The following is a 70,266-nucleotide window of genomic DNA, read 5'->3' as shown; positions in this document are numbered from 1 at the left end:
AGCATGGCATATGCAACTTGCGTGGTGAGGGTAGAGATTCAAGGTTTAGACACCGATTTAATAACCGAAAATAGAGAAAATACTTGCAAATTAGGTATTCATATGTTGAGAATGCATCTTTGTTGCTAACTGTGGAAGTGTGATGACAATGCAGAATGATGCAAGCGTTGGTAGATCGGCTGGTGCCATTGCTTCTGCAGCAACTACTACAAGATTATGGAAAATGGATTGATGAACAGTTACAGGATGTCTCAAAAAGTGGTCCATTCATGCATAGAGAGAGGTAGATTTTCTATCCCTCCGACCATTTTTCGTGTCCGAAATTATGTTAAAAATCACAACTGATAATGCAGCCTTATCTGTGCTTGACAGTTCGTATTCCCCTTTTTTCAGTAGGTGACCTTGCCATCTAATTTAAAGCCGATTGCAACGAGCGAGGGCACGTGTTTGCAGATTGCGTAACCTGGGCACATTGTTCAGCAAACCCTCCAAGGGATTACAAGATAAATCAAGATATCTCAAGTGTACATGACCATATTTCAACTGCGTTTTGAAAAGAAGATGAAACGACAATTTTGCTCGTGTAGTTATACTTTGAACTCAATTTCATTCATCTAGTTTGAATTGCTCGAATCAAGTCCCTATCAATTTGAAGCCAAACTACTTGTTCAAGTGCATCATAAGGAAAAGGGAAGGGAAGGGAAGAATAATGCCCTGCCTTTCTTCCTTAGAAATGGACGACCGCCGGAGCCTAACAACGGTCCCCAGCTTACTGGGAAGAAGGAAGGAGGGTGGAAGGAAGTGTACATTTTGTGCATACAAAAGTCAAACTTCTATTCTTCGGACCATTTTCATGTCTGAAATTATGTTTAGATGCCCGGTGCTGGACTTGAGAGTAACCTACACAAGCTCTTCAAGAAATTTTCACGGAGGTCTAACAATCAGATGGTGATCGTATTAAATACGTGTAAGCATTGTAGCCAATTCCGAATATAGTTGGCTTATATTTCGTGACACCTTCATATTTGCATCAAATCCCTAATAATTATGGACTTAATGGTGACCATCCCTACAAGTGAAGATTGAACGGTTGACATGCTCAAGGTTTTACCAATTATGCATATGATGCTTGTTACAACGGTTCCATTTTTCCATGGCACAACGGTTCCATTTTTCCATGTCCCTAATAATTAAGAAACAGAAAAGGATTAAGCGAGGCTAGCTTTTCGTCAACAACGGTCACAACGGTTCCATTTTTCCATGGCATCCAGATGCTAATAAGGCCAACACCACCAGATTTCATTTTCTTACAGATAACAAACTCCAAGTATTCCGTGCATGCCTGTAATGAGGCGAGTATAAGACTCGCGAAAATATCAAAATAAAATCACACCATTCGATCTGATGGCCAACAAAAATGCTAAAACGTTGCCACATAACATAAACTGCGATACTAAACCATACTACAAATAAGTTGCACGATCTTCATACAGATCCAACCAAAACATTACAACTCAAAGTGCGATGCAGTGAACTTATCAAGCTAATATTCCATCTCCATTCAGCTCCCAGTAGTCAATGACTCCATTGTCTTAGCAAGCATTGACAGGCCTTAGGCACGATAAAAACCTGCAACATAACTAATGTCAGGATTAGAACCACCAATATTAGAAACGTATATTGCTAACGTTAAACACTTGATTCGGAAAACCATGGGTAGAAGATGAGTTGCAAAGAGCCAAAACTGACTTAATAGAAATACCATGTGGACACTACGAGCGTGCCGCTGCCATAATATATAAAGGCATACTTTCTTGCAGATAAAGTTATAAACCAGTACGTTTGATCAGAGGTTTACTACTCTCATTACAGGATTCTCTGCTTTGCAAAAAGGAAGCTAGCGTACAACACAGCTATTAAAACAGTATAAACGTGGAGATAAAAGCATGGCAATCTATGCACAGTAGGTTTTTCAGTAACAAAACAAATGGTTTTCCAGATTTCGCAGAGAATGACAACCAAATGTACTCCCGATGCCACAATATCAGTGAATGTAAAGTTCAATAGAGGATAGTATATACCTTACCACCATATCAGTCTCGATGCCTGGAACGACCATCATTATGTTTGTCACTTCCATATCTCCTTCTCTCGCTTGATCTAGAATCATCATATCTTGCTCTCTTGTAATCAAGGTGTCTATCCCTTTCAGTCTCTTTACTTCCTCTTTCTTCTACTTTTCCCGGCCTTCTATTCCCACGCTCCTCTTCAACATCCTCTCCATTCCTCCTCTCAATTGATTTAGAATCATCATACTTCGCTCTCCTGTAATCCATGTCTCTATCCACATCCTTATTTCCCTGTTCTTCCTCCATTTTTCCAGGTTTTCTATTTCCAAGCTCCTCCTTGTTATCCTCCACCTTTCTGTACTCGTTTTCCTCTTCATCTCTTCCATGCTTCCTTCCCTTATACTCTTCATCCTTATCATGCCTTCCACGCCCTCCACGCCCCCCACGATCCTCTCCATCTCTTCCATTACGTTTTTCACTTTCGCGCCTCCTCTCAATTGATCGAGAATCATCATATTTTGCTCTCATGTAATCCATGTCTCTATCCATATCCTTATTTCCCCGTTCTTCCTCCATTTTTCTAGGTTTTCTATTTCCAAGCTCCTCTTTGTTATCCTCCACCTTTCTGTACTCAGTTTCCTCTTCATTTATCCCATGCTTCCTTCGCTTGTATTCTTCATCCTTGTTGTGCCTTCCACGCCCTCCACGATCCTCTTCGTCTCTTCCATGCTTCCTTCCCCTGTGCTCTTCATCCTTGCTGTGCCTTCCATGCCCTACATCATCCTCTTCATACCTTCCATGCTTTCTCGCTTTGTGTTCCTGATCATCCTTGGTGTAGGTTTTAACTCCTCTCTCTTCATAATCCTGATTGACTCTTGTACTACCCCCTTCTGGTTCAACATCTTTGCTGTAAATTTTGTCCTCGCGCCCTCCTCTAGGTCTTTCCAATCCTGAATATTTCTGATCATCCCTGTTTGGACAATACCTGTCATCATCAATTTGACGACTTATTTCATAACCTTCAACTGCATTAGATCTTAACCCCTTCTCTTCAGAATCAGAATCTTCATCTAAATCATGCCTCCTACGAGATAGTTTGGATTTCTCTACTTCCCTTCTGGATCTGTCCTTGGCACCATCATCACTGCTAGCAGAATCAGAATCATCAGTCTCATACCTTCTACTTTTAATATGCTTCTTATCAACCTTCTGCTTTTTGCCAACATCAGCTTCAGAATCATCTTCATCTGCGTCATGCCTCCTTTGAGGTTTTTTAAATATCTCTACTTGCTTTCTCGAACTGTCCCTCCTAGCATCCTCATCGCTGGTAGCAGAATCAGAATCATCAGTGTCATCCTTTCTGGTCCTACTATGTTTCTTAACGACCTTCTGCTTCCTGCCAACATCAGCTTCAGAATCATCTTCACCTGAATCGTGCCTCCTTTGAGGTTTTTTGAATTTCTCAACTTTCTTTCTTGCACCGCCGCTCCTGGCATCATCGTCACTCGAAGCAGAATCAGAATCATCAGTGCCATCCCTTCTGCTCCTACTATGTTTCTTAACAACCTTCTGCCTCTTTCCAACATCAGCTTCAGAATCATCTTCATCTAAATCTTGCCTCCTTTGAGGCTTTTTGAAATTTTCAACTTTCTTTCTTGCACCGTTCCTCCTAGCATCATCATCACTTGAAGCAGAATCAGAATCATCAGAGCTCTTACTTCTTCTCTTCTCATGCTTCTTCGCAACCTTGTGCTTCTTGTCAAGTTCAACTTCAGAATCATCTTCGCCACTGCTGCTACTTCCACGACTCTTCTTTTTATCAGCCTTGGGAGGAGGACTACCGCTGCTTTCGGTATCGGAAGAATCATACTTATGCCTTCTCTTCCTGCTTTCCTCCTTCTTGTTCCGCCTAGATTCTTTAACACTCTTTTTCTTATCATCCTTTTCAGATTTCTGCTTTTCCTCCCCATGTTTGTTCCGCACGTAGTCCCTGTCCAAAAATGCATGCTCACTTCTCTCTTGAAACTTGCCATCATCTTCTGGACCTTTCTTTCGACTACTTATCTGTCCCTCTTCGATCTCATCAGTATTCTTGTCAGCTGATTCGGGCGCAGCTAGCCCAAGAGCAGCTCTTAATGTTTCCATTTGCTTCTCCTTCCTAGCAGCAATTTGGTGGGTCTGTGTATCTGAAACCCTATTTAAGTAACAAAATACAAAGTTGTTCAATATTCTTCGGGTTAATCAACTTTTAATCACACTGTTACATAGCAAAGTCGCATTCGCATCCAAATGACACTAATCCTAAATATAAGAGACTAAATATTATTCAAAATTGAAATCTTTGTCTCAAGTTTTCATACTTTTAACCAAAAAAAGGAGATAGCAAACTTACTTCTTATCGGAAACCACAACGGCGCCGGGTCCGCCACCCTCTTCCGAAGCCGCGGCGGCGGCTTCGAGAGTCTTCCGAGCCTCATCGAGCTTCTCGGCGATCTCAGCATCGGTGAAACCCTGATCGATGAGCTTATCTTCTAGGACGACGAGCTTGAGTTCAATCTGGCGCTTTCGATCGTGCTCGAGGATGTCTCTGTTGGGCTTCTTGGTGACGCCGCCGGTACCCTGGTCGTCGTCGAAGCCACGGGAGGAGTCGGCGACCTTCCCGGTCCTCGATTTGATGAAGAACTTGTTGGTCTGGATGTAGCCATTGGTCCCCGACCCCCTCGGAGTCTGTAACCCTATTCCGTTGTACATCTCGCCCCCCTTCGAAACCCTAGATCCGAAAATTAACGGATCTAAATCGAGGAGAAACAAAAACAGACGAGGAAGAAGGTGTTTCCTGAAGAAGAATTGCGAGCGATTGTTTTTTGGGGGGAAACAAACGGAAATCTGGATTGGTCACCGCCGTCGCTCTCTCTTATTGTCTTCGTGTAACGGAGCGGAGGAGAAGATAATTATGTAGGGGAAAGACACATAACGGACCGGTTCAATCTTTTGCATTACAATGTTAAACCCGGTCTAATAAACTTCTAAGTTAGAAGTTCTAACGTTAGTGGATAAATTTCTTTTGATCCCTACGCTTATCATTAACTTGCACGCTGACGCTTGTGGTAATTTGCTTTTTTTTTTTTTTTTTTTTTTTTTTTTTTTTTTTTTGAGGAAATTAGAATCCTTTACAATTTTTTTTATATCTTTTAGGCTAAACATTTGTCCTTTTTTAAATTGGCAAATTTGATTAAACTGCTTTGACATGGGTGCCATATGTTGTCTTGAGGAGACATGTTTGCATCTTCCACAACATTCAAATCAAAACGACGGTCAGATGGGCAAGTCATTTTCAGAAATAATAAAGAAAAAAATAGGTCAGATAAATCTCAGAAGTGCAAAAAAAAAAAAAAAAAAAAATTTCTACACACAGCAATTGTCTCAGTGTGTTTTCTGAACACAATTGATGCCTCTATAAAAGAAGATGCAACATGACCACTTATTTAGAAATCAAAGAGGCACCGCTCTTTGAATTTCAAAAGCCTTTCCTGAATAAAGTTTGTTGGCACTTTTCAGATGCAATCTCAGCTTTTGGGATATCAAGGGTAACTTTGTCAAAGATCTCTGACAAAGTTGAAACGTGTGAATTTTGTAGTTCCAACTACACCATTATTACCGACAAGAGTAAAGGAACATCACCACTTCTGCTATGCAAAACACTGAAGCAGAAGGATCAATGATGAGCCCACAAAAAATTCAAGTATTGCGTTGACACGTATCAGCCTAAAGGATAATCAAGGGGAGGAGCAAAAGAAAGCAAGTCGAAACTCCGGACATCCAAAACTTTCTCAAACATCCAAACAATCGTATTCTTCATCAAGCTCGTGGAGAATCAACAAGAATAACAAATACACATGCCGATTCGTCCCCAACAAAGCCGAAGATCACCCACCAAGTGAAACCGCTCATGGTCCCATTTCATTCAAGATCAAGCATCGACGACCTTTGAAGAAATGATAAGTTTGATTCAAGATTAAGTGTCAACCACCCTTGGATCAAATTAAAATCCAAAGAAATGAAGTAAATCCAAACCTTTGGAGGAAACAAGAAAGCTCTATGGCCAAAGAAAACACTCATGTTCTTCACCAAGCTCACGGAGAATTAACAAGCATAACAAATACACGTGCCAATTCGTCCCCAACAAAATCGAAGACCACTCACCACGTGAAGCTCCTTGTGGTCCCATTTCATTCCAAATTAAGCCTTAAAGGCCCTTGAAAAAAATGCTAGCCCAATTCAAGACCAAGTCTCTATGGCCCTTGAAGAAACTTCCAGCCCAATTCAAGACCAAGCCTCTATGGCCCTTGAAGAAACTTTCAGCCCAATTCAAGAATCAAGCCTCGACGGCCCTTGAATCAGCATTTACGTTAAGGGACTTCAAAGCATTGTGGTCAAATGCATTCAATAAGCAAGGGACTTCAAAACACATCTTCTACACGTGACAAACACATGTATACGACGCGCCTTGAAGTGGGGGCATTTGTAAGCATCGAAATTTCGGTGAAATAAATGTGGACCAATGCATTAAAGTTTCGATGTGTTAGGGCACATGGCATGCGCCACGTGTAGCATAAATTGTACATATGGTGTGTGACTCAATAAAATCGGACGAGTCATCAAGAAGGACACGTGTCAACACTTGGCAGAAAGGATTTATTTGATTTGATTTTAATTAAATCCAAGATCAAGACTTGGAAAGTTTATAAATAGAAGGGGGAGGCATTCATTTTAGGGGACCAATTCACTCGTTCATTGTCTCCACACCCAAATTGGAAAAGAATTCACTCCACACACCCAAAAACCTTAAAGCTTGGAAACTCTAAAGCTCTCAAGCATCCAACCTCCCAAATTCCCAAGATTTCCGAAGAATCGAGAATGCACTCTTTGTTCTTCGCCAACACCTTTGAAGAATCAACAAGCACCACCACACGTGTCAATTCTTCCTTCGTTGCAAGCCAAATCCTTGAGGCAACCATTCGTCCAAGATCAAGTCATCGCAATTCTTGGATCAACAACCTTTGAAGAATCAACAAGCACCGCTACACGGGTTGGTTCTTCCTTCGCCGCAAGCTAAACCCTTGAGGCAACTATTCATCCAAGATCAAGTCATCGTGACCCTTAGATCAACAACATCACACATCTACACCTTATGGAGATCAAATCAGAGGATCAAGTTGTAAAGAGATTGTAACCTACAAATTCATTAACAACAAATTTATTTTGTACACGTGTTCTTTTCTCGTTTGTCGTAGAATTTTCGTGTTTACAGCTACTTCTTAATTGTCTATTTTTATGCTTTTGAAAATTTCTCTTGGCATAGAGAACAATTTTGTACCATTAGAATTAAACTATTAAATCTACATTCATTAGTCATAGAGTTAATGAAGTTCTTAGAATTCTTGCATCGTACCTAGTAGCAATGCCTAAAATATCGATATTGGTGGAAATATTGGTATGCAAATTTGTGAAAATATCGACGGGTATATCGAATGTGAATGTCGATATCGATATGGTTGTTTTCGATGGAAATGATGAAAATTTAAAATGAAACTTTGAGTGTTGTCAAACATTGGTTTCATCATATGATTTTGAAGAGAGCCCTAGTGATGAATGTGTTTACATGAAAATATAACAGATGTGTCAGAAATATCGATTATATATGTCGATTTTAGACAAAACTTTTTAAGAGTTTCTCCGATATGAGGTGAAGTCACCTCCATTTTCATATTTTCCTCTAATTTTTTTGGTTATTTCTATGAAAATATTGACCGTATCAAAAAAAATTTAAACACTAATCATTAGTAATGCACCTATATATGTTGTGATTTGAGTAACATTATCAGTTAGATTATAGTTGAATGTGTCCTAACATGACCTCATTTCTAAAGTTCATTAATTAAATTCGAATTCCTATGCGACTTGCAGGTGAAAAATAAGACTCGTACTTTAGGTACCGTTTGGTACGTGGGACGGGACGGAACAGAGTGAGACGAGGCGTTTCGTCCCACGTTTGGTGTGCCTAAAACGGGTGGAACGCGCTGTTCCACGGGACGAATTTTGGGTGAATTTTCGTTTCACCTCACCCCCTGGAACAACTCGTTCCACATCCGTGGAATACAAAATTATAACATCTCTGTCTCCTTCTTCTTCCTCCTTGTTTCCATCTGAGGGCATCTTTGCTCTCTCTCTGTTCCGTCCCGTCCTGTCCTGTCCCATTCCGTTCCATCCTGTCTCATCTGCATACCAAACGATACCATGGACTTGGCACCGAAATCAGGACACTGCAGAACAATCCAAAGTCACATGGATTGCCTCTGGTTAAATCTTTAGTATATAAATATCTACCCAACGTTTTCAATGTAAATAACATTAATTCTTGGGTAAAGTACAAAAAATTACCTCAACTATTGGTGTCACGACACTTTCATATTTCATCTTTTAAAATTGACAATGTCATACCTCATCTTACGAATTTGTGACAATGTCATACCTCTGTCAATTTTTCTGTTAATTTTTCAGTTAATTGCTGACTTGGCTTGATTCGGGACCCATTTTCTATTAAAAAATTATTAAAAACTAAAAAAAATCATTTAATATTTTTTAAATATTAAAATAATAAAGAAGGTTATTAAAAAAAAAAAAAACCAAACAAAATTTCCCCCTGCGTCCTCTCTCTTCTCCCCCATCTTCATCTCCCTTCATCTTCTTCCTACCTACTGCAACCCATAAAAAAGAAAAAAAAAAACAAAACAAAATTTGTCCCTTACCCCCCAGGTGCCCTCTCTCTTCTCCCCCATCTTCATCTTCTTTCCTTTTCTTCCCCCTATTTGCTGCAACCCAGACAGAAAAAAAAAAAAAAACAAACAAAACTCCCTTCCCCCCGGCACCCTCTCTCTTCTCTCCCATCTTCATCTTCTTTCCTCTTCTTCCCCCTATTTGCTGCAACCCAGAAAAAAGAAAGAAAAAAACAAACAAACAAACTCCCCCCCCCCCCGCCCAACTTGCAGAAGAAGATGAGAGAGAAGGAAAAAAAAAAAAAGGTCCCTTGCTGCAACCCAGAAAAAAGAAAAAAAAAACAAAACAAAACTCCCCCCCCCCCAACCTGCAAAAGAAGAAGAGAGAGAAGGAAAAGAAAAAAAAAGGTCCCTGCCCCCCCCCCCCCACCCAACCTGCAGAAGAAGAAGAAAAAGAGAGAGAAGGAAAAAAAAAAAAAAGGAAGGATACCCAGTTCGTCCATCCCCCCGCGTGCCCACCCTTTTCCTTCCACATCCATTCCCCCCATTTTCTCTGCGCCCAAGTTCTCAACGAGATATGGGTTTTTTTATTTTTTATTTTTTGGGTTGCAGGTATTGGGTGCAAGGTTGGGTGCAGAGGGTGGGTGGGAAGGTGGGTAGGTTGGGTGCGGATAGTGGGTGCGGGGAGAAGAGGGGGTGGGGAGTGGGGAAGACAAATTGAATTATTTTTTTTTTCTGGGTTGAAGTTGCAGGAAGGTTGAAGAAGAAGAAGATAGGGAGAAGAGAGAGAAGGGGGAAGGGGACGAATTGATGTTGGGTTTTTTTTTTTTGTTTTTTTGTTTTTAACTTTTCTTTATTATTTTAATATTTAAAAAATATTAAATGATTTTTTTATTTTTTAATAATTTTTTAATAGAAAATAGGTCCCCGATCAAGCCACGTCAGCAATTAACTGAGAAATTAATAGAAAAACTGACGGATGTATGACATTGGCACAAATTCGTAAGATGAGGTATGACATTGTCAATTTTAAAAGATGAGCTATGAAAGTGTCGTGACACCAATAGTTGATGTAGTTTTTTGTACTTTACCCTTAATTCTTTTATAACACAATCTTTTGTATATTTCACATAATCTTTCATAGAAATTTCAGTCTCGCTGCAAGGCGTGAGCATAAATTTAGAGTTTAAAACACTTAAAATCCGAATAAAGTTAAAGAAAAATCTTTGGCAGACTCCGCAAGTTTTGACGAAGAGGTGTGATATTCACACATCTTTTTTTACTTCCTACATATTCTCTTAATTTTCGACCATCTAATTGAATAAATTGATGACCATTAAAGAACATAAATTAATAAAAGGTGTGAGAAATGAATATGGATGTGAATAACACACCCCTGGATGAAATGATGCTCAGCACACCGCTTAAAGAAAAAGCTCGGGATCTTTTCTTTATACTAATGGAGCACGGCACACGGGTTGTCGTTTTCGCAGAAGTTGTTGAACATTTTCTTTGAAGAAACCCATCATTTGCGCAATTCCACCCTCTTTTCGCTATTTTGTCAATACATACACCCACCTACCGGTTCCTTCTTGTTCTCCCGCCGCAGTAGGAGCTCCTCTTTGCCGGAAAACTTTTCTTCGCATGGAAAACAGAAGAATAATCCGCCATCAAGAACTAGACAAGGCGGAGAACGAATGGAAGAAACTGGAAGGCGTCGGCGAAAAACAAGAGCAAACAGTAAGGCGTCTGGAAACAACGGCGATGCTGCTGGTTTGCGGTTATATCTACCTTCAAAGCTTCATATTCCATTCTGTTAGCCACAATCCAAACTTGTCGTGCGAATTCTGGTGGGCGCCCTTCACCCTCTCGTGTCTGATTTGCGTCGTCTTCGCCATCCCCTTCAAGAGTTTCGTCACGAAATGGGAGCGTACGCAACGTTATTTCGAGATCAATTTTCTTAAGCAAGACTTAGTTCACCTACAAATTGTGATTTTCTCCTCCTCGGATGATCGGCAGCTGGAGCAGCAGCAGCCGCCGCAGCAGGAGAAATTGAGGAGCGATAGTGCGAAAACGTATCAGAGGCGTGCGTTCATCTGCCTGGTTTCTTTAGCTCTTGTTGCGTACACAGTTGTTGTGTTAACGGCATGTCGATCGATTCCCTGTCACAGAGTTGCTATACTCTAGACATACGGTATGTTCTCCGATCAATCCTTTCAATTTACAAGCTAATTTCCGAATTCAATTTGCAATAAAACTCAAGAACTAAAATAAAAAGTATTAAAGAAAGTATTAGCTAATAGTTTACATGATCCCAGATTGGCACTCATGTTTCCATTCCTCCTCTCTCTTTACAAAAGGAGAAAAAGGGGAAGGTGTTAGAGGAGGAGTCTTGTCTAAGGAAATAATATCTCGGAATTAATATTGTAATGTTATTCTGATTGTATTCCTGATTTGTAGTATGTCAAGGACCCACGATTGTATATGTATGAGCCTTTGTGTTTGTTGAATAAATATCAACAATCAATGATAAATTTATATATGCTAATAAATAATTTAACAGAATATGAACAAAATGAAATACTATTAAGCAGACAAATTGAAAATCTAAGCTTGCGTACAACAATGTTCTTGAAACAGAAATTTTGTCCCTATCCAGTACTTGTAGTTCTACAGACATCTGCTTCACCAGGATTCAACGATCTTAGTTAGAATTCCAGCACTGGAAAACTTGACTTCTGGTATGAGAATGAGATACGTCTGTTGGGAGACATCTTCTTAGAGGGGTGCTTTGCTCTTTGGCGTTCTTTCATCACTTCAGACTTCATCTGAAAAGATGAGTATGTTGATATAAAAAATAATTAATTAATTAAATCCGAATTAATTAAAATAATTAATTAAAGAATTTTATTAATTATTAATTAATTAGTACATTCCAAAACTCAACTCCAAGGTTGAGCCTAATTTTATTCTCCATGATCCACCACTCCAATCATTTTTTGTAAGGAACAAAGCCTTATAAAGTGTGGGAACCTTTTGATAGTGACCAATGTGGGACAATAAAATTTTTACTTAAAATTTCTCAAAATTTCCAACAGTGCTATGATTATAATTTCTACATGGTATCAATGAGTTAAGGTTGTAAATCCTAGTGTGCTGCAGCCTCACTTCTTCAAGCTTACGGAAACCAATTTTCTCAATTAGACGTGTCAAATGCGTTCCTTTTTTTATTAATCATGATCTTTTCTCTCATGTTGATAGCTCATTCATTGCGTCCGACACTAACCTTCTTATTGTTGATGATACTCCTACCAAGCCTAATCCTTAATATGTTGCGTGGTATAAGACTATCAACTGGTGTCTAGCTACTTGTTTCTACTCTCTCTGAGTCTTTTCTCTCGTTGGTGATTGACCTTGACTCTACTAAGGTTATTTGCAATTGTTAGCAATGAGTCAAAGCTTTATGTGCAACATACCCATGTCTGGCCCTCTATGCCAATCACAAATGCCATGGGTTCTCGATTCACGGTGCGTCGAGACATCTATTTAGGACTGTCACCGATTCTGATCACAACATGATCGTCACTGTTTTTATAGTCAATATTTGGCCCAAAATCTGTGTATTTGTAGACATCGAAATTTCGATGAAATAAATGTTCACCAACGCATTAAAGTTCTGACAAGCCAGAGCATACGTGGCACATGCCACGTGTTGCACATGCCACGTGTTGCACAAATTGTACACATGGCGTGTGACTCAAGAAAATCGGACGAGTCATCAAGAATGACACATGTCAACACTCGACGGAAAGGAATTTTTTTATTTTAATTTAATTAAATCAAATGTTAATTGATAGAGTCATATCACGAACCGGCCCACAAATCAAGCCTTGGTTCTTTTGTCAATTAATCAAGCCCACAATCAAGGCCAAATCCATCCGTAGCCAAGGCTTGGAAAGTCTATAAATAGGAGGCTCCAAGACAAAGAAAATGGTCCATAAATCATTTCACGCCCAGACGCTGAATCTTTGAAATTCTGAAGCTCTCAAGCACTCAAACCCCCTCCCCCTCCCCAAACACTCAAACACTCGAGAAGACTCGGAAAATCCTTCGTGTTCTTCGTCAAATCCCGTGAAGAATCACCAAACACCCCTACATGTGTCGGTTCCTCCATTGCCAAGAGCTAAAACCTTGCGGCATTCGTTCATCCAAGATCAAGTCATCGTGACCCTTGGATCAACAACACTACACATCTACACATTTCGAAGATCGAATCAGATGATCAAGTTGTAAAGAGATTGTAACCCTACAAATTCATTAATACAAACATTTACTTTGTACATGTGTTCTTGTCTCATTTGTCATAGGATTTTCAAGTTTACAAATTTGGCATGCCCAGTGGGATAATCTCTGCATCTCATATCTTTCTTTATTTAAGAAATCCAAACACACTTCGAAATCAATGGCTTCCAAGAAGAGTCAAGCCATCATCGTCACCAAGGCAAAGAATTTGAGCGCCTCAACTGCAAGTGGAGAATTTGTCAACGTCACAACTCGAAGCAAGGCAAAGGCAGTAACCACATTGCAACGCACCCCTTCTAAGCTAATGTCATTGAGGGAGCAAGGAGAGCAGCAGAGGCACGCGTCCGTCATCAACCTAGCCTCGCTGAGGGCACTAAAGCATGCTGATGTGGCATGCAAGATGACATCCCAAAGCGACAAGCGGGATTCTTTGTCTTCGAAGGACTCGATGGAGCGCTTCTTATCACTGGGCTCAGACGCAGACTTAAGCGTAGGATCTTACTGCAGATCACCAACCAGTAACCATGGCACGGAGACTTCGTCAGCACCCTCGATGTCTGCAAGAGAGTCACATTCTTTGGTTGCGCAAGTTATGACTACCAGCACCACCTCCATTGAGGAGCAACTTGCACAGATGAATGAGTCGATCGCAAAGCTGACAAAGACCGTCAAGGAGAAAGACATGCAGATCGTTATGCTCATGAGTAGGTTGGAATCGCAGCATGATAGAGAAGCCAACCCTATCCCAAAGAAGAATCAGCATGACGAGGAGTCTGGCGAGGAAGAAGCGTATCATATTGACAAAGTTGGAGGGAAACAAAAGCTAGAGTCCGAAGCTACATCAATGGGCTCTCTTTCCATTCAACAACTTCAAGACATGATCACAAACACCATCAAGGCACAATATGGAGGCACTTCGAGGGATGCAGTGATGTACTCTAAGCCATACACCAAGATGATTGATAGCTTACGGATGCCGATGGGGTACCAACCACCAAAATTCATGCAGTTTGACAGAAAGGGACCCAAAGCAACACATCGCTCATTTCGTCGAAACTTGCAACAACACTAGGACGGAGGGAGATTACTTCGTAAAGTAATTTGTCCATTCTTTGAAGGGAAACGCGTTCGATTAGTACACAGACCTAGAACCTAAGTCCATAAACAATTGGGAGCAGATTGAGCAAGAATTCTTGAACTGTTTTTACTGCATATATCACACCGTTAACATGATAGAGCTTACAAATACAAAGCAATGGAAGGACGAGCCAGTTGTCAACTATATCAACCAATGACACTTATTGAGTCTCGACTACAAAGACACTATCGGAGATCTCCTCGATTGAGATGTGCATACAAGGCATGCATTGGGGATTACACTACATCTTCCAAGGCATTAAGCCCTGGACCTTTGAAAAGTTAGTTACCCACGCCCATGACATGGAGTTAAGCATCGCCAATCATGGAAAGAAAAAGCCGATCACCGATTATAAGAAAGACAAATTCTTTGGGCATAAAATGGACAAGTCTGTGAAGGAGCCTGCCAAGGAAGCAATGATGGTTAACAAGCTCTAGTCATAATCTCCACAAGAGACAAAAAGAAAGAGGTGAAGCGGAACGAACCTTTTCATTATCAGTAAAGGTACAAATGCACTTTGAAGGAGTTTGAAGAGAAGACTTACCCATTCTTCGACACCAATGTGGCTGCCATGTTGGAGGATTTGCTCGACAAGAAGGTGATCAAGTTACCCGAGTACAAGCAGCCAGAAGAAATGAATCGCATAAACGATCCAAAGTATTGCAAGTACCACTACGTCGTTAGTCATCCGATGAGAAAATGCTTTGTTCTTAAGGAATTAATCATGAAGCTCGCCCAAGAAGGAAAGTGCTTTGAAGAAGCGGCAACGGCAAATACGACAAGTGTCGTACTTGAACCCCTTGATCATATGGTTTTCCATGCATCGCCAATCATGTTATGACCGCAGTCGCCAAAGGTAAAGCCTAAAGTGGTTAATGCAGACAAAACAAACACCATTGACAGAGCAAGTTATCTCAACGACGTTAACCTCATCGACGGTCCTTCAGTTAATGACAATGAAGGAGGGTCGTTGATGACCCTAAGGAAGGTGCGTAAACCGCAACCACAAGTTGCTCGAGCAAGGAATGAGAGACAAAAGGCAAGTTCTCACTGCAACACTGAGAAAACCCGCCCCATAACAGCCATAAATGTGACACAATCAATGCACAAGAAAGAGTATAAGGTTCAAAAGTCGCGAACTTCTGTGTTTGATCATATCGATGGTCAAGCCCGGACTCCCGTCTTCAATCGACTCGGTGCACCTGCCTCTCGAGGTTCTGTGTTTAACAGGTTGACCAACTTTGCTGGACATGAAAACGCAACCAGTTCTCCCCCATGAAGGTCAGCTTTGGAGAGACTCAAAGTTGTAAATGAGCCTTATGGGGAAAAATAAGTGATATCGGAAGGAAAGGGACTTATTGACCTAGCCAAAGATGATGGAATTTGCAATATAATCATTTCACGCTTGAAACGTCGTTCAACATTAGACGTGAGTTTGGATGGTCAGCTCAAGGTGAAATGATGCACAATCATACACATTGGTCAATGTTTGAGCCAACGAGCCTTTTACCATGTTGCAGTCGAATAGGTCGAGGGAGAAGATGTTAAAGAAGTTCCACCACCCGAGAACGGGGGGCAAGCAACCGTTAACGACTTCAAGAATGCTTCGCCACGTTTGAAGCAATGTTACGCTTGAGAACAAGACATGTTTCTAGCCCGCAATAGCATAAACTGCGTACGACACCCAAGAAAAAAGTTTGTTGAGTTAAAACGCCGAAAGGGTGGCTCATGCAAAAGTTAGGACAAAAAAAAAACAAACAAACATATTTGAACTTCGTGATGACTTGATCTCTTTTTCGGAAATGGTACGTAGGTAGCTCGAAAATGAAAGTTGAGTTCAGTCACATTAAAATGAAAAATAAAGTCTCCAACCTTGGAGACAAAGAGGTAAAATCGAGGCATCACTCTTAAACTAAGTCTTTGAAATTGTTCTGCTGAATCTTAAGCAAGTCTTCCAGTATGTTCAATACATCGGTGTCTTCCAAGGATGAGCAAGCAGCAAAAGTAATGTGGAACAGAGAGTTTGGAATGCGGTGCAAGCGCAATGTGCATCAGAGGCAACGTAGTCCCATAAACGGCACATGCAGCAGTGGCAACTAACAATGACATGTCCTTGTCCTCTCAGGTAGCAGTGTGTCCTCTTCCTCACAGTGGCATCAAAGTTTGTCATCATAGTAGCATCACAGCTTGTCGTCATAGCGGCTAGTCCTCACAAACAGCAGTGTGTGACACACCCCGACCTGGAATATTCACCTGGACTCCGAATCGAGCTGTGCTGGCTAACACCAGGAGGGTGATGAAGCCATAAAGTGTAATGATATGGACAAAGTGAAAAAATTTAAACCTAAAAATGCCTAAATATAAGAGTGCGATTGTGAACGGGAACAAACCCATTTCACACATGATGTTAGAGCATAAGTAAAGTACAATAAAGTAGGATGAGAATTATACCATCGAAAGTAACCACCCATACCAAGATTTGCCAAGAATCCTCGTCAACACAAAAGCTCACCACTAAAACCTGGAAGGGCGAAAAACAAGGGTGAGTGGACCTAAAAGTAAAGCTTTGTAAAAATCTTTTCGAAAACATAATAACCTCTCGCCGTAAAACAAGTATAGTTTCCAAGATATACATACTATGTATAGTAAAACAAAACTTATCGTAGCATGCAATATCTTAAGAATTGAATACGGCACAATATTTCGTAAATGAACACATGAAGTCTATAATCACATAATCTCGCATAAGCAAACATATCATATCGAGTACTTATCAACACATGCTGACACACGAGTTCGTGCAGAGATATATATTCTGACATGAACATGATTGGGTGTAACAATGATATACGCTCTAGTACTACAATGATGTGAAGATTGGCGCTATGCGCAGAACATACTAATCCTAATTGCTTATAGCAATCTAAGATAGGACTGGCACCTAAAATTGATCCAAGGTGAGCATACGATGTGATGTACACATACACGTGAAAGACTGGCCTAGGCCCAGGCGAATACTAACACCAATGCAGCAAAAATGATGAGCAAATAACATAAATATAGTGATGCCATAGTGATCCGATAATTCTAGTCAACATGATATTATTCATAGCCGTAAATTTGATTAAGTCAGTCATATAGAAAATTCATTATTAGATGTATATATGGAAACTAAGAAAATATATGTATATATCAAAGAAAAGACCCACTCACAAATCATGTCGTCGAGTCGAACCCGCCTCGTGGGCATCAAAGATCTTTGCGATGCGTTTCACCGAAAAACGAAACCATTTACATAAATATAATGTACTAACATAATTACGTGTTGTCGTACAAAGTACGGCTAATAAAGGAACTAATTTAAAACTGTCAAATTTCAGAAAACGGACGGCGAATTCGGATTTGGCACGTTGAGAAACCTAAAGATGGACATCGGGGTCATCCACGCGTCGCTGCACGTGCCGCCACAAGCTGCCATAAGGTGGCTCGGCCACCACACGCATCCACACGCCGTCACCATGATTTCTAGATTTTTGTAGATATTTCCCTCGACTTTCAGAGCTCATTTCGAGCTCGATTCTTAACCAAATTCGATGATACAAAAACCAACTTGAAGCCAGAAATGTAGTGAATCGATCTATACCTATTGGAAGCCCAATTATGGTCGGTGTTGGCTGGGAATTTGGTCTGAAAATGGTCGGATGGCCATGGTTTCAAAAAAAAAATTCCAAAAATCTGGGGAAGTCTTTCCCCAATGTGTTTTCCTGCAACAACTCTACAAAATCACACGTATGAACTTAAATCTCATTCAAAACATTATAAGGGAATCATTTAGGGTCATTGAAGCCTTACTTTCACCGTAAAGGTGAGATTCTTGCTGGAAAATATGGTACCGAAGTGGTTTGGCCAGATTTGCAGATGAAAGAGACGAAAGAGAGGTGAACGAGCTCAAGGCTTTACCCCTCATCTCTAGTCACACAAACTGAGTGGTGATGATCAGGTTATGGAAGTTATAATCTCGTCGAGATGGTGAGGTCAGGTGGCTGCAGTGGTGATGGTTTGTCGGTGACATCAGTGAAACCGAGGGAGAAGTATTGAAGGAAGAAAAAGTATTAAAGGAGGATGAGCATTTGTGATGGTGTGGTTTCATCCTAGCTTCCTTGTGGTTCATAGATAAAAGAGAGTTTTGGAGGGAGAGTTAAAAGAGAGTGTTCGAGAAAAGAAGAGAAAGTGAGGGAAAAGAAAAGAAGACAGAGAAGAAGACACATGGAGGGAAGCACGAAAGAGATGGAAGGAATGGGGCGTGGGCCTATGTGGTACACAACCCAAGGCCAAAAAAAAAAAAACAAAATCAAATAATCTCCCGTAAACGTGAATTTACCAAAACGACCATCACATTCCGTAATTTGTAAAATCTTCTTTGTAACTCCAAATTCAGTTTTGCTTGCGCCTATGCGTTCGTACCGTAGAGTACTTCGAGAATACGGTAAAATAATAGCTCGTACTTGTCACGAAGAGACGGTCAAAGAAAGTCAACAATCTATCTTCTAAGGGCATTTTGGTCAACTCACACTTTTAAAATTAATAAAATCGTAAAATTAGGGACAGTTTGTTACAGTGTGTCATCGTCTTCATAGGTAACAACAGTGCATGTAGTCGGGCGACTCGCTTGCAGCAGTAGCAGTACATGCACTCCATCGACTCTCTTGCGACGAGAAGCCTCCCTTACGGCTAGCACACTCCCTTCAGCGATCACACTTCCTTGTGACGAGCACACTCCCTTGTTACGAAAAGCCTCCCTTGCGGCGAACACACTTCTTTACGACAAGCTTCTTTGTAGCAAGCAGATTCCCTTGCAACGAGCAGCCTCCCTTGCAACGATCACACTTCCTTGCAACGAGCACACTCCCTTATGTGTGTGTAGGATGGCGCAAAGTAGCATGACGACCCTAATACTCAGATTGGGTTTTTCAAATCGAGCCCAATTATTTGCCTATAAATATTAGGCACTTATTGGGATAGCAAAAATGAAGCAAGTCGAAGCCTGGACATCCAGAAATCTCTCAAACACCCAAACAATCATGTTCTTCATCAAGGTCGTGGAGAATCAATAAGCACAACAAATACGTGTCGATTCATCAACTACCAAAGCCAAAGACCACCCACCACATGAAACCGCTCGTGGTCTCATCTCATTCAAGATCAAGCCTCAAAGACCCTTGAAGAAATCACAAGTTCGATTCCAAATCAGGTGTCTACCAAACTTGGATCAAATTCGACTCCAAAGAAATGAAGTAAAGCCAAACCTTTGGAGGAAACCAGAAAGCTCTCTAGCCAAAGAAAACATTCATGTTCTTCACCAAGCTCGCGGAGAATCAACAAGCACAACTACATGTGCCAACTCAACCCCAACAAAGCTGAAGACCACTCACCACGTGAAGCTCCTTGTGGTCTAATTTTATTCAAGATCAAGCATCGGCAGCCCTTGAAGAAACTTTCAGCCCAATTCAAGACCAATCATCTACGACCCTTGAAGAAACTTTCAGCCAAATTCAAGATCAAGCCTTGATGGCCCTTGAATCAACATCTACATTCAGGGATTTTAAAGCATAGTGGTCAAATACATTCATTAAGCGAGGGACTTCAAAACACATCTTCTACACGTGACAAGCACATGCATTAACGACCCTTGAAGAAATTTCCAGCCCAATTCAAGATCAAGTCTTAACGGCCATTGACTTGACATCTACGTTGAAAAACTTCAAAACATAGTGGCCAAATACATTCACTATGCGAGTGACTTCAAAACACATCTTTTACACGTGACAAGCACATGCATACGATGCACCTTGAAGTGGGGCATTTGTAGACATCAAAATTTCGGTGAAATAAATGTTCACCAACGCATTAAAGTTTCGACATACCAGAGCATATATGACATACGCCACGTGTCGCACAAATTGTACACATGGCATGTGACTCAACAAAATTGGACGAGTCATCAAGAATGACACGTGTCAACACTTGGCGGAAATGAATTAATTGATTTTAATTTAATAAAATCAAATGTTAATTGATGGAGTCAAATCACGAACCGGCCTACAAATGAAGTCTTGGTTCTTTCGTCAATTAATCAAGCCCACAATCAAGGTAAAATCCATTTGTAGTCAAGGCTTGGAAAGTTTATAAATAAGAGGCTCCAAGACGGAAAAAGAAAGTCCAAAAATCATTTCACGCCCAGACGTTGAAGCTTTGAAATTCTGAAGTTCTTAAGCATTGAACCCCCCCCCCCCAAAACACTCAAACACTTAAGAAGACTCGGAAAATCCTTCATGTTCTTCATCAAATCCCATGAAGAACTACCAAACACCCCTACATGTGCCGGTTCCTCCATTGCCAATAGCCAAAACCTTAAGGGATTCATTCATCCAAGATCAAGTCATTGTGACCCTTGGATCAACAACACTACACATGTACACATTTCGGAGATCGAATCAGATGATCAAGTCGTAAAGAGATTGTAACCCTACAAATTCATTAATACAAACATTTACTTTGTACACATGTTCTTGTCTCATTTGTCTCAGGATTTTCGTGTTTACGGTATCATTTTCTTCAAGCTTTTGGAGAGGTACCAATAGTATTTTCGAGACTTAAAATCGAGTTGCCTGAGATCCTAGCTAGATCTCAAGAGGCAACTCCAATAAATAAGCAGAGAGATTTTTTTTACTAGAAAGATTATATTCACACCTCTAATTACTTTTCTCACTATTTTAAAATTTTAATATTTTTTTATCAAGTGTTAGTGATGAGTAGAATACTAAAAAAAAATAAAAAAGTGTGGTAAAAATAATTTGAAGTGTGTGACTATCACCTCCTTTTAGTATTCTCAAAACACATAAAAAAAAGTGTGGTAAAAATAATTTGAAGTGTGTGAATATCACCTCTTTTTAGCATTCTCAAAACACGAGCTGACACAGCAAGTATTATAATAAAAGTGAAGACAATGAAAAAAATACCGTTTTCTCTACTTGTATATGACAAATAGTGTACATATTGATGTACAAAGAAAAATCTCTTCAAAAAGTGCACTTGTTTAATAACACTTCACCACGTGATAATTTGTGGGATTAGAATTATCTCCCCTCCTCTTTTGATCTCCTTCTCTCCCCTCCTCTCACATTCTCTATTTTATCTTTCTTTTACATTCGGACTTTCCAAGGGCTAAGGCAATCAATGAGGAAAAAGTCTATGATTTTTAAATTCGTAAAGACGGAATATGATCTTCTCAGGATCTTCTTTGTGGGGATCCGGATAATCAATCAATAGTGTCTGTTTATCGTACATCATGCAGTTACAAATCATTTTAAATTTTAAATTTAAAATTTAAAATTGAATATAAATAATACTTAATAAAAAATGGTTACACAATGTACAATAAATGGACACAATTGATTGATTCCTATATTCCGACAAATATAATTCGAAGAGGATCCTTGTCCTGTAAAGACTATATTTCTCTCTTAAAAAAGGTTTACTCTACTCACTTTACTTAATATATTAATATTATTATATTATTAAAATAATAAAAAGTAGGTAAATAAAAAAATGCCTTGGAACTCTTTGACTCATCTCTTGAAAAGACAATTTTCAATCATTTCAATCATTTCAAATAAACTATAAAGACTGCTAGATCCTCTTTCTATCTCATAATCAAGTGATTTCAATATCGTATTTTTACTTTTCACACACTTTGATCAATTTGTGTTCATTAACTCTCAATTCATTTGATCAAAAGGTCAAAAATTGTGACTGGTATGATAAGTGAAAGAATAGCACAACCATTTCAGTATTTCCCGTTAGATACTACCTTCTGAAAAACAAGAAAAATTCAATCTTAATGGTTGGTATACATTGGTATTGGCTTTTACATATTCCTGAATACAAAGGAACTCAGGCGAAATTTTTTCCCCCATCTGTGGCAGGGGCACCAAAACTAGTTCACACCACTATGTAGTTCAAGGGGCAAAGATGTCAAAAGAAGTTATAGGAAATATCAACGGCTTAACTCCTATTACGCATAGAACAATATTAGCTTTCGCCTATTATGGAATGAACAAAATCGCAGGACTATTAACAGTTTCTTTCTGCTATCGGTATTGTATCAATATGTTGTTAAAAGAAATTAATTTCACGCATATGTGAAATTAATTAACGCTTTACATACTTTTTTTTTTATCTTTAGCTTTCAGATTAAATAAAGGGGTGTGATATCCACACATCCTATTTTACTTCTCACACATCTTTTTAATTTTTGGCTATCAGATCAGATGAATTAAAGAAGATCAACGGACATAAATTATCAAAGGGCGTGTGAGAAGTAAAATAAGGTGTGTGGATAGCACACCCCTAAATAAATTAATGGAAACATTGATTAAAGGGAGTTTTAACGAAAAGTCCGCGGTACTGTTCACTTTAACGAAAAACCACATTTTTACACTAAAAAGTCAAACCTAGTACTATTCATTTTACCTTTTATTTTGTCCTTATCGTTAAAACTCAAAGTTTTCAAGCCCTTTTCATTAGTTTTTCTTTGATTAAAAGGGTTCTATCTATCATGACCAGATTAAGGATTGGTTTGGTATTGTTGTGCTTTAAAAAAAAAGCTAATTCTGTTGTGCTGTGAGAATAAGCAACTGTAAAATAAAGTAGCAGAGTGTTTGGTAAACTTTTTGTAATAGTGCTTTTGAAAAAAAAACAGTATTATAGTGTTTGGTTAACTTTTATGTAAAACAGATGTGAAAAAAACCGGTTTTTCAAAGCTGGGTTTTGCAGCTTTGTGTTTTTGGCTTTTTTCACCCAAAATTGTGAAAAAAAAGTTGAAGTTGAATGTTTACCAAACACAAAAAAACTCCCAGCTTTTTTTTATACCTATTTTTTTTTAGAATCACCTCAATACTAAACCAGACCTAATTCTCATATATAAGAAAGAACCGTTTTTTCCATTTGTAATTATCAATAAAGTGAGGGGTATTTTGGACAAACAATACTAGTTTTAGATTCTCTGGGAAAGGGAATAAGTTTGTTCTTCGTGGGATCTGCGACTTTTAGTTAGATTCTTGAATCCACGACACTCGAACAGCAGGCAGCATCTAGAAGCCAAAACATTGCAGCCACCAACGTCCCCCACCAAAAAAAAAAAAAAGGAAACGCATGGGGAGGAAACCCTATAAAAGTGAGCGCGCGACATGGAGATCCTTTTAGCGGTGGCTTCCGGTGGTTTGGGTGGGGAAAATCGACTTTTCAATGGGTGGCGTTCTCTGTCGATCGGTGGAGCTCGTGAACGCGATGAGTCCGGGTGTGGTTCTTGAGATAATGGAGGTGGAGGGCGATGAAAGGCGGGGCAGATTGATTGTTAGGCTCGAAACTGGGGAGAGTAGAGAGATCAAGGGCAGCAAGTTCATAAACCGAAGCTTACGTTCTCGTCTTCATTGGAGCATTCATGTCACCGACGTGCTTCCCGGCGGTGAAACGGCGAGAATGATCTTTCGGGCCAACTATTTTGCTGAGAACGGGAAGGTCATATTCCGGCTAGTGGGCGAGGAACTGAGGGATGACCCAGTAGTGATCCCCGATCTCCGTCGCTTGAGGTAAAAATTAATTTAACTTTCTGAGAGCTTCTACTTAACTATCTATATGCGATAATATCGATTCATGAACTAAATTGTATGTGTTTGGTTGTTAGGTTCTTCACCTGTGTTGGAGGAAATTAAGCAACATTTGTGTATCGGTGCATCTATCTTTCGTTTTCTAATAATCTATGCTTAACAAGTTTTGATTTTGTGCTTTGGTTCTGTGTTTCTGTTTCGTGTTTTGGTTTTCTGCTTTGATTCTGTGTTTTGATTGCACTTTGCTTAGCAAATTTAGGACTTTTTGCGTAGTGATTACAAGTTTTATCGCATAACTAAGCATATTTGTATTTTGTTGTTGTTTTCTGGTTTTGTTCTTTAATTTTGTTTTTCTGGTCTGTGCTTAGAAAGTTTAAGGTTTTCTGGTTTTGTTCTTTGGTCCTGTCTTTGTGTGTGTGTGTTGACCCTAAAAACTACCAAGCCTACGTGGCGCGCAGGCCGAGTAATCTATGAGCTAACTACGTCATTCGGTTGAATGCGGGGCGTGCCAACTCGTCGACCGAGGAGTAAAATTTGTTGATGTTGCGTTAGGTGCGAGGCTGACTTCTGCATCTTGCGATTACGACTGAGGAAGGAACACGTCTCGGCCTCTTGGGTTCTCGAACCTGAAGACAAGGTTACTATTCTTACGAAGTTCATAAATCGTCGTTGTCGGATTCGATTACAGTGATGGTATTCGTCAGAGTAAACTCATGCCGAATCGACACCAAAGTGTAAGGGCACAAATACTCAAAGCAGATATGTGTCTTAACAATAAACGTGGTTCGGCCATCGGAATGCCGAACTCTAAATCCCACTTGAGAGTATCCAATCATAAACTAACTCAGCGTGCAATGTGCCGAGCCTAATAAACTGTAACACCTCACTTCGCCGAGAATGCTAATGAGATGACCTCAACCAATAAGGATTCGGATATCCTTTTTTACCAAAACTTGGATAGATAACTAGTCACCCTCGACGCAGTGCTATCTATGCCGACTGAAGATGTTGCGAGACCGGCTGGTTCTACGGTGACAGTGTTATCTATGCCGACTGAAGATATCACTGGTTGCCTTCACAGTGCTGTTTATCCAAACTGAAGGTGTGTCAGCAAAAGAAAAGGAAAAAAATCTCAAGGTTGTTGAGAGAATTTGCTCAGGGCAGTTGTGTGTTGAATTAGAGAGGCTTGAACGATGCACATCCTCTTCTATTTATAGCACCAAGCACTTTCTAGACCGAGTTACAACCCTACTTGGATTAGGATTTCTTCTTCTCATCAAACACCATCTCGACCAGTCCTATTTTCACTATGACTTTAAACCCAGTCCTTTATCAAACCGGATTCACTTCTATCCATATCTTGTCGAGACTTCTTATTGCGCCAGGATTCAATTACTCGTCTCGCAGCATGACTTGACCAACCTAGTTTAGAAGCCCATGAACTAAATGATCCATAGTAACCTTTTTTGTACGGCCTTCCGGGCCGAGAATACATCTCGGCCCAAACTGATATTTTGGGCCCAAACATTGCCCCATCACTTCTAAGGACTTTTTCGGTCTGAAGTCTCTGGCCGAGCCCTGACCTTGAAAAAGCGACACCAGGCCCCGTCTCCTGAGGAGCATTTATGAAGCATGATTGCATGATCTTGATCTCGTCAGATATCTCGCCAAGTGTCCTCTTCTCAGCATAACCTGAAGTGTCCTTTCATCATTACCCCTTTGATCCGCGAGATTTTTAAATTCCTCAAGACGTGCGGATGTCCAAACATCTTCAAATCAACATACATATCGCCGCATGCCATCATGCAATCTCGATTTGCGAATCTTTCGGTACCCTCGAGATCATGCGGACACCAAAACATCATTTCTTCATAAAAGGACACCATCACGATATCATCATGACCCCTTAATCTGCGAGTTTTTTTGTTCTTTCTCCTGAGTCTGTTAATATTCTCCATCACTCCATCATTATTAGCGATCTTCCCGATCACTATCCTCGTTTGGTCTTGCATTCCACGAGTCTATAAATACCTGGCCTTCTATCATTCATTCTTTACGCTTTCAAATTTTCCAAACTCTCTCTTGCTCAAAGATTAAAAGAAACCCCCTGACTTTCTCCCATAAACCCTTCGAAACCATTTCCAATGGCCTCCTTCATTTCCAAGCTCTCTAAGGAATGCGACAAATGTGGGACAATCATCGATCAGTGCTCAATTAAGACTCTGCGCTTTGAGAGCGATATGAGCACCCCCCACCAAATCCTTGGTCTACTTTTCAAGGATGCAGTGCCACCAGCCATTACCGAGCTCTTCAAGGATCAATGCCTAACACCTCTACTGTCAAGGTTTGAATGGTCGAGGTGGGATTTGGCGAAACCCCAAGGCTCCTGGCCCTAAACCACTACGACCTAGGCAGCTTGGGTTGCTTGGATGGAAAAGATCTTCGGCAAGCAATGGAAAGCTCTTAGCATTTACGATACCATTCGTCTTTCATCTATGGAACTCGTCATGGATAAGGAGCTTCTTATGATAGCCTCAAGCCTATGGTGCTCAGCTACCAACACCATGATCCTTCCCCTCGGCCCCATGGGCCCCACTATCATTGATATCACCGTAATCTTAGGGACTTCCCCTTTCGGCATCCCAGTTGACGCTACCCTCTCCGGGTACCCATCGACCATTGACCTGAAGGCTCTTTTCAATGATCGGCCCATCGAAACACTAAGCGGAGAGGGCCAAGAATCCTCAAATGAGGAAGTTCAAAAACTTTATAAGAACTTCCTCAACTACAACACTCTCTATCGCCACTTTGCCGGCTGAGGGGATGAGAACCTACGACAGGAGGAACACGAAGCCTTCTTCTTCTACTGGTATAACAAATTTATTTGTTGTACCAAGTCCAACAAATGCTTGGTCGAGAACATGCCGGTGGTCGAAGCCCTGGCTAGCGGTCACACCCTAGTGCTCAGTCCAGCCATTCTTACCCATCTCCTGCGTTGTTTGGCCGAGATGACCCTTCACAAGATCGACCCACACCAGAGTGGTCCCCTTTGGGTATTCCAGCATTGGCTGCAGGTTTATTTTGTCACCCTTCGGCCAGAGCTTGCCAGCTTCTCACCTATTGAGGCGCCCGGCCTTCAGGTGGCTTCTCGACCAGTACCTCCTCACCAAGCTGAAGACGTGTTTAGATACTTCTTCAGCCTTGATGCCCTTTCCGACGACGAATTCTTGATCTACCGTTGTCGAGAATATCCTTTGTCGATCAAACTCCCCACATCAGCATGCAGTGCAGATGATGATGCTGATCTTCGTCAATCCTGGGGGTCGTTTGTGCTTACCCGTGACCTTCCTCTTGGGTGTAACGTGCACCGAGCAAGTTGGGAAGTATATCACACCCAATTCACTGCTCGGCAACTCGGCTATCTTCAGGGTTGCCCGGTGCCTCTTCTTACCTCTCGCTCCCTGCTGAGTCCAGGACGCCTATCTGGCTTTTCAGACAAGGAGTGCAAGGATGCCAAGAAGGAGTTTCAAGAACGGTGCTAAAAATTCTGCTTTCGACCAACCGTTCCAGAATCTCTTAGCACTGACACTTTTGGTGATTGGTGGGAAGAGTATACCCAAAACTTTTTTGGTGCTTCGGTCGAAAACGTCCTGAACAAGATCTTCAGTGGTCGACCCCATAAGGCTTCTGCCCCATAATCTCAAGGTAACGGTCTATTTCTACCTTCTTCCTTCGACTTTGAACTTTACTAATTTGCTTTTGCTTTCTCAGGTGGTCGGTCACTGAAAAAGGCAGAAGTGGTCGTTGCGGCTGCGGCTGGGAAAAAATCGACCATCTCCAAAAGGGCTGAAACTACCGCACAGGCCTTGCTGAGCAAATGGCCTCGTCAAGAGGCCGAGACGGCCTTCGACCCCCCTCACCCCGTAAAACAGGTTAAGAAGCTGGCGAGGAAAGGAGAACGGGAGATTCATGTTATCTCCAGTCAAACTACGGGAGCGACGACTCCTAGTGTTTCCCCTTCTACCCCTGTCGTCTAAGCTTCGACAGAGAAACTGCCAATTCCGGCCAAAGAAACAGCTCATGTACGGCCTGTTCCTCAAGTCACTGGACCAGTCGTTGCTCCACTGGTCGAGGTGCCTGCAACCTTGGGGCCTGCTGCTACGCCTGTCTTGGAAGGGGCGGTCCCCTTGGCAGAGAAGAAACTTACCGAAAATCCAAAACCCACGGCAGTCGTTCTAGAAGAGAGCAACAGGAGAGATGAGATTTCATTGACGAGTCACCTTCAACCACGCGATCCGCCTTCCCCTGCATTAGAGGCGGTTGTCCAAGTCGGCCCTTCTGCGACCGATCGTGGCAAAAGACCTGCCGTCGAGCCAGAAGCGACGGCGAAAACACCTGTTCATCCGTATGACCAGAACCTCAACATTCCTCCTCAAGAAGCTACTTCGACCTTCGTAAGTACCCTTACCGTTTTTGTTTGGTTACTTTTCTGCCTTAGATCTCTAAACCAGGAAGATACTGAATGTCAGGTGCCTACCCATTCTTTTCATCGAACATTCTACGCGTCGAAGGGTGTTATCTATATTTCTTGGCCGCCTCAGTGGCCATCGAACGTATACAACCTCTATCGGCTGCGTGAACTAAGAAGCAGTCTAAGGCACTGGGAACACTTCTGGAGCGGCTGGTCCTTCGGCCGCTACAATTGCACCTGCCGATTCAGCTGCTCTGGTTCGGCTACAAGAAGTTTTATCTCTCTCGGCATCACAAGTCCTTGAGCGCAAATGGCTCGATTCGTTGGGTGCATGCCTAAACGATCTCCGAGCAGATGGTCAAATGAGCACCGAGGTTGTCGTTCAGGCGTCGTCCGCCTTGGAGCGAGTTCGGGAATCCTTCAGTATTCTCGAGAACATTATTTGGGCTGATGATGACTTGAAAACTGCACTGGCCGTTCAGGAAACTCTTCGTCCGAAGATCGATGCCTTAAAGATGAAAGAGGAAGCCTTGGTCGACCTCGACCATCAAATGGCCGAACTGGCAAAACGAAGGTCGGCCCTTACTTCTGAGCTTGCCAGGGACTTTGAGTCGGGCGGGAAATCTTGTCTAACCGAATTTACGGCGAATGTGAAGCGAGTTGAGCAGCTGAAGTTAGACAAGAATAACAGGCAGGCTTAGGTCATAATGGGCGAGGTGAGGTGGCTGGAGCTGAAGGCACTTCTTGGAACTCTTCTTCCTTCATCGCCTTAGAATAATTTGATTGTAAACCATCTTATTAATGAAATGAAACAAGCTTTTACTCTTGCATCTCCCATGTGACTGGGTAGTAGTTTTTTAAGAACTTTCCATTAATTGGTAATTTGTGAATAATACCGGTTCGATCTCTAAGATGGTATGCCCCCTTACCGAGAACTTTATGGATGACAAACGGTCATTCCCAATTCGGCGACCATTTACCGAACCTGGGGTCTTTAATTCCCACGGGTAACACATTTTGCCAAACTAACTCTCCTTCGCCGAACATTTTTTGTTTGACTCTTTGATTATAAGCTCGCTCGGTAATTTTCTTTTGTGCCACTAGAAGATTGTAAGCGTCAAGCCGATCTTCTTCCAAATCTTCTAACTTTTATAACATGGCCTGATTATATTCGGCATTGGACAAACTACTCTGCTCGATCACACGTAAAAAATTTACACTTAGCTCGACTAGTAACATCGCGTCATGTTCATAGGTTAACGCATATGGGGTGGTCCTCGTTGCCGACCGGGGTGAAGTTCGGTATGCCCATAAGGCTTCATTCAATTTTAAATGCCACATGCCAGGTCTTTATTTTATCATTTTCTCGAGAATACCGATCAAAACCTTATTACTTGCTTCGGCTTGTCCATTCGTTTGTAGATAGTATGGTGTGGACTGCTCAAGCCGAATTTTTAAGCTCGCCGTATAATCTTTGAACCTTTCGGCTGTGAAGACTGTGCCATTATCAGTTATGATTGTTTCTGGCACACCGAACCTGGTCACAATATGTTCCCCCACAAAATCACAAACCTCCTTGGATGTTAATTCGGCATATGATTTTGCTTCGACCCACTTAGTGAAATAATATGTTGCCACGAGTATCTATGCATGTTTCGCTGCTCCAGAAGATGGTGTGATTTTGCCGATCACGTCCATTGCCCATCCTTTGAACAGCCAAGGTTTGGTGACCGAATGAAGTAATTCGGCCAGGCCCTTTGGATGGGTCCATGAATTTGACACTGGACGCATCTTCGTGCATACTCGATACAATCTTTCAATATGCTTGGCCAAAAGTAACCGTGTCGGCGAAGTAGCCAACGCAATTTGCCTCATGATTGATGGGCTCCGCAAATTCCTTCATGTACCTCTGTGATTGCTTGGGCGGCTTCTTGCGGGCCGAGGCATAACAGTAATAAACCGTCCTCGCCTTTTCGATACAACTCGTTCTAGTACGAGACGTAATTTATGGCGTGGACCCTTGTCTTTCGGTCGTGCTTGCCTCTGGGATCATCAAGGTATTGCATAATTGGCATTCTCCAGTCGTTTGGTAGCGTCTCGACCGCGCAAACATCTACAGGATCCTCCCATTCCAATAAGGAAAGTAAGGACATTACCCGTGTACGGATGACTTGGTCGCGCTGAAGGACTTGTTAATTAACCAAAGCCGGACACGATTGCCGTAAAACGGGTATCATCGGTCCACTCTTGCCCCCTAGAAGTTGTTCTCCAGAGGTTATCTGAGCGAGTTCATCTGCGACGGTGTTCCGTCCATGGGAAATATGATTGAATGTGATACAGTTGAATGACTCGGCCAAGTAACTGGCCATCATGTGATAGGGTGCCAGAGTACAACTCATGCACCGAAAAGTTCCATTAAGTTGGTTAATCACAAGCTCCGAATCACCAAAGACGAGAACCCGAGCAGCGTGTAAATCATGAAGTACGCTAAGGCCGATAACAAGGGCTTCGTACTCGGCCTGATTGTTGGTACAATCGAAATCCAACTTGAGGGAAAAGAACCAACGGTGTTGGTGTGGAGACTGGAGTACGATCCCCACACCGGCTGATGTTGACGTGCTGGAACCATCAAAATACATCGTCCAATAATTGTCACGTGCTTCCACCATTCCGATTGCAACATCGGTGCCCCCGAACCCATATGGAGAATGGTGGTGGGCTAAGAAATCAGCAAGCGCTTATCCTTTGACGACTTTTTGTGGGACGTACTGCAAACTAAACTCCGATAGTGCCAGTGTCCATTTCCCGATTCGGCCTTTGACTATTGGCCGAGTAAGCATATATCGAATAACATATGTCTGGGCGATGACCTGCGTAACGGATGAGAGCATATAATGTCGGAGTTTTGATGCGGCGAAGAACAAAGCCAAGCAAAGCTTCTTAACTGGTGAATAATTGATCTCTGGAGGATTGAGGTGTCGGCTAAGATAGAAAATAGCTTGTTCTCGCCCAGCGTCAGTATCTTGCGCGAGGAGGCAACTAATGGATTCGTCGGCTGCGAAAACGTAAAGCTTAAGGGGTTTATCACGTCGAGGCGGTACGAGGACGGGGGGAGTTGCAAGGGCAACCTTGAGTTGTGTGAAAGCCGCTCGATGTTCTTCACGCCACTCAAACTTATCTGAGTCCTTAAGTTTCAACAGTGTAGAGAATGCCGTCATTTTGCCAGCAGAATTAGCTATGAATCGGCGAAGAAAATTTATTTTCCCGAGCAAGGACTGGAGTTGTTTTTTTGTCGTCGATGGTGGGACGTCAATAATTGCACGAGCTTTGTTCACATCGACCTCGATGCCGCGATGGTGGACAAAAAAACCTAAGAAATTACCGGTTTACACGCTAAAGGCGCATTTAGCCGGGTTCATCTTAAGGTTATGTCGTCGCATGCGAAGGAAAGTTTACCGAAGATCATCAATATGCGTTCGAAGACTTTTTGATTTGACCACGACGTCATCAATATATACTTCTATGGTAGTGCCGATCAGGTCATAAAAATGGTATTCATCGCGCGTTGATATGTAGCACCAACGTTTTTTAAATCGAATGGCATGACTACCCACTCGTAGGTTCCAAGTGCCCCCGGGCAGCGGAAAACAGTTTTATGAACATCGGCCTCGGTAATAAATATCTGGTTATAACCGGCATGTCTATCCATGAATGACAGCATGTCATGATTAGCCGCGACGTCGATTAGCAAATCTGAAATTGGCATGGGATATGCATCTTTAGGTGTTGCCAGATTCAAATTTTGAAAATCAATGCAAATGCGTAGGGCCCCATTTTTCTTGAGCACTGGTACGATATTCGCCAACCACTCGACATATCGAGCGGTTCAGATTTTATGTCGAGCTGTACTTCAGTCGAGAATCGGTGAGGAAGTTGTCGAACAGGCTTGCAACCAGGTTTGATACGTAATTCATGTTCGACAAGGGTCCGGTCGAGACCCGGCATCTCATGATAACTCCAAGCAAAACAATCTTTAAACTCGTGAATCAATTGATAGAGTTCCACTTTCATGGCATGGGGTAATAACGCACTAATAAATAGAGGCCGAGGATCATCGGCCATTCCAACATTTATTTCCTCTAGAGGATCCTTGACTTGGGGTCAGCTGTCGTCGAGCTCGACCAGTGCGGCCTGAACTTTATCCAACGATAGTACCGGGCTGTTATCCTCTTCGACCAAAAATTCGATTAAGTTGATACCCGAATGCGGGTGCTTGGAAATAGCATACCAATGGGCCAGCAGGCGTTCCATCGTAGATGAAACCGCGGCCCGACGTCTCTCGCTTTTGATGTCAATCATCAGTTGTGGGGAGAAAATTGGCCAAACCGAGTCTCGCCGAATCCTGGTGGACAGTTTCGGTGCCTACCTCAATGGCTTTCTGGAATAAGATCCGAGTCGGCCATCCATCTTCATTGAAACCTTGTAGGGTAATATAGCCGACGTGATCATCATAATAGTGGGCCTGAATCATGTTGGTTTCAAATGACTAAGTATCGGCTGGGTGGACCACGACCGATTTACCATCCCAAAAAATAAGGACTAGGTATAACGAAGAAGGAATGCAATTCGTTTGATGAATCCAATCCCTACCGAGCAAAGCATTATATTCGGTCTTGGAGTCGACGATAAAAAATGCGGTCATGTGATTGCGACCTGCGATGCTTACCTCTAGAGGGAGTACTCCTTTGGTCTGAGACTTGTCACCAACAAAGCTACTCATGATTATTCTTGAAGGAATGAGCTCGTCGGTGGATCGTCGTAATGTTTTCATGACGGATACAGGCATGATATTGACTATTGCTCTGCAATCGATGAAAATCTCAGAGATTGGGTAGCCTTCAATATGGGTCGTGACATACAACGGTTTTAAATGTTGAAGATTAGTCGAGGAAGAATGGGGAAACAAAATGTCCAAGGCTATTTTAAGTTTATCGTCGCCGTTAGTTGACTCGTCTTCAGTAGTAGTGACGAAATCAACTTGTGTTGCCTCCTCGGTAACTACATCACAGTCCAAGGAACTTGGTTGGTGTGTAGTTAGTTGAAATTCGGCAGGGAGAACATGGACCATGCTGATTTCCATGTTTTCAAGGACTGAAAGGCCCATTGAATCATGGTCATCATCATCCGGAGTAGTGAGAACTATATCATCGTGTGTCAGAGCATTCGCGGCCAGCTCGCTATGTGTCTTAACATATTTAGGCGCTTGTGTCATGCAATCCGACGCTGTATCCTGTTGACTGTCATCTTCAGGCTTGCATGCATCTGGTGTCAGACTCTGCTCCTGCCGTATTTTGTGAGCTCGTTCCTCATAGGCGATCCGGGCATTCCTGGTGTCCAGGTAAGCGTCCAGACGTGCCACCCACTCTATCTCATCGGCTGTTAAGCCGAACAAGGATACGGTCGAAAAAACTTCGAAGTGATACCGAAGGTGTTGAAGGTCTTCAAGAGAAAAAGGGAGTTCGGTTGTGTCAATATCCGTGTATGGGTCGACCTCGAAGCCGAGAACCCTAGCCTCTCGAATGTGCTGGAATCTGGCTTTCATTGCTGGATCAGTGGTTTTTTGGATGATCTGCTCAGCATCGGGGCAAGTTAATGCCAGGTCAAGAGCTTCTTGGCAAGCCTTCGGTAACCCATACAAGTCGTTGGCGGAATATTTCTTGTGAAATTCTTTCATATATTCCAATGATTCGCCGAGGAATGGAGGGTGCAGATTCCACCGAACTCTGATTAGTGGTTCTTTCAAAGGTAACGGGGGCAGTTTGCTTTTAGCCTCTTTCCTAAATTGCTCAAAACGAGCTTTCATTTCCCCGGGCCAAAGAAGAAGTTTGATGCGCTTCTCGGTTGCTTCAATGGTAGTTTCAAAATCCCGATTGGTTTCCTTCTCGACCTGTAATTCAGCCATGATTGTTGGGGTTGGCTGATCATCTCTGCTTCCTACTGTCTCTTTTGGCTGCCATTTAGTGGCCAAAACAGGCTGAGTAGCTTGTCGTCAAGCCAAACAATCTATATGCTGACGTCGACGTTTCTGAGATTTGGATAGCGCGGTATACATGCCGGTGGGAGAATTGTAGTTGTACCAACATTGGTCACGTGGTTCAGGTGGCCTGAAGGTTTTTTGATTTGCTGATGAGCTCGAACTACTGGAATTGCAGGAATAATAGTTCTCGTTGTAACACGGTGCGTCGAAATCAAGGCATCGTCTGACCGATGTAGGACCATCTGTCTATTTCCTTGGGCCGAGCCTGTCGAATACTTTCTGGTGCTGGCCTTCACTAGGTTCATTTAAAGGCTTTGATGTAATCGCCGATTAGTGTTGTGATGTCGGCATTTGCATCGGAGGCAGTTTCCTCTTGGGCTCGGTTAATACAACGCGTGCCTTACAATTGCTACACAAAACTATCGGCCCACCATTTCCATCTTCGCTGGAGTCTGACATGGACCCGACTATAGCAGGTCTTGAGAGTTCGGTGGGTGGTGCATTAGAAAACAAGTCGATCTTGAGTCGAGGTTGGAAACCTTTCTTTAGGATATGTGGTACTATTGGCCCGCTATTTTCTTCGTCGTTGTAGTTTGACATTGGTTCAACTATGGCCGGTCCTGATAGCTCGGTAGGTGGCGCGTTGGAAAATAGATCGATCTTGAGTCGAGGTTGGGAGCTTTGCTTCCGAATGTGTTGTACTGGGGTAAATTTGACCTTCTCTTTTCCTTTGCTCTTGGGCAAACGGGCGTCTACCATGCCGACTGTCGCTGAAGGGAATGGATCCGTATCAACCGTCATGCGTTTTTCAGGAAACTTTAGCTTGCCTTTGTCAATCCAACTCTAGATATCATCACGAAATATGACACAATTATTTGTTGCATGCTTTGTCAAGTTATGGTATTTGCAATATGTCCTTCCTTTAAGTTCTTCGGCCTTGGGAATATTATGCCCTAGCCGAAGTTTAATGATCTTCACTAATAGCAATTGATCAAAAATTGCTTCAGCCTGTGTGATATCAAAGGTATAAACTTTTGATGTTTTTGCTGTTTCTTCAGTGGTCGAGCAGGTTTTGACCTCTTTGGAATTAATTTGAGTCAATGCCTTGCACACGTATGGTTTATCTATTACTATCTCGGCCGCGTCCACGCTGACGTACTGAGATTCTTCACCTTCGGTCGACGCGTAATTGATCGTAGGGTTTTTGTAAATCGTCCCTCGAGATGGGGGTTTCGACATCTTCTCTTCTTGGAGCAAATAGTCATATTGCTCGACATGCTGGGCTAATTCATACATATCCCGAAAGTTTGCCCCTAAAAATTTCTTTTTGTATTCTACATCGAGTCCGTTCAAAGCAAGTCTAACAAACTCGACATCAGGGAGAGGTACTCGGCACCAATTCCTTGCTGATTTAAATCTGGTAAGATAATCCATTGGTGACTCATCAGACGCTTGAGCCATCTTTGCCAACGAAGAAACTGACATTTCTATCCCTAGCCGATAAAATTGCTCGTGAAATCTCTCGACCAATTCCTCCCAGCTTTGGATGGAATTAGGTGGAAGGTTGATATACCAGGCAAATGCTGATAAGCTCATATTTATATATATTTTACATAAAATTCACTTGTCTTTTCTTAGTTAGTTCCTTATATTTTTGAGCTATTTACTATGTTTTTGTGTTTTGTGTGATTTATCAAGCAAAGAAAAGAAAAGTAGCACAAGTGAATTATTAAGTAACAAATTCGTCAAAACTGCCTGTGCAGATTAACTGACTTTGAAAGCATGTTACGAACAGCTCAGAATGAATGAGAAAATGTGCCTTATATGCGTGGAAAGCTACAGATGTCTACTTTCTGGAGCAATTTACGGATTGTTAATATCATTTTTCAAGAAGAAGTTATGGGCATTGTAACACTGAAAGGTTCAGAAACATGGACAGCACATACACAAAGAGAAAGGCAAGGCAATGGGTGGATTGTTGGCTGAAATAATGAAGAACATGTGTGTGCAAATGCAAAGGAAAAACACACACACATGGGCAAAGGAAACACACACACATGGGCATAAAATGGGTTGTTTTGTGGTTGAAATGATGAAGCATGTGTGTGTGTAAATGTAAAGGAGAAACATGGCAGAAAATGTGTGTGTTTTGTGGTTGAAATGATGCAAAGAACATGTGTGTGTGCAAGTGTAATGGCAAAGCAAAGAAACATGGCAGCAAACCCACATGCAAAGTGGAAGAAAAGCACAAGGCAAGGGCAGAAAATTGGTGTGCTTTGTGGTTGAAATGATGAAGCATGTGTGTATAAATGTAAAGGGGAAACATGACAACTCATACCCACACAAGCTGCACATGCAAAGGAAATGGAGTGGTCCTCTCTCAAGCCTATAAATACCACCTCCCATATTCATAAAAAAAAACAGTTTTTGATCCATCTTTGCTGTGAGTTCTCCACCATCATTCTCTCCAAATTCAGCCAAAAATCACCCCTAGCCACACCACCCATCAACCCTAAACATTTCCATACCATTCTCCATCCATTCTACACCATAAAAACCACCCAAAACCTGTCCAAAACCTCTAGTGCCGTAGCTTGCAAGGAAGGAGAAAGAAGAAGAAACCTGGTGCCGTGCCTAAGCCCAAGCCTTGGGAGTGTTGGAGCGTTTCTAGGTGTTTTCTATCTTTGTTTTTAATGTCTAAATTTATGCATCTTTGCTTTGTCAGTATGAGGAACTAAACCCCTCTTAGTTAGGGGGTGATTCGAAACTATGTTCATGCTTGCAATATGATTTTATTACATCCAGTTGTGATTCATAAGTTGTGAATTCAACTTACTTATCCGTTTGTATAAAAACTTATTTGTGTATGTTGGTTGAGAGTGCACGCTTAATTTTCATGCATGAATTTGACGCTAGAATATAAGGGAGTTTCACCTAATCGTTATGAACTTATATTCACAAGTAGTGAAGGTTGCTAGTCACAATCACGTTAAGTAAATTCTTGGCATAAGTTTCATGCAAATCATAGTAACGAGTGCCTCGTCAATGCTTATGTTTTTCATAGAACTTAATGATTCTTGCTTGTATCTCTATTATGCAATTCATGTAGGGAACTTGTAGGGAATGTTTTGGGTTGTCGTATGCAATCATCCAACCCAATAACTTGTGGAAAAACTGAGGGTTAATTAGTGCAATTCACGGTTAATTTGGGGCGTTGAGTATTCATAGTTTATCGAAAAGCAACTGGAAATCGTTTTGTATGCAAGTGTGACATGTGTGGAGAAGAACCTCCTAGCTAGCCTTCCATCCATAAGTTTCATTCAAATTCATTTACAATCTATTTTGTTTTACAAAGTTTGTTTTGTTTTCAATTTCATCAAGAACCAATCTCCCATTTATTTCAAAGTGTTAGATTAGTTAGTAATCACTTTAGTTTGTGTTTTTAAGTGTCTTGAGTCAAGTCATAACCCAATTTCGTCCAAGTTAGTGTTAGGTGTTCAAAACTGCCCAGAAAGTGTTTTTAAGGCAGTTTTAAGTGTTTATTTGCTGTTTTGAATCTTTTTGTTTATCTTAGTATTTTAAAGTATAGTTTTGCATTCTTTGAGTCTAGTTTAGTGTTTTAAACTTTGTTTTTACGTTTTCAAGTCAGTTTCCAAGTGATTTAGCAATCCCTCTTAATCCCCGGCCTAGAATGATCCCTACTTACATACTTTACTACATTTGATAAAAAGATGGTTTAATTTGTGTGCTTATATATTTCGCATCAAGTGCTGAACCTGTCAATGAAAAGTTGAACAGCCGCAGCTTGTGAAAATCAATGTTGACATCTCCGCATTGCGCGGTGAAACGAGCCACATGTTCTAACGAGGATAAAGACGATTCTCCAGCGAAAAGACTAAAATCTGGAATTTTGAAACCTTTAGGATATTCGAACCATTCCACATAAGCTGGGTATGGATGGATGAATTTAGGGAACTTCGGCCCCTTTTTCATGGCCGAATCAATCATTCGCTGGACCTCGGTTATATCGACGGACGTTACTTCCACTCTCTGGTCAGGTTCATCTGTCCTACTTCTCGATCCTCATTTTTTTTCTAAGTCAATTGCCTTGAGCCGAGTAGGAATTGGCTCGGCCTGTACTACTGGCAACAGATTATTCCTTGGTGGCAAGTGCCGAGAAAGATCGAATGACTTGTCGTCACAGACCTTGCTAACCAGTATTTCAAGCAATCTGTTTTGTACCTCATTGTTACTACGTATCACATCGTGCAGTTTATCGATTCCTCGACTAAACGTTTGTTCAACCGCCCTAGACTGTTCGTCAAGTCGTCTTTGAAGAAACGATCTTGTTGGTGGATCAAAGCCTTCACCACCATCCTCATCACAGTCCTTCACTGTCCCTTCATTGAGAACGCATGTGTTTTTGTTAGGGATTTCTAGACTGCAACGCTGACCGCCGAGACCAACTTCCTTTTCTCGGCGAGTCGAGCTTGTGAACTCAGGTGTCACGGCACTAAGGGGATTTTGTGTCTGTGATACACTTTGTCTTATGTTCTGAATTGGCAAATCGGTTGTTGATTTTCCCATAGCTGTTTTCTTTTTAATCGATCGTGTTTCAATTGGCATGAACTTCGTAGTTTAGCACTGGGTCCCACCTGGCGTGCCAAAATGTTGACCCTAAAAACTACCAAGCCTACGTGGCGCACAAGCCGAGTAATCTATGAGCTAACTACGTTCTTCGGTTGAATGCAGGGCATGCTAACTTGTCGGCCGAGCTCGGTCGAGGAGTAAAATTTGTTGATGTTGCATTGGGTTCGCGGCTGACTTCTGCGTCTTGCGATTACGACCGAGGAAGGAACACATCTCAGCCTCTTGGGTTCTCGAACCTGAAGAAAAGGTTATTATTCTTACGAAGTTCACAAATCGTCATTGTCGGATTCGGTTACAGTGATGGTATTTGTCAGAGTAAACTCACGCCGAATCGACACCAAAGTGTAAGGGCACAAATACTCAAAGCAGATATGTGTCTTAACAATAAACGTGGTTCGGCTGTCGGAATGCCGAACTCTAAATCCCACTTGAGAGTATCCAATCATAAACTAACTCGGCGTGCAATGTGCCGAGCCTAATAAGCTGTAACACCTCACTTCGCCGAGAAGGCTAATAAGATGACCTCGACCAATAAGGATTCGAAAATCCTTTTCGACCAAGACTTGGATAGATAACCATTCACCCTCGACGCAGTGCTATCTATGCCGACTGAAGATGCTGCGAGACCGGCTGGTTCTACGGTGACAGTGCTATCTATGCCGACTGAAGATATCACCGGTTGCCTTCGCAGTGCTGTTTATCCAAACTGAAGGTGTGTCAGCGAAAGAAAAGGAAAAAAATCTCAAGGTTGTTGAGAGAATTTGCGCAGGGCAGTTGTGTGTTGAATTGGAGAGGCTTGAACGATGCACAGCCTTTTTTATTTATAGCACCAGGCACTTTCTAGACCGAGTTACAACCCTACTCGGATTAGGATTTCTTCTTCTCATCAAACACTATCTCGACCAGTCCTATTTTCACTATGACTTTGAACCCAGTCCTTTATCAAACCGGATTCACTTCTATCCATATCTTGCCGAGAGACCTTATTGCGCCAGGATTCAATTACTCGTCTCGCAGCATGACTTGACCGACATAGGTTAGGAAGCCCATGAACTAAATGATCCACAGTAACCTTTTTTGTACTGCCTTCCAGGCCGAGAATACATCTCGGCCCAAACCGATATTTTGGGCCCAAACAGTGTGTGATTTGTTTCCTTTTTTAGTCTTGGTGGTTTTTGTCTTCGATAGTTTCTGTTCTGGTTCTGGTATGGATTGTAGGAGTAGTGACATTATTTGTTGACTCGCTTGTCTCAAATCTCTGTATAGTTTTCTGTGAACTAAGTTTTGAGGAAATGGGTTTCGTTGGAAAGTGTTCTTGTTCTTTCAACTTGGTTGAATTTGTTGGGGAAGATTTTCATTTTTCAATCTTGGTGATTTGTGTATTTGATGGCATCTGGTTCCGGTTTGGATTGCATGAGTCTTACATTATATGTCATTTTTTGAGGTATAGCAATTAGGGAAAGCTCTTCGTTTCGAATTAACATTTGTATTGAAACTTGTAGTTCTTGAAAGCGGTAATTTTTATTCTAAGATAATATGATTTTTTGGTGAGAACAGATCCCGAATTTTGTATAATTTGGTATCTCTCTTCTTTATTTACATTAATAAAAGCATTTTTGCTCTTTATTGTCAGATAGTCTTGTTTCCTTCATTGAAGCAAATCCCCTATTTTATCTTCCTTTCTTCCTTGCCTCTTCCTGCTCTGGTTCTAAATCGAATGTCAATGTCTCTTTGCTCTCTGGTTCTTTAGTGGATGTGGTCAACCTTTCCCAGCATCACTTTGTTTCGCAACCTACATTGTGTTTCTTTTGCCTAGTGCTTCCATCTCTTGCGATCTTCTAGTTTTGTTCTTTGACAACGAATATTGTTCCCTCTTTAAGAGGGAGCAAGTTGTTTTGTTGCTGAGAAATTTAGATAATTATAAGTTTGAGTGAAACTGGAAATCGTATTTCACATTTGAATTTTGTTTTTTTCTGGTATGTGTTTACCAATGGCTGTTATAATTTTCAAGCCAGTTAGGGTTCGATGTGAACTTTGAAATTACACTCGCAAATCCATGATTAGTTGCACTTTAGTAAGCAAGTTGCCCAAAAAAATAGTTGTATAATACTCGTATTTAAAATAACATCACTTGGCGATATCTTCATACTTTGAAGTTCCTTACCCAAACACAGTTTCTGACCCACCCTATACATTGGTCTGGTGAATTTTGCCAATGCAAGTCAGCCACATTACTGACTTATTAGCTACTCCAAAATAGCCACAACCATGGCTTTCTAAATGTCACACAATTCTTTGTAGTGCATCGCTTCGTCGACTGGGTTTTCCCTGACCACCTTATAATCTTCTGACGACCGAGTAAAATGGGTTTCATTGCAAAGTGTTTTCTTTTCTGGATTGCAGGAGTCGTTAAAGTCGTGATTGAGTCAAGCCAGTGTCAAAACTCCGAATTCCAGCTTATTCTTGAGTTGTATTTGTAAAGGAACCTGTATTATTTGAAAGAATCTGTATTCTAAGACTTAATTGCATGGTGAGAACAATGTCGTCTTGTAAAAGAGAATTATTATTAGCACTTCAAACTTTCTATAATTAGAAAGAAAAATACACTTGTGAGGAATGTAGAATAAGATTTTTGAAGTGCTAATAACAATTCTCTTGTAAAATTCAGTGTTTGAGTAATTTGCAGTTACAAAAGGATTTTAGCTCTTGTTAGCAATATTTCAAAGCTTTATGTGCAACGTGCCCATGCTTGGCCCTCTATGCCAGTCATAAAGGCCATGGATTCTCGATTCAAGGTGCATCGGGACATCTGTCACCGGTTCCGATCATAGCATGACCGTCACATTCGGATTTTTAAATTGGTAAAGACCACTTTGCTTTGCCTGTTAAATAGGGTTTACTCTACTCACTTTACTTAATATTTTATTATATTATTAAAAATAATAAAAAGTAGGTATATAAAAATGGAAAACTAACCAAAAACCCCAAAAAACTTTCTTTTTAATCATCTGGACAATTTTTTGCAAAAATGCCGATCCTGCCCTTTAAAGATCCATACAAGATTGGGTCAGTATTCTGTAAGGGTCATGTGGGATACATCCAAAAGAAGAAAAGGGAGACTAACATTTTCAGAAAAGAAGGATTCACATGCAAAAGAAAATGATGTGGCAAACATTTACCACCACCCTCCGTCCCCACATTCCATCCTCTTCGTTTCACCTTCCACAACAGCCGTCTTTCTTTCCGAGGCACCACTTACCTTCAATGGCCCGAAACACATAAAGATTGAGCTTTCTCGATTCTCCAGGGATGACCCATACAGTTGGCTAGCCCTAGCGAAGGAATATATGGATTATCACGGGGTCGACGACGCCAACCGAGTCACAATCGCAGGGCTCTATTTCACTGGCGATGTTGCCCTTTGGTTTAAATGGTACAAGTTGCACATTGGGTCTGGGTTTTGGGTCACCTTTACCGAATCACTTCTCCAACGGTTTAGGCTGGGCGATCAACTGGACTTCAACATGTCTTTTTCCCATGTGTCTTAGAAAGGCTCATTGGAGACCTATATCAATGATTTCATCCATTTGTCATGTCAGGCCCAAGGTTTGTCATGTCTGTCTTGATTTCTTCTTCATACATATATTCTTTCCTATCTTTGAGTATTTATGTATAATACGTTATTTCAAATTTCAAGACAAAATTTTCTTAACGGGGGTAGATTGTAACAACCCGTCCCAAATTTAGTTACGGATTTTGGAACGAGGGCAATTTCATCATTGCACGTATGAGATGTATTTTGTTTTGTTGCTTTTGGGATATTTATTTTTGAAATTATGCTTTTGGTCTTAATTGGTGTGCCCAAGGGGGGCCCACCCTTATTTTTTTCCCCGACCCAAATCCCTCATCTATCTTCCCTTACAGCTCTCTCTATCTCTTCTTTCTTCTCTCCCTGTAAGGTTCTCCTCTCTCACTTCTCCCCCTCAACTCATTTTCACTTCTCTCCCTTCTCCCTCGGTAAGCATTGAGATGGTGCCATGGGAAGATCACCACAGCCTTGGCGAGGCCCCTAACTCACCGCCACCTAGACCTCGTCACCATGAACCCTGGATAGGGAACCTGGGAACCTCGACTGTGGCAGATGCCACTGCTCACAAAGGAAACCTGGTGAGTTTCCAACGCCTCTGACGTATGTGAGCTACGAAAAACAACCTAAACCTTCCCCTTTTCATACTCATATTTCATTTCTGATTGTTTTTGTGTATTGTGGACGTTGAAACATCGAGAAACCAACTCGGGGAGACTTCCCCAGATTCCAACGAGAACCCGTGGGTTTTAGACCATTTTCCGGCCAACTTCGGCCACCTCAAGTCTTGAAATTGGTACGAATCTCTTCCTTGTTCCTTGAGCTTCAATTTGGTATATTGTATGATGGGTTTTAGTTAGGTTTTGGGGTTGAACGAAGCTGGGATAGCTCCGGCCTTCTTCTTCCTCGAAACGGCCAACTCGGCCAACCCAACCTAGAGTTTTAACCTACTAGGGCAAGCCCAAACCCCCATGCCTAACCCAGATCCTTAGGCCAAGCTACCAAGCCTAAATCCTAATTTATAACCCACTAAACCCAGCCCAGAATCTATGCCCAGACCCAATTGGCCAGGCTCAACCTTACAGCCCAAAACTCTCAGCCCAACCCAACTGAACCGACCCAAACCCAGAACCCAGTCAGCGCGTGGGCCTGCACGTGGACGCGTGTGGGCGTCTGCCTTGGCCGGCGCGTGGAGCACACGTGCCTCCACCGGAGGTACTATGCTCTGTCGCCGTCCACGGAGGTGCCGATGACTTTTTCCGCCAACTTTCCGGAGACCCAAATCGACGCATGCGGCGGCGGGTGGGGGTACTCGAGGTCCCCCCTTATGTTTTTCGACGTCCTGAATCCGTTTGCTCAAATTCAACCGTTTTAGTATAGTTTATAGCGTTTCCATCTTCTTTAGTTTGCACGGCTCTTTGACAGCGAAGTATCTGTGAGTGGACCCCTTCTAAAATGCATACATGAAAACATGATTTGTTGGTTACGTTTTATGAAACGTTTATTAGTAAATTAGATTTACACTTTATGATATATTATGCTTTATCGGATTTACATTCTTTGAAGTATAAATTATTTATGACTATATACTTTGAACATGATTTACGATATGACGTTTTAGCTACTGAGCTCCGTATATATATATATATATATATATATATATATATATATATATTAGAAATATTATGTTAATGTTTTTATGTGTGTACTTAGTGGTTATTCATACGATCTACCTACGGGCAAATGAAATCATTAATTGGCTTCAGTCGGGTGATGTAAGGCCTACGGGCAAATGATATTTATATATGGCTTAAGTCGGGTGTAGGTTGGTGGCTTCGGCCGGAAGATATTTATATTGGCTTCGGGCGGGAGATGTAGTGCCTTTGGGCGAATGAAGATATATGTGTATATATATGCCTTGTGCTACTACTACTACTAAGCACCCTATATACAATATATGTCTTATGAAAGGTTTTGTGGCATGCTAGGGTTCTCGGAAAAACATATTACTTATTATGATACATGAGTTTTCTAAACTTTGGGGTTAGTACGTTAAAGATTAACTGTTTTAGTATTACTTATATATCAACTTGGTCCACTCATGTTTTGTTTTGCGCCCCCTTAGGACTTAGAATCAAGGAGTACAATCACGGCGTCAGGGCATTCCCGCATCGGCATCTTCAAGTCCTCTCGGTGTAGGACCCATCCTTTTGTTCATTCAATTTTATATTATTCATTTTTAGTGTCTCCGATTAGTTATATACTCTGAACACGTTCCACAATTGCATATTCATTATAATTAAATTTACAAGCTTTATTTATGTTAGTTATTTCCTTCTAGTTCTCATGCATCCTAATATGGGTTCATCACCTTCGGATGTCAGCCAGCATGTGCATACCCTGGTCTTTTGGAGAATATCAAGATCGGGCGTGTCAAACCTTCAATTCATTTGATCAAACGGCAAAAAATAATGACTAGTGTGACAAGTGAAAGAATAGCACCACCCTTTAAGTATTTCCCATCAAATACTACCTTCTGAAAAACAAGAAAAATTCAATCTCAACAGTTGGTATACATTGCTATTGGCTTATACATATTCCTAAATACAAAGGAACTCAGGCGAAATTTTTGCCCCCATCTGCGGCGGGGGCACCAAAACTAGTTCACACCACTATGTAGTTCGAAGGGCAAAGATGTCAAAAGAAGTTATAGGAAAAATCAACCGCTTAACTCCTATTACGCATAGAACAACATTAGCTTTCGCCTAATATGGAATGAACAAAATCACAGGACTATTAACAATTCCTTTCTGCTATCGGTATTGTATCAATATGTTGTTAAAAGAAATTAATTTCACGCATATGTGAAATTAATTTAACGCTTTACATACTTTTTATTTTATTTTTAGGTTTCAGATTAAATAAATGAATGGAAACATTGATTAAAAGGGTTCCATCACGACCAGATTAATTCTCATATATAAGAAAGAACCGTTTTTCCCATTTGTAATTATCAACAAAGTGAGGGGTATTTCGGACAAACGATACTAGTTTCAGATTCTCTGCGAAAGGGAATAAGTTTGTTCTTCGTGGGAAAGGGAATAAGTTTGTTCTTCGTGGGATCTGCGAATTTTACTTAGAAGCCAAAACATTGCAGCCACCAACGTCCCCCGCCAAAAAAAAAAAAAAATGGAAACGCGTGGGGAGGAAACCCTATAAAAGTGAGCGTGCGACATGGAGATCCTTTTGGCGTGGGCTTCCGGTGGTTTGGGTGGGGAAAATCGACTTTTCAATGGGTGGCTTTCTCAGTCGATCGGTGGAGCTCGTGAACGCGACGAGTCCGGGTGTGGTTCTTGAGATAACGGAGGTGGAGGGCGATGAAAGGCGGGGCAGGCTGATTGTTAGGCTCGGACCTGGGGAGAGCAGAGAGATCAAGGGCAGCAAGTTCATAAACAGAAGCTTAAGTTCTCGTATTCATCGGAGCATTCATGTCACCGCCGTGCTTTCCGGCGGTGAAACGGCGAGAATGATCTTTCGGGCTAACTATTTTGCTGAGAACGGGAAGGTGATATTCCGGCTAGTGGGCGAGGAACTGAGGGATGACCCGGTAGTGATCCCCAATCTCCGTCGCTTGAGGTAAAAATTAATTTAACTTTCTGAGAGCTTCTACTTAACTATCTATGCGATAATATCGATTCATGAACTAAATTGTATGTGTTTGGTTGTTAGGTTCTTCTTCTGTGTTGGAGGAAGTTAAGCAACATTTGTGTATCGGTACATCTCTCTTTCGTTTTCTAATAATCTGTGCTTAACAAGTTTTGATTTTGTGCTTTGGTTCTGTGTTTCGGTTTCGTGTTTTGGTTTTCTACTTTGATTCTGTGTTTTGATTGCACTTTGCTTAGCAAAATTAGGACTTTTTGTGTAGTGATTATGAGTTTTATCGCATAACTGAGCATATTTGGATTTTGTTGTTGTTTTCTGGTTTTGTTCTTTAATTTTGTTTTTCTGGTCTGTGCTTAGGAAGTTTAAGGTTTTCTGGTTTTGTTCTTTGGTCCTGTCTTTGTGTGTCTGTGTGTGATTTGTTTCCTTTTTCAGTCTTGGTGGTTTGTGTGTTCGATAGTTTCTGTCCTGGTTCTGGTATGGATTGCAGGAGTAGTGACATTATTTGTGCTTTTTTGAGGTATAGCAACTTGGGAAAGCTCTTCTTTTTGAATTAATAACTTCTGCTTTTATATATTGAGTTATATTGAACGTTATTTGAAAGTGGTACTTTGCATTCAAAGATAATATATTTTTTCTGGTGAGAACAGTTCCCACACCCAAATATTTGCATAGTTCTGTATGTCCTGATTCTGTCTTCCTTTCGTTGTTTTCTCTTCTGTCTCTCTCTAGTTCTTCATTGGATGCTACTTTGCTCTCTGCTTCTTCAACAGATCTCTCCAACCTTTCAATTTCCTAGCACACGTCATTTCACAACCTACGTTCTGCTTCCTTATCGCTTCTGGTTCTTCTATCTGTTACCATCTCCTGAGTTTTTGTCTCATCTGTAAGAGGGGACAATATTTTTGGTTGCTGAGACATCTATTTTAAAGTTGGAGTAATATAAGATTGAGTGGAACTGAAAATGTTTTGGATTTTGTTATTTCCTAGATTTGTTCTTTGATGTTGTCTTTGTATGGTCTTTTGCTTTGCAAATTTATGGCTTTTTTGTGTGTAGTGATCATGAGTTGTATCACTTTGTTGACTCGCTCGTCTCTGATCTCTGTATAGTTTTCTGTGAACTAAGTTTTGAGGAAATGGGTTTCGTTGGAAAGTGTTTTGTTCATTCAACTTGGTTGAATTTGTTGGGGAAGATTTTCATTTTTCAATCTTGGTGATTTGTGTATTTGATGGCATTTGGTTCCGGTTTGGATTGCAGGAGTCTTACATTATTTGTCATTTTTTGAGGTATAGCAATTAGGGAAAGCTCTTCGTTTCGAATTAACATTTATATTGAAACTTGTAGTACTTGAAAGCGGTAATTTATATTCTAAGATAATATGATTTTCTGGCGAGAACAGATCCCGAATTTTGTATAATTCGGTATCTATCTTCTTTATGTACATTCATAAAAGCATTTTTGCTCTTTATTGTCAGATAGTCTTGTTTCCTTTTCATAAGGATTCGACGTGATCATGGAGTGCCGGCTGTCGACTACCTGACGCCCTCCCCCTCCTCCTTTATCCGGGCTTGGGACCGGCCATGTAAGACATAGGCGGAGTTATAGTCTTGTTTCCTTCATTGAAGCAAATTCCCTGTTCTATCTTCCTTTCTTCCTTGCCACTTCTTGCTCTGGTTCTAAATCGAATGTCAACGTCTCTTTGCTCTCTGGTTCTTTAGTGGATGCGGTCAACCTTTCCCAGCATCACTTTGTTTCACAACCTACATTGTGTTTCTTTTGCTTGCCTAGTGCTTCCATCTGTTGCGATCTTCTAGTTTTGTTTTTTAACAACGAATATTGGTCCCTCTTTAAGAGGGAGCAAGTTGTTTTGTTGCTGAGAAAGTTAGATAATTATAAGTCTCAGTGGAACTGGAAATCATATTTCACATTTGAATTTTGTTGTTTTCTGGTATGTGTTTACCAATGACTGTTATAATTTTTAAGCCAGTTAGGGTTTGATGTGAACTTTGAAATTAAACTTGCAAATCCATGATTAGTTGCAGTTTAGTGAGCAGGTTGCCCAAACAAATAGCTGTATAATACTCCTATTTAAAATAACATCACTTGGCGATATCTTCATACTTTGAAGGTCCTTACCCAAACACAGTTTCCGACCCACCCTATACATTGGTCTGGTGAATTTTGCCAATACAGGTCACCCACATTACTGACTTATCAGCTACTCCAAAATAGCCACAACCATGGCTTTCTAAATGTCACACAAGTCTTTAACCGCATATAAGTTTAGGGTATTCTTTGTATTGCATTGCTTCGTCAACTGGGTTTCCCCTGACCACCTTATAATCTTCTGACGACCGAGTAAAATGGGTTTCGTTGCAAAGTGTTTTTTTGTTCATTTAACTTGGTGAGTTGTGTTGGGTGATTTTCTTACAGGGTGTCTTTTCTGGATTGCAGGAGTTGTTAAATTCGTTGTGCTTGAGTCAAGCCAGTGTCAAAACTCAGGAATATGACTCAATGTCAAAACACTGGAATACCAGCTTAATCTTGAGTTGTAATTTGTAAAGAAACCTGTATTGTTTGAAGGGATCTGTATTGTAAGACTTAATTGCATGGTGAAAACAGTGCCGTCTTGTAAAATTCAGTGTTTTAATAATGTGCAGTTACAAAACGATTTTAGCTCTTAGCAATATTTCAAAGCTTTATGTGCAACGTGCCCATGCCTGGCCCTCTATGCCGGTCACAGAGGCCATGGATTCTCAATTCACGGTGCGCCGAGACATCTAGTTAGAACTGTCACCGGTTCCGATCGCACCATGACTGTCACTGTTTTTCTAGTCAGTATCTGACCTTGAATCTGTGTACCAATTTCTTCAAGGTTTTGTGGGGAGATATCAACAGTATTTTCAGGACTTAAAACCGAGTCGTCTTAATCTCTCAGGTGGCAGTTCTGGTGAAGAAGTGGAGAGATTTTATTGTATTTATAAAATACGAACCGACACACCACGCGTCATAATCTCTACTAATAAAACACTCATTATTAATCAAAATTCTACGAAATTATCAGTTTAAACCTTTAATTAAAATATAACATAAATAAGAAATATGAGGCAAAAATGTAATTTCACACAATCAAATTTTACTTTTTTTTTCAAAACCTCACTTACATGTAATCATAACATATTTCTAATTAAAAATAAAACATAAAAAATAAAAAAACTTCCCACTCCCACATTCTCTATCACTCTCTTCCTCTCTCCTTCTATTTCAAAAACAAAAATAAAAAAATTTCTTACACACTGTCTGTGTGCTCATATGCTAGTATTAATGTAGAGAATGAAAAAATACCGCTTCCTCCACTAGTTCTATGTCGACTAGTGTACCGACTGATATACGTAGAAAAATCTCTTCAAAAAGTGCACTTGTTTAATAATACTTTACCATGTGTAACATTTGGATTTTTAAATTGGTGAAGACCATCTTTGCCGGTTAAATAGGGTTCACTCCACTCACTTTACTTAATATTTTATTATATTATTAAAAATAATAAAAAGTAGGTATATAAAAAATTGCCTTAAAAAAAATCTTTGACTCATCTCTTGAAAAGATCATTTTTAATCATTCCCAATAAACTATAATGATGTGTTTGTTGTACCGGACTATCTCGGACTGAACTAGCTTCAGAGATTAAGTTAGACTGACTTAGACTACACTAAACTGAACTAACTTAATAAAGCGTTTGGTGCAGTGTCAGACTAAAAAGAAGGATAATACCAAACTACAATATTATATTTTTTTAATTCATATCTAATAATATTATATTAATTAATTCTACCTTTTTAATTCTAAAAAAACTCTCCCTCTCCCTCGTTCTCTCCATCAGTCCATCTTTTTCTCCCTTTTATCTCCCTCGTTCTCTCCATCCCACGCACTCTTTCCCTTCCCTCTTTTTTTCGATTAATTGCCAAAAAAAATTTCTACAAAACAAAGAATAGAGCTTCGTTTTTCAGGTTTTTGTTCAGTGGGCGTGGAATCCCGAATGGGCGAGCTTGGTTGGCCTAGATCTATTCGATTTTGGGTCTGACCTCGTTGAAGTGGTGGTTTGTGCTTGCAGCGCCGTCGTTGAAGTGGGGATTTGGGACACTTCTGGTTGTCGTTGCACTTGCAGCAATGCTCATCTGGCAGCGTTCTTTCAAATATCTCGTCTTTTGGGGATTTGCTTTTTGACGACGATGCAGGTCCATCGTCGATCGTCAAACAACAACGAGGACGATGCAAAGCATACTAGAGTCTTGGACGAGCTTGAGATGAAGCAAAGCAAGTGTAAGAGACAGGATTAGCAAACCTCTCCTTTTCGGGGGGTCTCGCTAAAGCCCCTTAGTGAAGCGTTTAATCCTAGCGAGTCCGTCTTAGTCTCATTAAACACAATCCTTGCTTGTTCCAAATACAGTCTAAGTACCCTAGCCAGTCCGGTGAAACTTAGAGAAGCCAATCAAACACGCCCTGAAGACTATAAAGACTGCTAGCCTCGTACGCTTATATCAATTTTTGTTTATTAATCTTTAATTTATTTGATCCAACGGTCGAAAATTGAGACGGGTATAAGAAGTAAAAGAATAGCACCACCCTTTTAGTATTCCCCGTTTGATGCTACTTTTTGAAAAACAACGAAAATCCAATCTTAACAGTTGGTATACATTGCTATTGGCTTATACATATTCTGAATACAAACTAACTAGGGCGAAATGTTTGCTCCCCCGTGGCAGGGGCACCAAAACTAGTTCACACCGCTAATGTAGTTCAATTGGCATAGATGTCGAGAGTTGTAAGGCAGACTGTTATAGCTGTGATTATCTTAATCACAAGCTTAGTTATCAAATAAGTATTTTTGATTAGTGAGGCCAGCTGACAGTAGTGTTGGAAAAACAATATATGTAACTCATTGTGGGAGAAATGAGGATACGAATATATTCAAGAAAAAATATCTCTTCTCTTTCTCTATCTCTTCCCATAGTTTTCGCCATTGTTGTGCTGCTTGCAGGTTGAGTTGGAGATCTGAGATTTGGTGTATAACAATTGGTATCATCCATCTCGGTCCTCGATTCCCTCTTGTATGCCCTGTCACGCGCCGACGACTCGATTAGCAACCATGGACGCTCGTCTCTCTACTGTCGAGGAAACGTTGGCGGATCTTCCCAACTTCATTCGCTCCTCCATTGCCGCTGCAAATCAGGACCTCACGGCTACTCTCTCCACTCAGTTCGAGGCCAAGCTCGCCTTCTCCTTTGAGCAATTTCGGAGTGAGCAGTCCTTTGTGGGGGGAGCTGGCTCGTCAAATCCAACACCGATAGTTGCCGACTCTGCTCTGGAGACCCCTCGCCCGCCTCGTCGTGATCAACTTGACCCAGGAGGTGGTGCCCCACGACTTCCATGGTCTCAACGAGTGGATTTTCCACGCTTCTTCGATGGAGATGATCTGCTCACTTGGATTTATAAGGCCAAGCACTATTTTGCTTGTTACAACACTCCCGCTCATCAGAAGGTTCTTACCGCCTTCTTCTATTTGGAGAATGAAGCGATGCAATGGTTCCAATGGCGCAATTGCATTCATACCACTCCTACTTGGGCGGAATTTACCAGTGAGCTTTGTAAGGAGTTTGGGCCCTCTGAATTTAAGGATTGTACTGAGGCACTTTTCAAACTGCGCCAAACAGGTACTCTCAAAGACTATGTATCTGAATTTCGTAGGCTTGCTAATCGTGCTCATGATGTTGGACCTGTGCTTCTCAAGAGTTGTTTTCTCGGTGGTTTAAAAAGGGAATTAATCTATGATGTTAAGTTGTTGCGGCCTGCTACAGTCCATGATGCCATATCGATAGCTATTCAGGTTGACTCTAAGCTTTCTGCCCTAAGAGCTCTCAATCCTAGAACCCTTCCTTCGGCTAAAATCACTCCCCTACCCATACTGCCTCGTAAAACTAAAACCACTATGTTACCATATCGTAAGCTTACTCCCGAAGAGGTTCAGCGCAAGAAAGATAAAGGGGAATGTTGGTTTTGCCCTGAAAAGTGGGTGGCAGGCCATAAATGTGGCAAAAAACAACTACTTCTGTTAGATGTGAGTGAGGAAGGTGATCTCTGTGAAGAGTTAGAAGAGGGAGTGCTGGCTGAATTACAGGGAATGACACTGAGTGAATGTGCATTTTATGGGGTGCATCACACACATCCTTTCCAAACTATGAAGGTTTTAGGCACTGTTAACAACCATTTTGTGAGAATACTCCTAGACTCGGGTAGTACGCACAATTTTATTGATTCTAGGTTTCTTAAGACAGTGGGGTGGTCTTTGCAAGCAACTAAGCCATTTGAGGTTAGGATTGCCGATGGGGTAAAAATCAAAAGCCAAAGGTGTTGTAGGCGCATACCCTTGGAAGTAGGAGGCTATCATTGTCACACGGACTTATTTGCACTTCCATTGGGAGGGTGTGACTTGGTATTAGGAGTGCAGTGGCTGTCCACTGTGAGTCCTGTGCTTTGGGACTTTCAGTTGCTTACAATGGAGTTCTAAGTGGGCAAGCACAAGTTCAAATTGTCTCACAGTACATCACCACAGCTTGCAGTGCAAGAAATGTCACTTCAACAAATTGACAAAGAGCTTTCTCAGTCCAATTTGGGGGTACTATTGTATTCTTTGGAGTCTAATGCAAAGGGTACTGAAATTCTTGGTGCTCAACAAGTGGAGGAGTTACAGGCAGTGTTGCAGCAATTTGAGACATTGTTTCAAATACCTACTCAGTTACCTCCGCACAGGACGCATGATCACAAAATTCCACTTATCCCTGGTTCAAAACCCCCTAGTATTCGACCCTACCATTATGGACCTGCACAGAAAGATGAGATTGAGAAGGCAGTCCAAGAGCTTCTTAAGTCAGGGTTTATAAGGCCTAGTCACAGCCCGTTCTCCTTTCCAGTGTTGTTGGTGAAGAAAAATGAAGGAACATGGAGATTATGCATGAATTATAGAGAATTGAACAGCATCACAATCAAGGATAAGTATCCTATTCCATTGATTGATGATCTCCTGGATGAATTATATGGGGCAAAGTACTTTTCTAAGCTTGATCTCAGGTCTGGGTACCATCAAATTAGGATGCATAAGGAGGATATTGAGAAAACAGCGTTTAGAACTCATAAGGGACACTATGAGTTTCTAGTAATGCCTTTTAGGCTTACTAATGCCCCTGCAACATTTCAAAGCCTCATGAATGACATATTCAAGCCTTATTTGAGAAAGTTTATCTTGGTATTCTTTGATGATATATTAATCTACAGTTCTTCATGGGAACAACATCTAGTTCACCTGCAACAAACAATGGAGTTATTACACAAGCATCAATTGTTCCTCAAGAAACAAAAATGTTCATTTGGGCAGCAACAAGTGGAGTATTTGGGTCACATAGTGTCCAGCGAGGGGGTTTCTGTAGACCCTACCAAAATTAAAGCTATTGTAGAGTGGCCAACCCCTAAGAATGTGAAAGAGTTGAGGGGATTCCTGGGTTTAACCGGTTATTACAGGAAGTTTGTGCCTGGTTATGGCAAAATCTGCCAACCTTTGTACAAACTCACGAGTAATGAAGGGTTCCTTTGGACACAAGCCACCGAGGAAGCTTTCCAACAACTGAAACAAGCCATGACTTCACCTCAACTCCTATCCCTACCCAACTTTGCATAACCATTTGTTATTGAGTGTGATGTTTCTGGTTTAGGCATTGGAGCAGTTTTGCAACAAAGGGGCAGACCTATAGCTTTTACAAGTCAAACACTTGGTCCCAGAAATCAGGCCTTGTCCACTTATGAGAGGGAACTTATTGCAATTGTATATGCAATTAAAAAATGGCAGCATTATCTCCAAGGGCGCCATTTCATCATCATAACTGACCACAACAGCTTGAAATATTTCTTGAGTCAAAGAGCAAATACACCATTTCAACAAAAATGGGTATCCAAGCTGTTAGGGTTTGATTATGAGGTGCAATATCGACATGGTAAAGAGAATATTGTGGTAGATGCTCTCTCTAGAGCACCTGAATCAAATTGCCTCCCGGAGCTACCTTTGGAGGATAAGGGAGAGGTGTTAACTATCACATACCCCTATTTTGGGTGGCTAGATGAACTTAGGAGGGAACTAGAACTGGATCCTTGGGTTAAAGTGAAGAAGCAAGAGGTTGAAGTACAACCTCACGGTACTGGACAGAGTGTAGCTGCCTCTAAGTATCATATTGACAATGGATTCTTGAAGTACAAAGGAAGAATTGTCCTTGGGGTGGATTCTGTGTGGAGAAAGAAATTATTTGAGGAGCATCACTCCAGTCCTATGGCAGGCCATGAGGGAGTGCTGAAGACTTATCAAAGGATAAAAATGGGTTTTTATTGGGTAGGAATGAAGAAGGATCTCAAAGCTTGGGTAGCCGAGTGCAGAACTTGTCAACAAAACAAGTATGAAACTATCTCACCACCTGGATTATTACAGCCCCTTCCAATACCTCAGCAAACATGGACAGACATAAGCATGGATTTCATCTGTGGCCTACCCTCTTGCAAGGGGAAATCTGTGATCTTGGTAGTAGTGGATAGGTTATCAAAGTATGCACACTTTATAGCTTTGGGACATCCTTACACTGCTAGCATGGTAGCCCAAGAGTTTGTAGAAAATATCTTTAAGCTACATGGCATGCCTCGGATCATTGTAAGTGACTGTGATACTATCTTCCTCAGTGCCTTTTGGAAGGAGTTTTTTAAACTGCAAGGGTCGAAATTGTGCATGAGCTCCGGGTACCACCCCCAAAGTGATGGCCAAACAGAAGTTGTCAATAGGTGCCTAGAAACCTATTTGAGGTGCTTTACTAGTTTTCAACCCAAGAAGTGGCTCCAATGGCTTCCTTGGGCTGAATGGAGCTATAACACCTCCTTTCACACTGCCTCCAAGTTCACTCCATTTGAGATTGTATATGGTTTCCCTCCTCCAAACATTGCATCTTATGAACTTGGTTCGGCTAAACTGGAGAGTGTAGAACAAGGCTTGATTGCTAGAGACAGAATGTTGAAAGTGCTTAAAACTAATTTGGTCATTGCACAAAATAGGATGAAGGTGCAAGCAGATAAACACAGAAGTGAGAGAACTTTTGAGGTGGGAGACTTGGTTTATTTGAAGCTCATTCCCTACCAGTTGCAGTCACTCGCAACTCATGTCTATCACAAGCTGCACCCTAAGTTCTATGGTCCTTTTGAAGTGTTGGAAAAAATTGGAGAGGTAGCCTACAAGTTAAAACTCCCTGAGACTTCCAAGATACATCCAGTTTTCCATGTTAGTTGCTTGAAGAAGCATATTGGTCCTGATGTTAATCCAGTGCCATTGTTACCATTGGTCACTGAGGATGGGTTACAAGTTCAAGAGCCTTTGGCTGTGCTACAGAGGAGGGTGTATAAGAAGAACAATGCTGCTGGGGTGCAATTGCTTATTCACTGGAAGGACAAGGATGTTGAAGAATCAACCTGGGAGGATTATGATGAGTTCACTGCAAGATTTCCAGACTTCAAGTTTTAGCTGCAAGTTCTAGCTGCAACCTTGAGGACAAGGTTTAATTGAAGGAAGGGGCAATGTTATAGCTGTGATTATCTTAATCACAAGCTTAGTTATCAAATAAGTATTTTTGATTAGTGAGGCCAGCTGGCAGTAGTGTTGGAAAAACAATATATGTGGCAGTAGTGTTGGAAAAACAATATATGTAACTCATTGTGGGAGAAATGAGGATACGAATATATTCAAGAAAAAATATCTCTTCTCTTTCTCTATCTCTTCCCATAGCTTTCGCCATTGTTGTGCTGCTTGCAGGTTGAGTTGGAGATCTGAGATTTGGTGTATAACACAGACCAACCACTGAACACGTATTACGCATGGAATAATATTAGCGTTCGCCTAGTATGTAATAAACAAAACCGCGGGGCTACTAGAGCCCAACCCAGTATGAACGCCCGTTGGTGTTGCGAATCGGTGAACTGGAGGGTGATGCCACACACCACTCGTACCAAACCTGCATCACCATTCCATTGGAACTCATTCAGAGGCTTATTGTTCATCTAAAACCATAAAACAAGAGAGATGCAGAAGCACCCTATTCTTCTGCTCAATATTATGCCTGCGGACAATGGCCTCAAATCCTTGTAGACAAAAAACAGGATCGTCTTTTAACTGAGGTTAGTTTTTACTTTTTGTGTGCGTGACCCCATTTTTTCTGCATTCCTTGTAAACAAGAAAGAATATTACCTTGGTAGGACTACAACACCGCCAAAAATGTACTTCAAGAGAAGCGCCAGGACTAAGCGTAAATATAAACAGCACGTATGCCATATAACTACCGCATAAGTTTTAGCCATCATGTGTTTTCTTCGAGAACTAACAATCGCAAAGAAAAGCAAGCACAATGATGACAAGCAGCAACCAAACAAGAAAAAGGATAGGCTAATTGACCATTCACGTCAAAAGAGCAGCTGAAAAGCCGATTACGCGACTGGCTACTTGGCCACCATTTACCATACGAGCATTACAAAACACAAATTCCAATCAACTTTTCCAATCATTCCTCAACATAAACAGAAAAATAATTGGGTGAAAAATAATTGGGTGAAACGAAATTTGGTAGTAAGCCAAGTTGTGAACTAGTCCATTAAAATGAAGATGAAAACAGTTATGCTTGTTTTCTTAATTACCAAATTATTAGCTCGTTTGGAAGTGCTTTTAAAATAACTGAAAGTGTTTTTGACGAAATTGATTTTTTATTAGAAAAGAATTTAAATATTTTTTTTAAAAACACCAGATATATGCTTCTTGAAAGAAAATATTTGGTTTCAAAACTATTTTCATCAATATTGCTTACCGACGTTTTAAATATAATCATTTTAAAAACAATTACAAACGAGTCATATGCTAATAAAGTATCTAGCCATTAAAATTCATTCACCAAAAAGCAACTACTAACTGGTGGAAAGAAAATTGGATGAAAATTTTAAAGACGTCGAATTAAAAAGTTGATCATGCTTCATTTTACCAAATCCACAACCACAAGGAGAATGTACCGAACAATCCGAATCGTATCTGCATGCTTTTTCACTTACAAAAAGTTGCTCGACAACGACACGCGAGCTTATGAATATAGATATGAACGGAAGAGTCCGTATGTAACAGACTTCCCAGCGGCTCCTTTCGACGTTAGCACACTTGAAGCACCTCCTTTACTATTGGCATGTCCATCGAAATCGATTGCAGAAACCTGTCCATATTCACACCCTTGACATCCTTTTCAGTCTCCTCAAAATAGTCCTCTCGGGCATTGTCGGCGAACATCAGGGCAACCAACCGAAAGAGCGATGCGTCAAGGGACACGAAAGCACCACCACCAAGGAGACCGGTCTTAGCTGTTGGGCATTTTGTTGAAAACGACGACCCTTGTGCCGTGCTCCATTACTATAAAGAAAAGATTTTCAACACATTTCGTTTAAAGTAGCATGTGATGGGAAATACTGAAAGGGTGATGTTATTCTTTTACTTCATATCTGACTTAATTTAGATCAAATAAATTAAAATTTAATAGACAAAAATTGATCTAAATATATGAAAAGTAAAAATGTGGTACTGAAGTCACTTGATTAGAAGATGAAAAGAGGATCTAGCAGTCGTTATATTCTTTATAGTTTATTGGGAATGATAAAAAAAGGTCTTTTTAAGAGATGAGTCAAAGATATTTTTTAGGCAATTTTTTATATACCTACATTTTGTTATAAATATTAAGAAAAGTTGATGAGGAAGGATCCATCGGGATACAAATGATGAGGATCTTAGAGATTCTCGTATTTTTAAACGTATATTGTGCGGTTTGTTTTTATCAGGTACTATTATGTTTAATTTTAAATAAAAAAATTAAAATCATTTATAATCTCACAATATACAATAAAATACTAGGATGAATGACTTATTGTTCAGTACTCGCTAGGCTATCTTGATCTAATTTTTTTCTTCTAGTTTAAGGTTTTGTGGGTTGATTCTTTTAGTAATGGGAATAATTGCGTTCTTCTTCCGCATATGCGATATTCAGTGAGATTCTTAGCTGCGGGTAGAGACGTGCCCAGCTAAAAAACGCGTGGGGAGTAATCCTATAAAGTGAGTGCCTGCGATATGAAAATCCTTTTGGCGGTGGCTTCTGGTGGTTTGGGTGGGGAAAATCGACTTTTCAATGGGTGGCTTTCTCAGTCGATCGGTGGAGCTCGTGAACGCGACGAGTCCGGGTGTGGTTCTTGAGATAACGGAGGTGGAGGGCGATGAAAGGCGGGGCAGGCTGATTGTTAGGCTCGGACCTGGGGAGAGCAGAGAGATCAAGGGCAGCAAGTTCATAAACAGAAGCTTAAGTTCTCGTATTCATCGGAGCATTCATGTCACCGCCGTGCTTTCCGGCGGTGAAACGGCGAGAATGATCTTGCGGGCTAACTATTTTGCTGAGAACGGGAAGGTGATATTCCGGCTAGTGGGCGAGGAACTGAGGGATGACCCAGTAGTGATCCCCAATCTCCGTCGCTTGAGGTAAAAATTAATTTAACTTTCTGAGAGCTTCTACTTAACTATCTATGCGATAATATCGATTCATGAACTAAATTGTATGTGTTTGGTTGTTAGGTTCTTCTTCTGTGTTGGAGGAAGTTAAGCAACATTTGTGTATCGGTACATCTCTCTTTCGTTTTCTAATAATCTGTGCTTAACAAGTTTTGATTTTGTGCTTTGGTTCTGTGTTTCGGTTTCGTGTTTTGGTTTTCTACTTTGATTCTGTGTTTTGATTGCACTTTGCTTAGCAAAATTAGGACTTTTTGTGTAGTGATTATGAGTTTTATCGCATAACTGAGCATATTTGGATTTTGTTGTTGTTTTCTGGTTTTGTTCTTTAATTTTGTTTTTCTGGTCTGTGCTTAGGAAGTTTAAGGTTTTCTGGTTTTGTTCTTTGGTCCTGTCTTTGTGTGTCTGTGTGTGATTTGTTTCCTTTTTCAGTCTTGGTGGTTTTTGTGTTCGATAGTTTCTGTCCTGGTTCTGGTATGGATTGCAGGAGTAGTGACATTATTTGTTGACTCGCTTGTCTCAGATCTCTGTATAGTTTTCTGTGAACTAAGTTTTGAGGAAATGGGTTTCGTTGGAAAGTGTTCTTGTTCATTCAACTTGGTTGAATTTGTTGGGGAAGATTTTCAATTTTCAATCTTGGTGATTTGTGTATTTGATGGCATCTGGTTCCGGTTTGGATTGTTAGGATTTTGGGTCGTCAAATATGTCCTAGTTGGTTTAGGATTGTTTTAGGAAACCTAGAGGTATACTGATTCTTGTCCTAGAGGGATTAGGAAAGAATTTCAATTTCCTTATTCAATTTAGGTTTGGATTTCTAGAAGTCTATTTGGATTTGGATAGTGTAATTTCCTACTCCACTTAGAAATAGGAATTCAATCAGCCTTGGGACATGTAAGCCAACCCTATGTCTATAAATAGGGTGCGGCAAGGCTGATTTTTAAGAGAGAAAGAAAACAGCCAGACAGCCAAGAGTTTTGAGATTAGTTCTAGGGTTTGCAAAAGTTATGTAATCTCTATTATTAATCAAAGGAGCGGTGATTTCTCTGCCTAGAGAAATCACAACTGGACGTAGGCATAAGTTCTGCCAAACCAGTATAATTCTTGTGTGTTTCTAAGTTTTCTAATATTTGCTAGTTTAGTCTATTGTCGTTGGTTACATTAAAGAACAAGGTCTAGTGTACGGGTTTTTCAACATGGATTGCAGGAGTCTTACATTATATGTCATTTTTTGAGGTATAGCAATTAGGGAAAGCTCTTCGTTTCAAATTAACATTTGTATTGAAACTTGTAGTACTTGAAAGCGGTAATTTTTATTCTAAGATAATATGATTTTCTGGCGAGAACAGATCCCAAATTTTGTATAATTCGGTATCTATCTTCTTTATGTACATTAATAAAAGCATTTTTGCTCTTTATTGTCAGATAGTCTTGTTTCCTTCATTGAAGCAAATTCCCTGTTCTATCTTCCTTTCTTCCTTGCCACTTCTTGCTCTGGTTCTAAATCAAATGTCAACGTCTGTTTGCTCTCTGGTTCTTTAGTGGATGTGGTCAACCTTTCCCAGCATCACTTTGTTTCACAACCTACATTGTGTTTCTTTTGCCTAGTGCTTCCATCTCTTGCAATCTCCTAGTTTTGTTTTTTAACAACGAATATTGTTCCCTCTTTAAGAGGGAGCAAGTTGTTTTGTTGCTGAGAAAGTTAGATAATTATAAGTCTCAGTGGAACTGGAAATCATATTTCACATTTGAATTTTGTTGTTTTCTGGTATGTGTTTACCAATGACTGTTATAATTTTTAAGCCAGTTAGGGTTTGATGTGAACTTTGAAATTAAACTTGCAAATCCATGATTAGTTGCAGTTTAGTGAGCAGGTTGCCCAAACAAATAACTGTATAATACTCCTATTTAAAATAACATCACTTGGCGATATCTTCATACTTTGAAGTTCCTTACCTGAACACAGTTTCCGACCCACCCTGTACATTGGTCTGGTGAATTTTGCCAATACAGGTCAGCCACATTACTGACTTATCAGCTACACTCCAAAATAGCCACAACCATGGCTTTCTAAATGTCACACAATTCTTTAACCGCATATAAGTTTAGGGTATTCTTTGTATTGCATTGCTTCGTCGACTGGGTTTCCCCTGACCACCTTATAATCTTCTGACGACCGAGTAAAATGGTTTTCATTGCAAAGTGTTTCTTTGTTCATTTATCTTGGCGAGTTGTGTTGGGTGATTTTCTTACATGGTTTCTTTTCTGGATTGCAGGAATCTTTAAATTCGTTGTGCTTGAGTCAAGCCAGTGTCAAAACTCCGAATTCCAGCTTAAGAACCTGTATGATTTGAAAGAATCCGTATTCTAAGACTTAATTGCATGGTGAGAACAATGCCGTCTTGTAAAAGAGAATTGTTATTAGCACTTCAAACTTTCTATAATTATAAAGAAAAATACGCTTATGAGGAATGTAGAATGAGATTTTTGAAGTGCTAATAACAATTCCCTTGTAAAATTCAGTGTTTGAATAATTTGCAGTTACAGAAGGATTTTAGCTCTTGTTAGCAATATTTCACAGCTTTATGTGCAACGTGCCCATGCCTGGCCCTCTATGCCAGTCACAGAGGCCATGGATTCTCGATTCACGGTGCGTCGGGACATCTGTCACCGGTTCCGATCATAGCATGACCGTCACGTTTTTCTAGTCAGTATCTGACCTTGAACCTGTGTACCATTTTCTTCAAGCTTTTGTGGAGAGATATCGACAGTATTTTCAGGACTTAAAACTGAGTCGCCTGAGATCCCAGCTAGATCTCAGGTGGCAGCTCTGATAAAGAAGTGTGAGATTTTATTGTATTTTCAAATACAAACCGATATACTATGGGTCATAATAAAAGTGAATGACAAAAATATCGCTTCCTCCGCTAGTATTACAACGACCACTGACCAGTGAACCGATTGATGTATGTAGAAAAATCTGTGCAAAAAGTGCACTTACCACGTGTAACATTCGGATTTTTAAATTGGTAAAGACCATCTTTGCTTTGCCTGTTCAATAGGGTTTACTTAATATTTTATTATATTATTACAAATAATAAAAAGTAGGTATATAAAAAATTGCCTTAAATTTTTTTTTGACTCATCTCTTGAAAAAGACAATTTTTAATTATTCCAAATAAACTATAAGGACTGCTAGATCCTTTTTTCTCTTAATCAAGTGACTTCAGTACCGCATTTTTACTTTTCATACACTTATATCAATTTTTATCTATTATTCTTCAAAGTAATTTAATCCAACAATTGAAAATTGAGACGGTTGTGAGAAGTAAAAGAATAATAGCACCACCCTTTCAGTATTTCCCGTCAGATGCTACTTACTGAAAAACAACAAAAATCCAATCTTAACAGTTGGTATACATTGCTATTGGCTTGTACATATTCTGAATACAAAGGAACTGGGGCGAAATGTTTGCTCCCCCTGTGGCGGGGGCACCAAAACTAGTTCACACCGCTAACGTAGTTCAATTGGCATAGATGTCGAAAGTTGTAGGGCAGACCAACCACTGAACACGTATTACGCACGGAATAATATTAGCGTTCGCCTAGCATGTAATAAACAAAATCGCGGGGCTACTAGAGCCCGACCCAGTACGAACGCCCGTTGGTGTTGTGAATCGGTGAACTGGAGGGTGATGCCACACACCACTCGTACCAAACCTGCATCACCATTCCATTGGAACTCATTCAGAGGCTTATCGTTCATCTAAAACCATAAAACAAGAGAGATGCAGAAGCACCCTATTCTTCTGCTCAATATTATGCCTACGGACAATGTCCTCAAATCCTTGTAGACAAAAAACAGGATCGTCTTTTTAACTGAGGTTAGTTTTTACTTTTTGTGTGCGTGACCCCGTTTTTTCTGCATTCCTTGTAAACAAGAAAGAATATTACCTTGGTAGGACTACAACACCGCCAAAAATGTACTTCAAGAGAAGCGCCAGGACTAAGCGTAATTGGTGTCCTTAGTGGGAAAAATATTGGGAACCTGAGGGTAAAGATAAACATCGCGTAAGCCATATAACTACTGCATAAGTTTAGCCATCATGTGTTTACCAGTTATTTGCATAACCATGAAAAAAGAACAGAACTAGGGCAGGAAATTGAATATTTTCTTCGAGAACTAACAATCGCAAAGAAAAGCAAGCAAAATGATGACAAGCAGCAACCAAACAAGAAAAAGGATAGGACGGACTACATACCAGCTAAACATGTTTGGTGTTGATGTTGACGGTTCAATGCCAAGATGAACTTCTTTGTATAGTGTTGAATCAAAATACCCAGCGAATCCTGAAGGTGTAGAAAAGAGTAATTTTAGTGACCTGAAAAATAGGCCCAATGAATCAACAGTACAATCAAAGTAGAATTTAGTCATGTTAACAAAATGCAACACACTGACTTTCTTTCAAGAATATTATTCACCTAAACAAATACTATGAATATTATTCACCTTAACAAAAACTATGCCACCACATACCGTGAATCATGGCTGAGCCAGTATCACTTGTTATTCCAAACTGCAACTTTGTGTACCGGTTATTGCTTTTGTCAGTTGAGTTGTTTGGATGATCAAACGTGAACACCTAAAAAAAAAATCCAGTGTTCGTGACTAAATGATTGCTGAATAATGACTCCCTATACAATCAAGTTCATATAATTATTATCAAATCAGTCCAGTGAGAAAACTCACAGGTTGAGGAGGAGCAAGTCTTGCAATATTGTGCAATTTAACAACATAAGCAGTTTCGAAGTGTGCAATATCTTTATGCGACTTAACCTGAAAAATAAAAGCAATAATTTACAAAGGAATCCTCAAACACATAGAATTGAACATTTTTGGGCACAAAGACACGGGCATACATCATTGTAAAGCTTTGAAGCAGTCACCGGTTGGATAAAACTTGTGTACCTGAAAAGAGACGCAAAGGCTTTTTAGACACACTAATGGAGAAAACTCCAAAAATAGCTTTCAAAATGACGTATTGATGATGTTGAACATTTAGTCACCAAGAAATCTGGACACTATCAAGATTCACGACAAGATATCCCAATGTCAATACTGACTTTGGACAGATCATAACAGGGAAGCAACATTGATAAGGAAAAACAAAAAAAAAAAAAATAATAAAAAAAAAACAAAATAAAGAAAAGTATACATACGATGAAGGTATTGAGATTCCATCATCCTTCAAAAGTCTCTGAGCTCCATCAAGGCACTCAGGAGACAGCTCGTTATCGCCAAAAGAACCCAACAATTCACTAACCTATTACACAATCAAAGGCAATATTATTAAGGAAACCCAGAAACAAAAATATGATTATTCATAAGATTACTTGCATACCAAAATGTCAGCTTTCTCCGGAGCATCCCAGTAACGCATATCACATGAAATTATGGTAACAATGTTTTCCCACCCCTCCAGTTTAACCAAGCTCTGCTCCAACAAACAGACATGTCAAAACAAAAAAAGTGGACATGAAAAAACAAGGAAAGTCTGCTTCAAACAAATACCCACAAATAACATTTTTTGTGTGTGTTAATGTACAGTGTGATGGCTTGCACGTCCTAGAAACATTAATTTTACAACTTTAGAAAAAATCAAGATAAAGAGAGAATTTGCAACTCACATGAAGTGTAACAACTGCATTTGGATTTTTTTCGACAGCGTAGACTTTAAGCTTGCGCCCAGTTTCTTCAGCTGCCTACAGATGAACAAGAGGAATGGGATCCACATCAATATGATCTGCTACATGTAATATCAAGTCTGAAGATAAACAACATAGTCCAAAAAGAAGTATGCAGAAGGAAGAGAAGGCACCTGCAATGATGCCCTTACAAGAGGTCCACGTCCTGCTCCTACAACCATCAATACCTTGACACAAATGCAAATATCACATATGCAATGTCAGGTTCTTTTGTCATCAAACTTAATAAAACACCATTCATGAGAAAATCAGAAAAGCAAAGTGACAAGTGGGCAGCTTACGGTAGTTATTGAAGATGCCTTGTCATCTGGAACCCTGTCCTGTAAAGCTTTACAAATTGCTCTTTGGTACTAACAAAGATAAAAACAAATTAATACAATTGAAAGCAATATAAAAACCACAGCCTCTAGCAATTATTTGACCCCATAGAAAAACTAGAGAAATGCGCATTACTATGTCTTCCTTTTCATCAGAACCCAGTCCCTCCAACAAGAAGAAAAAGAAAAAGGTAAAACATACACAAAGAAAGTCCAATGTTTCGTTGATGTATTTAAATATGATTATGATTCAACTTAATTATACTGTTGACGTGCAAATTGCATATTGGAAAATAACAATGTAAAAATATCTGAAAAGACTATTTATGAAGTTATTTGCAAATGCACGCATACCTGGATATATTTCATCGTGTCCTTCTCAAATGTCTCATAGGTTTGAGCCTCTAGATTATCCATGAGCGGCTGCATTAGAGTAGCAGAGTTAGCCTAACTTGGATTGGCATTACAAGAGGATGGAAAATCACATCATGTAAAAATGACATGTAGGATTTTTTATTTCAACAAAAAGGAAAAGAGCAATTAAGGCTTGTACTAACAAAAAGATAATAATACAAGAGAGCACTTGGGAAATATACCGTACCTGTAAGGGTGACTGCAAGTAATCCCTGTAACCAATCTGCCATACGAGACTTAAATGGTCAGAAAGATTTAATAGCTGGGAAAAAAAATTCCAAAATCCAAATTCGCACCCACAGAGAGAGAAAAGAGAGAGGGAGAGGGACCTCAAACCGTTCTTGCTCAGGAAGGGGATCCATCCTCTGGTAAAGATAGCCAACATAATCCAAATACGGTCTCAACGGATGTTTCTGGACACCTAGATGTCAAGAATAACATAAGACAATAGAACAAATGCAAATAAGGAACTTCAATTATATGGTCGGGGTAATGCCTTTATGAAAATACATTTTGTTAACTGAAAGTGTTTTCTTAGTCTAAGTATCTTCTAGCTTGCCTCTTGATATTTGTTCTGTATCAGCAAGATTAATAAATAAATGTTTTCCCATTACATTGTCCCTTCGTATTTGTATCTGATCTATATGAATCCTGAGGTTCAAAATCGAACAAAACTCATTTAGGAAATAAAAGTAGCACTTTAAAAGACAATTTGAAGCTCTTGAAAAAGTTACATATATTGGCTTAGCTTTTCTGCCTCAAATAGTTCAATTACCTCACAAGTTTCAATGATTCAAGATAATGCACTTGTAAAACAGAAGGTAGGTCTTACCATCAACATTATTATCATTATCATTGGCAGCTATATGTGAATTTATCTTGGGAAGACTATGCACCAGTTCTCCTGATAGAACTATCTGCAATTAAATTTTCCATGATGACAAAGATTAGCAAATATTGCATGAAGGTGACCATAAGATCTAAAACTAATGATGTCTATGAAGAATTTTTGCAACTACAAAATCATATTTAAATCAGAACTTATTTGATATAGTAACTTCTGAGCAATAGCCAAAGAAACAATTTGAAACGAAGGTAAACTATAAAAAAAAAATGTTTAACCATGGGTTGTTTATGCTGCAATGCACAGAAATGGAGAACAAACTCCAACGGAACATAGAAATACCATTGATAACAGCTTCATAAATACCTGTATAGAATGATTGAAAAACCCATGAACAAGCTTTTGGTGGCGCTTTGACAGACATGGATAGCCTCGGGCATTTGTTAGAAAGCACTGGCAATGAACAAGACCACTATTAGAAAATTACGCAACAATTGAACCAACAAGTAATCAACTTTCCCCAATACACTGACTATCATATAATACCTCAGTACTGAATATGGCTGCTCTAATAGATTCCCCAAACCAGCGTCCAAGAGAGTTTACAGAAGGTAGAGAACTCCTGAGGAAAAATGACAGTTGTTCAGATTAAAATAAGATGAAAGTTGTTCAGATAAAAAAAAAGATGAAAGTTAGTTCAGGCACAATAAAAACGAATAAACACAAATTACCCAAGTTATAAGAGAATGGTCATTGTTACACTTACAAAACATCAAGAGCAACTGATAACTGACTGTGATGTTCACATAGCAGACGAAATGAATTCCAAATCTCCCAAGAATCATCCTGCAAGGCAAAAAAAGTTGAGAAAAATGAGCCTTATCATCTGGTATGTCAACTTGTCATTATTTTACTCACATAAAGAAGGCCACATTCATGCAGAAAGTTTAAGCCCCCTACGACTAACCTACTCAATGCACAATAAAAAAGAGGCAACTCTCCACACCTGACCTCTTTGGTATAAGACATCTAACAAGAAAGCCAATACACAGACTACAAAAGAAGACCGAGTACTATACATTCCAACTCGTCATGCTTAAAGTAGATTTAGCACAAGAGTTGTCATTTTGGAGGGTCAACAAGAGCCATATGCAAAAGAGGTTGAAATTCCATGTATATTGCAATATATATTGGCCAAGAGTCATGACATAAGTTGAAAAATCAGTCACCGGAAACTACAAGGTTCCACCAAACGCAGGAAAAAATAATTATCAAAATGATAAACCTATTTTGAAAACTTATTCAGTAAGGACATCACTCACCGAGGTATCAGTGTTCACATCCATGGTTTCACTGTCTGACTTGACCAATGGAATCCGCAACCACAACTACAATAGAACATAACAAATGGAAAACCAATGAGCTTCAAATGTGGATTACACAGAGGTCGAAATATGTAAACAGATTTGGTGACAATGGTACCTGCATACTGCTTAGGCCCTGTAAAATCTGATTTACACATCTAGCATAATTAGCACAGGATTTACCCTTTGGAACTGGAAGAAGGCATGCCTGCACCAACCAAAGGATGACAATTAAAGGCCAGCAAGAAAGTAAACCCAATAACCAATTTCGACAATCAATTATTAGCAAAGCACATAGAAAATTATTCAGCTTCGCATGTGGCCTATGAGATAGCAATTCAAATATTTCACAACAGTGCAGTTCCAATAAAATAAATAAACAAATTTCAATGCTATCAACCTGCAAGGACAAATGAGAAGCCCATGCTATCTCTTGCTTCAAAGTAGTTTCTGAATCGCACCGGAGGATCTCATCTTCTGAATCTAAGTCAATCCATGAGCTAACTTTTCCTGAATAAATAAATAAAAATAAAAATAAAACACACTTTGAGCAGTCATAGGATACAAGGAAATATGTGGTTGAAAAGTAAACAGAACATAAGCTTATCCCATCACATTTAGTATTCTTCAGCCAAGATCTTAGTACAGGAAACATAAAACATAAGTTGAGTAAATTCCATTAAATTACCTAGAGAAGACAATGTAACACAAGAAAAGTCTAGAGAAGTACATACCCACGACATGACTGCTCCATTGGGAAGGACTCAAAACCAAGTCTGAGCCAGCAAATGGAGGAACACCAGATACACCACTGTCTTTTTGCATTAAACTGGGTCGATAAGCAGGATCCATCTACATCACAAAGTTGAAAAAGAATCACTACCCCTTGTCCAAGTTGTGGATCAAAGAAAGCGAAAGGGGAAAAGAATGATCATGCACATACAAAACACTTAGCAGCACAAACAATTTGCTGAGCAGAAGTCAGAAAATTAACACAACATGAATATGTAATGCATTTGACATCACACTCAATACCAAACAAGCAATAAGATAAAGACCTTTGTAGCTCAAAGGAAAGTCCTTATAGCCACCAAAGTTAAGAAATATGAAGGTGTCACAAATTTAACAATGTAGTTAATAGCCTAAAGATGAAACCAGAGGCACAGTTCATCATTAAAGGCCACCAACAGAGCCTTACTTTCGGTAAGCTTACTGACCATTCACACAAAACAGAAGCCATCTCTGGCTATATGTGACTGGCTAATTAGCCACCATTTCCAAAGAAATTGCCCAAATGCCAATAAAACAAGTCGGTCAGACAACACAGAAACATTAACTAAGAAATTCATACCCACAAATAATTGACAAGCAAATAATCAATATTTCCAATCATTTTAATTGGGAAATTGATACTAATGTAGTTAGTGGCTGTAGACTGAAGCTCTAATGTCGAGAAGCTGCACAAACAGCAGTCACCAACGTGGAATTGCTATGGGTGAGCTTACTGACCATTCACACCAAAAAAGCAGCTGAAAGCCGATTATGTGACTGGCTAATTAACCACCATACAAGAATTACCGAAAAAAAAAGGCTTCAATTGACTATTTCGATCATTCCTCAATATAAACAACTATGCAAGTCATACCAGCAAACAATTGACAAGTGAATTATCGACATTTCCAATAATTTTAAGTCTAATTTGACACTAGTGTAGTTAGTGGCCGTAGAGTGAAGCTGCATAGTCGAGCAGACGCACGAGCAACAGCCACCAACCCGGCATTGCTATCGGTGAGCTTACTGACCATTCACATCAAAAGAGCAGCTGAAAAGCCGATTACGTGACTGGCTAATTGGCCACCATTTACCATACGAGCATTACAAAACACAAATTCCAATCAACTTTTCCAATCATTCCTCAACATAAACAGAAGAATCAATTGAAGTACGAAATTTGAAAAATAATTGGGTGGAAAAAAATATAAAGAGAAATGTACGGACCAGAGGAGCAATGACGAAATCGAAGGATCCATGCGAGAGATTGAAAGCGAGGACGTGGGGCATGTCATCGTTGAACTCCGTCTCCACGCCGCAGTACCGAGACTCGCTCTTGTCTCCGGCCCTTTCGCCGAGCGGCATTTTGCTCCACCGACAGAGGAGGAGGAGAGTGAGAAGGAGGAGTGTAGGGTTTTGGTGGGGTTTTTGATTTGATTTGATGTCAACGGAAATGGAGCTGCGTCTAAATAGGGTTTGCGGAACTTTAGGACTAGGGTTTTTGGGTACCGGGTCTAACTTCATACCCGTAACGGGTTAAATTGAATTTGGATTTGTGGCATGAAAAGCCCAGTGATCGTTGGGCTTTTGTTATGGCCCAGCCCTACTGAACAAAAGCCCAATTCTGTGTTCGATTTCTTATTGCACGCATGTCATAATCAGAACCGTTGATATGATTACTAAACGATCAAAATTTAGGAGGTGTATTCAATTAGGATTTTGAGGGATTTTAATTCTTTTAATGAATCTAGGGGTATTCAATTAGGATTTTAAGTGATTC

The 70,266-nt window shown here is 40.5% G+C and overlaps 5 protein-coding genes and 2 long non-coding RNA genes across 17 annotated transcripts in view; 5 read left to right on the top strand and 2 right to left on the bottom strand.

The window, feature by feature from the left end:
* Nucleotides 1-633, top strand: part of LOC103428830 (uncharacterized) — a 2,657-nt gene extending 2,024 nt beyond the window's left edge. The window contains exons 6-8 of one of the 4 annotated variants that reach the window (XR_011583706.1): nt 1-43; nt 155-283; nt 394-633. The exon at nt 1-43 is cut by the window's left edge and continues 229 nt beyond it. Coding sequence is in view for 3 of the 4 variants with exons in the window: in XM_008366946.4 (XP_008365168.3) it covers nt 155-283; nt 373-400 (157 nt within the window). In the remaining variant the exon portion in view is untranslated. Of the gene's footprint in view, nt 44-154; nt 284-372 lie in introns of all 4 variants that reach the window. The other 3 variants (XM_008366948.4, XM_008366947.4, XM_008366946.4) reach the window with 3 other exon arrangements.
* Nucleotides 634-1,278: 645 nt separating this feature from the next.
* LOC103428836 (uncharacterized) lies at nt 1,279-5,128 on the bottom strand. Of its 4 annotated transcripts, none has more exons than XM_029107020.2 (3): nt 4,462-5,128; nt 2,087-4,263; nt 1,279-1,629 (listed from the first exon to the last, which is right to left on the bottom strand). In XM_029107020.2, the coding sequence occupies exons 1-2, from the start codon at nt 4,818-4,820 to the stop codon at nt 2,094-2,096; spliced, it is 2,529 nt and encodes an 842-aa protein (XP_028962853.2). In that variant the 5' UTR covers nt 4,821-5,128; the 3' UTR covers nt 1,279-1,629; nt 2,087-2,093. The 4 variants fall into 4 exon arrangements, with proteins under 4 accessions (XP_028962853.2, XP_028962852.2, XP_008365177.3 ...); XM_029107019.2 differs by having other exon boundaries at nt 1,279-1,640; nt 2,082-4,263; nt 4,462-5,072; XM_008366955.4 differs by having other exon boundaries at nt 2,082-4,263; nt 4,462-5,072.
* A 5,763-nt stretch (nt 5,129-10,891) lies between these two features.
* Nucleotides 10,892-22,507, top strand: LOC114826540 (uncharacterized). The gene is made up of 2 exons (XR_011583704.1): nt 10,892-11,039; nt 22,271-22,507. It is a non-coding gene; the product is annotated as an uncharacterized lncRNA (long non-coding RNA).
* Nucleotides 22,508-23,712: 1,205 nt separating this feature from the next.
* On the top strand, nt 23,713-41,649 carry LOC139198326 (uncharacterized). Its single transcript, XR_011583705.1, has 3 exons — nt 23,713-23,935; nt 24,031-24,075; nt 41,515-41,649. It is a non-coding gene; the product is annotated as an uncharacterized lncRNA (long non-coding RNA).
* A 4,191-nt stretch (nt 41,650-45,840) lies between these two features.
* On the top strand, nt 45,841-49,029 carry LOC103421227 (uncharacterized). Of its 2 annotated transcripts, XM_029107018.2 has the most exons (3): nt 45,841-46,333; nt 46,427-46,471; nt 48,813-49,029. In XM_029107018.2, exons 1-2 carry the CDS (start codon nt 45,990-45,992, stop codon nt 46,452-46,454), a joined length of 372 nt encoding a protein of 123 aa, XP_028962851.2. In that variant the 5' UTR covers nt 45,841-45,989; the 3' UTR covers nt 46,455-46,471; nt 48,813-49,029. The 2 variants fall into 2 exon arrangements, with proteins under 2 accessions (XP_028962851.2, XP_070682974.1); XM_070826873.1 differs by lacking the exon at nt 46,427-46,471 and having other exon boundaries at nt 45,851-46,333.
* A 9,416-nt stretch (nt 49,030-58,445) lies between these two features.
* LOC103428829 (uncharacterized) lies at nt 58,446-61,567 on the top strand. 2 transcript variants are annotated; one of them, XM_008366945.4, is made up of 3 exons: nt 58,446-58,986; nt 59,080-59,124; nt 61,287-61,567. In XM_008366945.4, exons 1-2 carry the CDS (start codon nt 58,643-58,645, stop codon nt 59,105-59,107), a joined length of 372 nt encoding a protein of 123 aa, XP_008365167.2. In that variant the 5' UTR covers nt 58,446-58,642; the 3' UTR covers nt 59,108-59,124; nt 61,287-61,567. The 2 variants fall into 2 exon arrangements, with proteins under 2 accessions (XP_008365167.2, XP_070682973.1); XM_070826872.1 differs by lacking the exon at nt 59,080-59,124.
* A 762-nt stretch (nt 61,568-62,329) lies between these two features.
* On the bottom strand, nt 62,330-69,974 carry LOC103428827 (protein arginine N-methyltransferase 1.5). Of its 3 annotated transcripts, none has more exons than XR_011583703.1 (23): nt 69,714-69,947; nt 68,450-68,567; nt 68,116-68,225; nt 67,834-67,923; nt 67,674-67,739; nt 67,118-67,197; nt 66,898-66,973; nt 66,718-66,804; nt 66,340-66,424; nt 65,837-65,928; nt 65,695-65,730; nt 65,448-65,516; nt 65,058-65,126; nt 64,890-64,943; nt 64,699-64,773; nt 64,413-64,505; nt 64,231-64,334; nt 63,931-63,979; nt 63,761-63,847; nt 63,548-63,653; nt 63,273-63,392; nt 62,965-63,058; nt 62,330-62,730 (listed from the first exon to the last, which is right to left on the bottom strand). XR_011583703.1 is itself a non-coding variant. In XM_029107016.2 (23 exons), the coding sequence occupies exons 1-23, from the start codon at nt 69,849-69,851 to the stop codon at nt 62,647-62,649; spliced, it is 1,950 nt and encodes a 649-aa protein (XP_028962849.1). In that variant the 5' UTR covers nt 69,852-69,974; the 3' UTR covers nt 62,330-62,646. The 3 variants fall into 3 exon arrangements, 1 of the variants encoding a protein (XP_028962849.1); XM_029107016.2 differs by having other exon boundaries at nt 63,273-63,360; nt 69,714-69,974; XR_003775377.2 differs by lacking the exon at nt 63,273-63,392 and having other exon boundaries at nt 69,714-69,938.
* Nucleotides 69,975-70,266: the final 292 nt, after the last annotated feature.

The sequence above is a fragment of the Malus domestica genome, chromosome 08 (genome assembly GCF_042453785.1).
Source record: "Malus domestica chromosome 08, GDT2T_hap1".
In the NCBI taxonomy this organism is placed as follows: domain Eukaryota; kingdom Viridiplantae; phylum Streptophyta; class Magnoliopsida; order Rosales; family Rosaceae; genus Malus; species Malus domestica.
The sequence above is the reverse complement of the archived record's forward strand: the minus strand, read 5'-3'. Positions and strand labels throughout refer to the sequence as shown.

Excerpts from the sequence above, each read along its gene's own strand:
- LOC103428836 (XM_029107020.2), bottom strand. The coding sequence starts at position 4,820 with ATGTACAACGGAATAGGGTTACAGACTCCGAGGGGGTCGGGGACCAAT. Across the intron at positions 4,264-4,461 it reads GTTGTGGTTTCCGATAAGAA|GGTTTCAGATACACAGACCC; the intron begins GTAAGTTTGCTA and ends TTACTTAAATAG.
- LOC103428829 (XM_008366945.4), top strand. The coding sequence starts at position 58,643 with ATGGGTGGCTTTCTCAGTCGATCGGTGGAGCTCGTGAACGCGACGAGT. Across the intron at positions 58,987-59,079 it reads CCCAATCTCCGTCGCTTGAG|GTTCTTCTTCTGTGTTGGAG; the intron begins GTAAAAATTAAT and ends TTTGGTTGTTAG.
- LOC103428827 (XM_029107016.2), bottom strand. The coding sequence starts at position 69,851 with ATGCCGCTCGGCGAAAGGGCCGGAGACAAGAGCGAGTCTCGGTACTGC. Across the intron at positions 68,568-69,713 it reads ATTTCGTCATTGCTCCTCTG|ATGGATCCTGCTTATCGACC; the intron begins GTCCGTACATTT and ends TTTGTGATGTAG. Across the intron at positions 63,059-63,272 it reads ACACCAAACATGTTTAGCTG|GTTCCCAATATTTTTCCCAC; the intron begins GTATGTAGTCCG and ends CTTTACCCTCAG.
- LOC103421227 (XM_029107018.2), top strand. The coding sequence starts at position 45,990 with ATGGGTGGCTTTCTCAGTCGATCGGTGGAGCTCGTGAACGCGACGAGT. Across the intron at positions 46,334-46,426 it reads CCCAATCTCCGTCGCTTGAG|GTTCTTCTTCTGTGTTGGAG; the intron begins GTAAAAATTAAT and ends TTTGGTTGTTAG.